Source organism: Amblyomma mixtum, chromosome 6 (genome assembly GCF_055824585.1).
Source record: "Amblyomma mixtum isolate Tamu chromosome 6, ASM5582458v1, whole genome shotgun sequence".
In the NCBI taxonomy this organism is placed as follows: Eukaryota; Metazoa; Arthropoda; class Arachnida; order Ixodida; family Ixodidae; genus Amblyomma; species Amblyomma mixtum.
Genome location: NC_143017.1, coordinates 48,691,163 through 48,762,692, shown reverse-complemented (window position 1 = coordinate 48,762,692; position 71,530 = coordinate 48,691,163). Strand labels below are relative to the sequence as shown.

General features: G+C 49.6%; 2 protein-coding genes across 2 annotated transcripts; both read right to left on the bottom strand.

The window, feature by feature from the left end:
* Positions 1–33,988: 33,988 nt before the first annotated feature.
* Positions 33,989–39,624, bottom strand: LOC149339024 (uncharacterized). Its single transcript, XM_089550857.1, has 2 exons — positions 38,318–39,624; positions 33,989–34,236 (listed from the first exon to the last, which is right to left on the bottom strand). The coding sequence occupies exons 1-2, from the start codon at positions 39,510–39,512 to the stop codon at positions 33,989–33,991; spliced, it is 1,443 nt and encodes a 480-aa protein (XP_089406983.1). The 5' UTR covers positions 39,513–39,624.
* A 1,225-nt stretch (positions 39,625–40,849) lies between these two features.
* LOC149339023 (uncharacterized) lies at positions 40,850–68,668 on the bottom strand. Its single transcript, XM_089550856.1, has 3 exons — positions 68,639–68,668; positions 65,707–66,666; positions 40,850–42,485 (listed from the first exon to the last, which is right to left on the bottom strand). Exons 1-3 carry the CDS (start codon positions 68,666–68,668, stop codon positions 42,477–42,479), a joined length of 999 nt encoding a protein of 332 aa, XP_089406982.1. The 3' UTR covers positions 40,850–42,476.
* Between the last annotated feature and the right edge of the window lie 2,862 nt (positions 68,669–71,530).

Here is a 71,530-nt window from a genome sequence, read left to right as displayed (position 1 = left end):
AACGAGCTGTACACTTAGAGTAAAGATACCAGCAAGCTACAACGGCGTGCCTCGGTGCCGGCCTCGGCCACGACGCGGCAGGCTACCAACGGCTACCAACGAGCTACCATTGAGGCTACGAACCAGCGAACGAAGAGTTTCACTGCGAGACTTCGTGTTTTTCAAGTGTCAAAGTCAAATATTATTGCGAAAAGCATGCTGGACGAGGAAGAACACGTAGAATGCGCAGTCCTTGAGCATAAGCATGAAGTGGTTATCACCGAGACCTGCTTACGCAAAGAGACGCAGGACACTGACTGAATACCCGCCTGCTTATACCATACAAGAAAAAATGCATAAATGCTAGTAGGAGGCATGTAGCAAATAGATTTCGTAATATGGTGCCTTTTTTTATTCTTGAAACACTGAATTATGTTGAAACTGTGCCCGTATGGATTAAGGTTAAGCTGAATAATCGATCTATATACATTGGTGGTGTTTATAGGGCTGCGAGCTCTCCCGTTAATTTACTTGAAAGTCCGAAAACAATCATGGATATAAAGCTGCAGCCAAATGTTAATTTTGTGTGAGACTACTACTTTCCAGAAATTGAGGGCAGTTGTCATTCACCTGGTGTAACAAATCACAAGCTCTGAGCAACAGCTTGAACTTTCGTTTTCCTTAAATTTATTACAGATTGTGAAAGAATATGCTAGTATTTACACACACGACTTGCTCTGTCCTCAATCTTGCCTTTGTTTCTTTGAAGGTGACTCCCTCCCTGCCTGGCTGGGAAGTCAGCGATGGTTTGTCGGATTTCAAGATGCTAATAAAACATTTCAATATGAATTCAAAGATTGCCTTTTTTATTACTGCAAAAACTACTAAACGACTTGGCTAGTGATTATGCTCGTACTCAGGTATGTCTTGAGGGGTCATTGCATATATTCATTGTGTTATATGAAGCAAAACGCGCTACTAACGTACTCTTGGAGTATTTCTCACAACCGGTTATGTTAAGTATCTAGCGGAATATTTTCAGACGAGTTAAGAAATAAAACAACACGAATCCCTGGGTAACTCGAGAAATTGTAGAAGGGAAGCCCAAACTAAAGCTACAGCCTATGGCTTCCTGCTGGGTAAGTTACAGGGTAAGGCTTGAGTTATTAAGCTGGACATGGAATTTCGATTACAGAAGATACTTGTATCATCTTCATAAAAGATAATATGCAATCTGCGTTCATTTCTCATTAGGCATCCCTACCTTCTTGAAGGTAGGGATGCAGCTAGCCGAAATTGTCACTGTATGAAGCAGCTAGCCGAAATGAAGCAGCTAGCCGAAATTGTCACTGTGTATGAGTAATGTAGAACGGCATAACATGGTATCAAGAGAAATTTCCGGGCGCGATCGTCTGTTACCACCTTGAGATTCCTCTTTACAACAAGAGAAGAGTGGTTTTAGTTTTATGGCGCATCCCAAAGCAACTCAGGCTATGAGAGACGCCGTAGTGAAGGGCTCCGGAAATGTTGACCACCTGGGGTTCTTTAACGTGCACTGACATATCGCCGAACACAAGAGGAGAGCACAACGTAAGGAGACAAACAGAGCGCTATTTAGTGATCGCATTCACAGCGGCCGTTGTACCGCAAAACTTAGTCATCGTCTGGTGTGCGGAAATGAATGTTGAGGTGTTCAATGGGAAAGGGTAACACTGCGCTCCTTTGAGCAACATTGCTAAAATGTTTGTCTTCATTATGAGGTCATCAATTGTAGCAGCAGAATGCAGGAGTCTCATTTAAATTAGAAATATGCAAGCTTAATTTCAGCAATAGAGGTCTGGAAAGACCTTACGAAACAAATTAGAACTTGCAGGCGAAACTACGCTCGTGACCAGAATAAATGCAGGTGCTGCAGTTAGGCCTTTTACATCGGGCCGCAGCTTGTTTTTTTTTTTCTTTTTTTAGTTGGCGCGAATTAGCAAAAGGACCATGGTTCGGGCAACTATTCAAGCACGGAAAACCGGCATTAGAGGGGAAGGCGTGCTCTTAGTTTATTTATGTTAATTTACGGTTGCGTGTAACTAAAGGAAACACTATCAACACTAAGCAACAGGCACACTCGCGACTGGACAGCCGCGACCGTAACTCAGTTGGTAGAGCACTGTTCGCGATATGCGTACGTCGCGTGTTGGGATCCTCGAGAAGATTGTCGTTAACCTGTTCTCTAGTTTTTCATAATTACATTACGAATAAAAAACTATTTAGTGACCGTCGGCAGATCAGTTCAATGCGTTAGCAGCCGAACATTCTTCATTTCTGAGGTTAACACACTATGTTCGTTGCAGGCGATGTACAGGTGCAGAAATTCGTTGTATCCGAGGTGGTATACATAGCCGAGGTAACACAAGAATGTTCTCTATCTCCGAGGTGGCCTACATATGGTTCGTTATATTTTAGGAAGCACTCTGAGTTCGTGTTGTAGTATGCTAAGTTCGTCAAATGACCGAAATGTTTTTAGTAGTAGTTACTTTCAATTGAAAATAGCAAAAGCAAAGGAACCCGCAAAACTTATTTTATTCCTATCAATAAATGTTCATAACACATAACCGAATATTTTAGTTTTTCCGTTCCCAAATTTAATTCGCGATCAGCCTGACAGAAGCAATGTCCTGACTGCTATGCTTTGCGGACTAAGTTATACTTGGAGCTCTATTTACCCCCTTCGGCAGTGACAGCTATGAAATGAAATTTCTAAAAATATATGCGGTGCGCAGCAGTTTGCTTTTATATCCGGAAGAAAGGTTGCATGCAATTTTATCCTTATTGACCGACTTCGACGGAGTAAGGCTCTTTTTAGAATGTGTTCTGGATCAATACTCCAATCGGTTCTGTAGTGTACTCACCGTCGGTGGTTTGGTTTGGTTTGGTTTATGGGGTTTAACGTCCCAAAGCGACTAAGGCTATGAGAGACGCCGTAGTGAAGGGCTCCGGAAATTTCGACCACCTGGGGTTCTTTAACGTGCATTGACATCACACAGTACACGGGCCTCTAGAATTTCTCCTCCAAAGAAATTCTAGCCGCCGCGGCCGGGAGCGAACCCGCGTCTTTCGGGCCAGCAGCCGAGCACCATAACCACTGAGCCACCGCGGCGCCTCACCGTCGGTGGGGCTTCGGGAATATTATAGGATTTTTCTTCGTGAAAGAAATCGAAAAGTACACAAAAAGGGACAAGCTGCAGTGCTGTTTCCCCTGCTTATATAGCATACAGGTTCTTCAGGTTGATTTCAAACTCAGGTAATCCTCCGAACATTCGCGTTATAGAGTGGTTAGACGGGTAAAAACGTATTTATCCTTCTGTTCCAGCCCCAGAGACGAGAGGTCCTAAACAATACTTCGATTTGAGCTAGTTGTTTGTAGCATGGCATGTTAACGCAAAAAGCGTAAAGTGCTGTCGTGTTGTGTGTGTTGTCTTCGTCTTGTGGCGCCAGTACGCTTTTTACGTAAACATGTCAGGTCCTAAACACTTCTTTAGGGCTTCTGAAAATGGATTTCTCGATGTTATTTTGCACAAATTCGCAGGAAGGCGCACGTCAGATTCTGGGGTGTGTTATTTCATCGTCTAAATCTCAGTCAGCTGCAGCGCGAAACAACCAATCATCCAATAAAACGTAAACGTTGATACTGATTTCTCATGTCTACACGATCGATGATGGTTGTTCGGTGAATTCACTTGTAACCTCCGCACAGGCCAGTGATAACCATTGTAGCAATCAACTAGGAACGCAAACAGCATGTTTCTCTACACAGTAATGTAAAGTGAAACCTAGGACGTGATGACATTCAAACGAGATGATGTACCGATTCGTTAACGAGAATTTAAAATATCTTACTTTTATCTTTTAGTCCTCAGTCATTAAAGCTTCATTTTCCGGCGCATGAAAGCTTCTTAACGTTACTAACGAAAAAAGATGGGCTAGTTGGTGGTTTTGATTCAGTGGATAAAATATGGGCTACTAGCGCTAAAAAGATGAGCAACAGAGAAAAGATACTGACGGGACACTTTTTAGACATCAACTGATGCTTATTAGATATGTAGGTGAAAGACACACAATGCGCCTCTACGCATGCTCGAGAATCGCGAGGGCTATTGAAGGGATGCTCGCGTACTCGCCTCGTGCATTTTCAATACAAAAAGCCTTAAATATCTCTCTGCCTACCTGCTTGCCGAGCCGCTTCAGTACTCGATTGCTGTGATGATGATGTCCTCAGGCTTAATGGAAAGAGGTGCGCAGATTTCCTCTCTGTCCGCTACGTCTTTCTTTGTTCTGGGGCACTTCGGCTCTCTAAAGTGCTGCAAGGCGAAGCGTGTCCTTGCGCACGGTTTATTTTCATTTTTTTTTCATATTTTATTTTATTTTTACCCATGTTTCTGTTCTTATTTTTATTTTTTATTTTATTCTTTTTTATTTTGTTTCTCTTCTTATCGTTATTTTTATTTCTTTTATTTTTTATGAAACCCATACATTCACTAGATGCGCCTATATTCATGCTCAAACCCTGAGCCTTCGCGGCGGACATTCTATCCGTTTACCAGACGCGTGGCATTCCTGTTTTAGCATCTTCTGAAGCAGTGCCTTTAGCTCCGTTTCCTGTTGTTTCGCCTCATGATGTATACAGGTGGCTTTTTCTATTGCTTTTAATTTTAAAGTTTCTTTAGTAAGCTCCCACTGCTGCCATATTCTCATATTTCTATCCCATATTTCATAGTTCGGTTATAAAATTCATATGAAGTAGCGTGTCATTTAACTTCCACATTTCCCACAAAAACTATTTCCCTTCTTCACGATCCATATGCTGCATTGAACTAAACAATGCTCAGAAAATGATACCGGCACTACTCCATAACTAGTGCATTGAGGTACGGTAGGTACAGATGCACAAATGCGACCTAGCCGTGCATGACTTCTGTCCTCGAATAATGTGCACTTCACAGCATGCGCCCCTTCGAGACACTCTGCCACATCCTCTACGTTGCAGTTTTCGACCATTTGAAACACCACTTGAGTGCTTTTATCTCGGAAACCGCGTACGCTTGTCTTATGGCGCCCGCTAACGACACAGTTGTAATCGCCCATAACAGTGAGCTGTCTGTCCGTGCGAAGCCGATTTTCGACATTTTCAAAAAATGCGGCTCGGGCATCAACCGCATTAGGCAGTTGATTAGGCGTGTACAAGGAAACAATACTCCAGTCAGTGTCGCTCAGCTAAAAAGCGACACATATCGACCCGTCATGCACGAATGATGACCGTGTACCTCTAGCCCCGGCAACTTCTTAACAAAAAGAACACAACCAGCCGATGTGCCCATAGCATGGCTAACGACGGCAAAATACCTATACTCCGTTTCATGCATCATGTGCAACGCTGTGAAAGCTACGCAATTAGTCCGCAAGAAAAAATAAAGAGAGGTGTATCGCTCCGCGCTGTTCTTACGATGTGTTAAAAGACCGAGGTTTTGACGAAAAAATTGTATCCCTATTCCGGAATCTATCCCCACTGAAGAAGTTGGAATGGTCGCTGGAAGGGAGGAGTGTTGTATCCATGTAAATAGCCATGTAAATAGTCACATATGTTGTAATGCACTGTATCCCCACGCCTTTGAAGGCAATAAAGAAAGAGGTTTTCAAATGAGTACTTATATTCTGTTTCGCGCAGAAATCTGTACAGGGATTTGATATCCATGCTCTTCCCGCCCCCACTGTATCGTTCCGTCTACGTTGGGCTCATGGGTCATGATGTTTTAAAGCGAGCGCGTAAATTGCCAATTTCTCCTTGCACCAAAACATTTTTCTATAAATTACACACTGAAACTCTACCTGTCAAGACGTGGCTCGATAGGAAAAACATTTTTGTGTCTTCTGTAAACTGCCGCTTGGCAATGTGCCTGAAACAATTGAACATTGTTTTATAGACTGCAAAGACACGACTTTGTTTTGGGATGTGTTGCAAAGGACGCTACAGAAAGATTTTCTCCTGAATTCCTACAGTGTGCGCTACCTTGTTGTTTCCCAACCTGACTCGAATCCTTATGATATGATTCTTCTGATTGTACTTCATAGTCTTTGGAAAACGCGCATGCAAGATCGCAACGTTGAACCTGTTGTTTCGCCCAGAATTCACTTTAGCCGAATGTTGCTGCAGGTAACGGACATTTACAAAAAATTGGACTTTGTACCGGATTGGTTTCCTCTCCTGATGCGCTGTATATCCTTACCGGCCTTTTAGTTATAATATGTTGCTATTATGTTTCTGCCACGTAGCGCCTACCTAGGTGCTCTCTAAATAGTTGTTTTTGTGTGTGTATATACACATACACATATGTATATATATGCTTTGTATACAAAACCATGTAAATAAATACCATGAAAGAAAAAAAAAAGTTCTGTGGCCGTGGAGAAAGACGAAGACGGCGTTCCGAACGGTCGCGTTTTTTGATGCTCTCCGCAGAAATGGATAAATCGGCCCTAGGCCGAGGTACTGTTGCGGCTTCTGCTGCCAGTAATACTTACCGTACTGTTCTTCCCCGTCTGCCTGCTGGTAAGCTGGTTTTTAACTCCGTATTTCTGCATGCGGACCTTGCTGGCCGTCCCTATCGTGCCCAGGACTTCAGAGATGCCCTACGGGGTGTCGTTGACCTCTGTGACATCAGCTCTATCGGACAGTTTCAGATGTCTCACGTATGGATGATAACATGCAAGACAGCGTTAGCGAAAGCTAAGCTCGTGAGCACTCAGGAGAAAGGGCGTCAACTCTAGGGAGGTCTCACCTTCCGGAGTGATGCCCCCAGATACCGTGGATGCCTGATTGAAGCTCCAGTTAGCCACCATGGCGTCTAACCAGCAGTTGACTGTCGCAACACTCAACACATGTGGACTCCGTTCAAGGCAGAAACAGGTACAGTTACGCCGATTGCTTTGGGGCAATCGGCTAGACATTGTCGCTATTCAAGAAACTAAGATAGAAAGTGAAGTGGATACAGAGATAGCCCTGCGACCTTTCCTAACAGATTACAACGTCTGTGTGTCGCACTCAGTGGGTCTTTCGGCAGGTTGCTTTCTTTTCTTAAAGAAGAGTGTACCTATTTCTGACTTTAAGTACCAGGTTGACATAGAAGGGCGTCTGATATGTTGTGACTTTCGACTGCATGGCGAGTCGTGGAGGGTTATCAATGTGTATGCTTCAAATAATCCGGTGCAACGAGCAGTTTTTTTTCATGCCATTGCAACTCTCCTATAGGATGTGATCGTTATGTCGTTTTCATGGGTGACTTCAACTGTGTGTGCGACCCACGCGATCGCACAGGTCCTAACCAAAACGCCGATAAGAGATCTGGTATATTATTGTCTATTACCGAAAACGCAGGTTTAATTGATGCCGGATTGCCATCCACCTTCACATACATCAGAGGAGCCTCACATTCACGCCTTGATCGCATTTACGTTTCCGTAGATCTCCTTAAACGGCACATTTCATGTGATGTCAAGCCTGTTTCTTTCTCAGATCATGCTATGGTCATTGCGCGGATTGGAGAATGCGCCCGTCCCAAATTTCGGCCGCAGTGGGAACTGTGGAAGCTTAATTCCGAGCGTCTAAATGATGAGCATTTTCAGCAGCGAGTGATGACAGCTTTGGAATCTTCCTTGGTCATGGATGTCCCATTATTTGCAGCTTGGGAGATGTTTAAGCTAGAAGTTCGTAGCATAGCTATTGAGATCAGCTCCGTGAAGTCTTATCTTAAGCATGGTGAGGAGAAACGGTTACTTCAGAGTCTCTATAATCTGCATGCGCTTGAATGTGAGGCTCCTGGCTTGTACACAGAGGAAATTGGTGCTGTTAAGTGCAACCTTCAGAAGTTTGATGCCGAACGCTATCGTGCGGCCCGTGTACGATCTCGCAGCAACCGTGCTCTGCACTCTGAGGAGCCTACTAGACAGGCCTTGCTAGATGAGCGTCGTCACGTGGCTGCCAAGCGAATTTCTGAGCTCTACTGTCGTGGTGCCCTGGTCACAAGTACAGATGTCATAGTTACCGAATTTCAAAACCACTATAGCTCTCTGTTTGCTGCCACGTCTAGCACTGCTGATGATGATCATATAGCGCGATTGGTGTCCATGATTAACCCACTCAATGAGGATGAGTGCAAGGCAATAAGTGGCTCTTTAAGCTTGGGTGAATTGCAAGATGCAATTGATCAATTGCCGCTCCCGAAAACTCCGGGGCCTGACGGCCTCTCAGGAGAATTTTACAAGGCATTTAAATCCGTTCTAGCCCCTGTCCTGCTCCAAATTTTTGAGACAAGTATTGATGTTGAATTTCTGCCTCAGTCATTTACGAAAAGTCATATTGCCTTTATACCAAAAACCGAGGATAAGGAAAAACATCGATTTGTAGATGGCTACAGACCAATCACGCTTTCTAATGTAGATTGTAAGATTTTTGCTCAAGTACTGTCAAATCGGCTGCAGCTTGCAATGTCTACTTTGATTGGGCCTCATCAAACATGTGGCTTGCGGGGACGATCAATACAATCTAACCTACATGTAGCGCGTACGGTGTTGCAGTATTGCAGTGACGCTCAAGAACAAGTAGCAATGCTGCAAATTGACCTGGCAAAGGCATTTGATCGAGTGTGCCATTCATTTCTTTTTGCACTTTTAAATCACGTCAATCTCGGTTCAATACTTTCTACTGGCATACGCCTTTGTTACAAATCCTGTACCACGCGCTTGATTGTTAATGGCTGTCTCTCGCAACCAGTCCCAATTCAGTCTTCGGTGAAACAAGGGTGCCCACTGTCTCCGCTCCTGTTCGCATTATACTTGGAGCCACTTTGCATAAGTGTTATAAACAGTAGAGCTGTCAATGGTTTCCGAATAATGGGCCACAAACTGAAGGTATTGGCTTATGCAGATGACCTTGCGTTTTTTTGTACTGATAAGCCAAGCATTGATGAGATTATTCGTTTAACGGAGGACTTTGGTTCGGTGTCTGGAAGTCGGATTAATCGCTCTAAGAGTTGCGGTCTTTGGTTTGGTAGCTGGGGTTCGACACCTGCTGAATATGCTGGTATAACATGGACATGCAGGCCACCAAAGTACCTTGGCGTCCCTCTGAGTGCCTATAAGCATAGCGCACATTATTGGAAAGACCGCGTGTCAACTCTTCAGCGCTATGCTCAAACGTTTGTCCCCCATGGCCTCTCAATTGTTGGCAGGGCGACCGCCTGTAATCTGTTTCTCGCCACTAAAATATATTATGTACTGCAAATTATTCATTGCGCAAGACTTCATATCCAGCGTTTTCACAGGGTTTTCGCTACTTTTGTGTGGGATTCGTCTTTTGAATCCATGGGGCGTGATAACCTTTTTCGGCCTGTAAGCGCTGGCGGCCTTGGTCTAGTTCACCTGTATGTCCGACAGATAGTGTCACGTTTCATGTTTTTCCGTGACACTACACACCCAATAGTACGTTCATTCCTGCAAACAAATTTAGTTCATGTTTTGCCCAACCTCATTGTGTCTTCCAATGTTTGTGATCGTCCGTGTTTGTGGGGCATAATGCAAGAGGTGTATTTGGCTGTCCGTTTCCTACTTGTTCGTTTTTCTCCTGAGTTCCTTTTTTTAGTGGCGAGGAAAAAGTTGTATAAGGATTTGATTAGTATGCTCTTCCCTCCGCCCATGTACCGCTCTCTTTGTGTTGGTTTACCGGGGCATGACGTACTCAAAAGAGTACGTAAGATGCCAGTCTCGCCGTGTACAAAGACCTTTTTCTTTAAGTTACACAGCGGTACGTTGCCCGTTAGAACATGGTTAGATAAAAAGGGCATTTTTGTGTCTACCGTTAATTGCCGCCTTTGTGATGAACCAGAAACAATTGAGCATTGTTTCATCAGTTGCAAAGATGCAGTACTCTTCTGGGATATCCTGCAACGCACTTTTAAAAAAAGAATTCATCTGACTCCACATTCTGTTCGCTATCTCACTGCGCTGCCATTTGTTGATGAACCCCTGGACATGTTCTTTCTGATTGGACTGCACAGCCTCTGGAAAACCCGCATGATGGACAGACACTGTGAACCTGTGTCTACAAAGGATCACTTCAGTCGAATGGTTGTTCATTTAAGAGACGTGTATGCCCAGACTGAGTTCGAACCGGAGTGGCACTCACTATTATTGATGTGCTCGGCATTGCCCCTTTTCTAGTGTATGTCTTTTGAATATGTATTGATTACCACTGTTTTCATAATGGCTTGTATATAGTTCATGTACATAGAACATTACATCACTGTAATAAATACCATGTTGAAGAAAAAAAAAAGTTCTGTGGCCGTGTGGTCTAACGCGTCGCTCCAGACAGTCGACAGGCAATGAGAGTGCGTGGGTTCAAATCCCGCATGGTGAAACGTTTTTTTTTTTTCGCGCATTATTTTTTTAAATCGCAAGTGTAATTTCGCGTGACTTGAATGAGAAAACTCGTCTTGTTCAGAATCGCGTGAATATTATGCCGGGTTCTGAAATGAACTGCACGTATCTGTTCATTTGATGCATACCGTGTTAATGTGAGCTGTCCGAAATTCGTAGTCAGTGAGCTCGCACCAGCTTTTGGTCAGCAGTGGCGGTTTCTTTCCCGATTCTGCACCATTGTGACTATACTTTTTAAATGCAAGCGAGAGATTTGTGCGAAAGATGACGTTCATTCGTCGGGTTTAATTATTTAGCACAGTGGTGAGTGGTTCGCAGTGGCCCGATTAACAAGTGGCTGTCTGCAACTTTCGATTTCGCCGTTGCCGAGGAGCCCTTTTTTTAGGCCTCTCTTAAGTTACCTGGGATGTTAAGTATTGTTTTGTGCAACCGGTTAGCGGCTGATCCAGTCTTCGCCAAAAGAGCCTGGGACCGACTATGTCACTGTGCTGTAGAGTAGCCCAAAGGACTTGCGAGAGCAATTATTTTTTACTGATCGAAAAGTTCAGAAGCAAGATGTCTGTTAATTTAGAATGCTGGTTTATCATGCAGGAGCGCAGAAAACGTAATGTAGACTTCTTAATCGCCTATTTTCTGACTGTGTCACATTCTTGTGCATATCTGCAATTCTTTTGTTTTTGTGCATTTTCCTTTGTCATTGAAGAGAGCTCTATAACTTGGCTGTTATATGCGGCAAAAGAGCAGCATATTTAAACTGATGGGTCAAATTATTCTTACACACACCACCTCGATATGGCCTGTTTTCCAGTGTTAAGTGTTAAATTTAGAACGTAGTGTTGATTCACACATAGACAGAAAATAGTACTGCCTCAAGAGTTATAAATTTGTAGTGCACAAATGTACGAGGGGGTGCTGTAAAGTTCCTGGCTTTGCCCCCTTTCATGTCGAATTCAAAAATTAGTTTGGTAGCATAAAAAAGCATGATATCTTTTTATGTAACTCTGCAGGTATCAGATGTTTCTTGTTTTTATAACTATTTTTAATTTCAGGTAGAACGTGAAATGGCAGAGGCACAAGCAAGTTTCACGCCTGTGGAGTTACGGCTCGTGATGAAGTTTTTGTTTCTGTAGGAAACGTCTGCAAAGGACGTTCACAGTGAGATGTCACAAACACTAGGGGAGAAGTGTCCCTTCTGCAGCACTGTCAAAACCTGGGTTGCTCGTTTCAAGACTGGGCCTTGAAGTGTTGAAGATGAGCCCCGTAGGGGGGTGTCACAACCTCAACACACCCGGCAACAAGCGATTCTCTCCATAAGCTGATTCTTGAGGATCGGGGAATATCCGCCAAAGAGATAGCCCAGATGCTGGTCATCTCCCGAGAGCGCATTGGTTTTATTATTACCGATATCCTAGACATGCGTGAGCTTTCAGCGAAGTGGGTGTCGAAATGTTTGAACAGTGAACAGAAGGAGGCTCGAGTTGAGGCATCCAGAGCTGTTTTGACCCATTTTGATACTACAAAAGCCCAATTTGAATAGATTAGTAACTGAGGATGAAACATGGCTGCACGTTTATGATCCTGAAACCAAGGAACAGTCAAAGGAATGGCGCCACAGTGGCTCCCTGTGACCGAAGAAATTCTGGGCCCAGAAATCGTCCAAAAAAGTCATGGTGCTCATTTTCTGGGACAAAGATGGAATTCTGCTGGTAGACTACATACCTCAGGGCTGTAGTATAAGCGGAGAATATTATGCTGGCCTTCTCGACAAGCTGAAACAGGCAATTAAGACGAAATGCCAGGGAAAGCTGAACAAAGGAATCCCTTTGTTGCAGGACAATGCACCTGCGCACACGTCCAAAGTTTTGGCTGTCAAACTTAAGGCTCTTGGTTTCGAAATGGTCCACTATCCCCCCTATTCACCCGATTTGGCCCCTTCTGACTACCATCTGTTTCCCAACTTGAAGAAAAATCTGAAGGGTCGTCATTTCGACGACAATGCTGACGTCAAACTTGCTGCTGAAAGCTGGTTTGACGACCTGTCACATATTTTTTTTTAATTTACGAGAAAAGCTGAAAGAACGATGCAACGAGTGCATCAGACTCAGGAAGGAATATGTTGAATAAATGTGCACTGTGAAAACTCTGACTACATTCTTTCTGTGCAGAGCTAGGAACTTCTCAGCACCCCCGTCGTATATGAAGGCAATACAGAGGCAAGTCAGCTTCTCTCGATTTCCCTGCTCTCCTAGAAGAGAAGAAGCTGCACAGGCAGGATTTTCATGCAGCCAGGTAAAAAGAGTTCCAAGCTGTGGGAGCGTCAAGTAAGAATGCAGAAAAAGTTGCACAACGAAAAAATATTTCGATGGAGCAAACAATAAATGAGACAAGACAATAAAGAATGCTGACCCAGCAGTGCTTGCGAGAAATGGTTTATTCTGGAAACAGCCAGTGGCATGGATCACAGTGCATACAAATTAAAGGACACGTGCAGTGGATGTATACCAACACACAATCAGTCAAGTGCTCCAAAACTGCAAGGAAAAAAATGTGCAGCCATCGAACAACACTATTTGATAAAACAAAAACCTGACCAATGTACGAACAAAGACATGACTCGAAACAAAAAAAATCACACTCAACTGAGCAAGAGCCAGCTTGAATTCATTCACACCTCCGAAAAATTAAGGACAAAAAATAGGAACTGGCTACCTCTACACTGGCACTGCATAACATGTCAAAACGACCAGAGATTGACAGTAATGCAAGACAACACCTGACCAGGAATTTCTTTTCAGGACATGAAGATCAGACACCCATAAGTACCATTCAAAACCCTCACACACAAAATGAGGCCCATTAATAGGGGTTTGTGAATGTTCGAACTTTTTGGACAGCACATTCAATAAATTTCTGTTCAGTTAGTCGAACGAATCAAAGAGTACATGTTCAAAATTATTTTAAATAAATCCAATTTGCTCTCAAATTTTCAGATACTTTTCGAATAATTGACAAAACGCTTGATTAAGCTCCACCGTATTTTTCTGCAATGTATCTTTCAAAAACTGCACACATTGACGACGTGTACCAGTATTCATATTCTAATTGTAAAAAGTACTATTTGCACTCCCTTACAAATTCTACTTCTATACAGACACTATTAACACGACCACCTCACCACCTACACTACAAGGTACTGCCCGATACAATTTGATGCAATGAATTGCAATGATGCAATGATTTGATGGAAATGTTACAATTTTTGGTGGAAATGTTACAATTTCCTCGGAAGACTGATCAACACACACACTCACATATTTCACATTTTCACCCACACACGCACAAAGGCGATCACAGCATGCCAATGAGTCCTCTCTCTTTCCTCGGTAGCATGTGTATTACACATCAATTCGAAGTCAGAAAAGTTCCTCGATGCCACTTAAATCATCATCACTGAAACCAGTGCTCGACTCATCAGAGGAGGAGTTGCACCTTTCAGGAAGGCATGCTGAGATGACTTCGCAGTCTTGTCCTGCCAGACGTATTCTTTTGTGTGCCCTGCGTTGACCCAGGCTTCATCTAGGTAGATGATGCACCTGTAAATGCAAAACACCAGAGTGCACGAATTAATGCTTGTAAGTAAACAAACACACTGCAGCATATAAGTAGGCAATGCACTGCAACAAACACACTGCTGACCACTGTCTGACAAATAGCCGCTCAAAGGCACTCGAGAAAAAGAATTATCTCGGCGTAATTGCTCCCTTGTTCAGGCTTATATTTCACGCCCAGGCGGTATTTGGTAGCAACTTTATATTCACTGTATGTTTGCATGGGGCAGTTGACTAATTCGGCAACGTTTGAAATCTCTTCACTCGCTTGAATAGAAACAGCGCATTAGACGGGACCAAGAAGAGAACACACAGACACACAGTGTTCTCTCTTCTTGGTCCCGTCTAATGCGCTGTTTCTATTCAAATCATGTACCAACTAGCCTGGCTTATTCCTCTCTTGGATTTATCTTCACTCGCGGCGACTGCGAACAAAAATTGCCAACGTTCGCAGCAGTAGCGCCAGTAACTCGCACCACCGGAGCAACGGGCAGAGTACAGTGGGCACGACCTACTGTCAGTGGGTGTCCATTCGTTCCTACCGTGACGACGATATGGCACTACCCATTAGAGTGCTACATTTTTCGCAGTTTTGTTTTTTTTTGCTTGCCGCATCAATTGGGATTTAGCGATTAAATCTGGCCCATACAGACACGTGCCCCACCCAAACGTAGCGCAAAACTGGTCGTGAAACGTCACCTCTGCACAAAAGGTCGGCAACAGCAACGTGGTTAAGATGATTTCTTCTAAATGTGTTATTCTGAAGCAACACTCACTGTTACGACTACGAGGTTGCAACGCTAACATCAAGCTCTATGTGAAGCCAGTCTAAACGTGCTGCGTAAGAAAATAAGCAAGGAACGACTCGTACCTGCCCTGTCCTCGGAATTCCTTGATGGCCCGCAGTCCATGGTAGAGAGAGGGTGTGGTAGATGGTCCTTGGCGATCACAAAATGAACAAGGGAAGGGAAAACCTCAGGTTGCTTGAGCCAACGTTTCGACAAGGGGACTTGTCTTCGTCTGGGCAAAGCGTTCATCATTGGCAGGGATTAAATAGGTATGTACCTGCGACGCCAGGCAGTGATGTCACTTCAATTCATCAGTGCAAGGTTCCGTTTACTTTTTTCAAATGTGAATCCGATGTCCTTCATCAACCTCCACAATGTGGTTTTCTTGAAGTTCGGGAGGTCGTCGTCCTCATTGACAGCCTTTAGCACACTGCGCAGCGTTGGGACTTCTCTCTTCGCGTACATACTGTGCACTTTCAGACGGATGGCATGGGCTGCGAAGCTGTCATTCTTGACTGTTCGCGATCTTGAAATCTTCACGTCGCGAGGTCTTTTCTTCGGAGACGCCAGAGGCCCGCACAGACGCTCCGCCTTGATTTTGGCAACGGTACGGGGAGATATTCCAGTGTCCTCGCTCACAGCACTCAGTACTTCCCGAACAGACTTTGGTACGGCAGAACGCATACGCAATTACTTGCTTGGCGTGCCTTGAGAGCTTGAATGCACGAACCTTCGGAAAAATGCGTACAGGACAGCTGGCCGTGGCCGCTGAGCTCGACGCCATTTTCTCATCAAAAGTAAAAGGGAGCCGGACGGAAAGAGTAAACACGGCGGCCAGCGGGGTAGCGACATCGTGAAATGGAAAAAGACGACAAACGCAAAATAAAAAATCACAGATCTGGATTGATTCACTCGCAAAAAAAGCGTTTTTTGTCACGCTGATGACAAATGTATTATCCACGACGCCTGCCAGCAAAGCATTTGTCATTTTTCGCTGACCACAAGCAACGCACTATTTTCTGTCACGGATGCAGGCTGCGCAAAAAAGAGCGCTAGCTTTGGCAGCGTTGCACCTGATGTATGAAACGGAGTATAGACGTGAAGCGTCGCAACATCATCCCGGTCTCTTCTTCGCCGTCAACTTTAGTCTCCTGAACAGCCAGTACATCAATATCTTGCTCCGTTATAAGTCGGCACTGCTGGCTTTGTTTTCTTTTACGTGCCAGACCTCTAACGTTTAGGGTGGCGACTTTGAACGGCGATGCAGAAGATTTTACATAGGAAGAAGAGACCGAAAGCACGGTGCTTACCGCCTGCGTCTAACATTCGCTAGACTTTGCCTTCGCCGCCGGTGTCATCCGGCGCGAGCACTTGCCCCTGTCAGGAGGCGCCTTGTCGCCGCCACGCTTGTCAAACGGAACCTTTGGACGCGGCCGTAGACTGGATCGTCGTGCTTGAGGCGCTTTTGCAGGTGGTTCCTCGACACTGGGCTCTACTGACTTGTCCCCGTCGGGCTTGGTCTCGGCCTGCGGACGCTTCGTCGGGGTAGTGACGCCGGTAGTCATGCGGGCGTCGGCCTTCTCGTCCTGGTCCTCGCTGGCCGCCTTTGATTCCACGGGCACTGGCGGGCTCGTTCCATTTTTTGGCACCTCCAGACGCGTCAAAGATGGGTCGCTAGTTGGCGACCCGCTTTCCTGTGCGACCGTCCTGTCGGTGTTGCTCCTCGCAACAGCTGGTGCAACCCCCACCCCCTCTATTTTGCCCATATTGTCAGCACCGCTCGCTGCTTCCTCCGCTTCGACGAGGTCCATGAGTTCTGCGGAGTAGCTCGCCGCTACGCACCCGGTAGCCAACGCGTAGGTGCGAACGCAGTCAGCCTACGAGTGGCCATAGCGCCGGCACTTCGAGCACCTGGGCTCCTTGCAATCGCGGCGAACGTGCCCCGTGCCGCCGCACCGCAGACACTGCATCGGCCGCCCGGGGCTCCACCACGACCGCCAACTCGCCAGCGACTCTAACCTGCTGGGGCAGGTCGCTTACCTTCATGCCTGGCTTTATCTTTAGGAGCACGGTCCTCGTGGTGGACCTCTTCGCCTTCATACCGGCGACGCGCCAACGCTCCTGGGTGGCTTCGGTAACGTTGCCGAACGCCGCGAATGCCGTGCTCATGTCCTCGTCGCTGACGCCGTGTTGCATGCACTGCAGGCGCAACTTTACCTGGTGGTCATCCGGGTCGAAGACGATGCAGAGGCGTCCCTTCACTTCGAGCTCCTTCCAGGCGGCCAGTTTCTTTGCGGCATCCGCACTAATGAACGTAACCACCCACACGTGGTTTATCTCGTACGCCCCCAACGCCACAACATCGGGGAGCGCACCCACGTTGGCGAGGGCGTCTCGGAAGTCCTCGAACCTGTAGGGTCTCACACGCACGTCACCGTGCAGGAAAACCGTATTTAAAACGACACGACCGGTGAGCAAGGAGAGGCAGAACGATCTTGCATTCCATATCTTCGTCGCTGGTAAACCTGTTTTCGCGGCCAGCAACGGCTGCTATCGCCGCTCCGTGGGAGCCCATGATCCTGCGACCATCCGCTTTCGCGTGAGGAAGTAGAATCCAAAAGCTAGAGCTAATCGAAGAAAAACGCTATCGGGGAGCGCTGGTGAGGGCAAGGGCAGAGGACACAGTTGCAGGGGAAGCGCCAACGAAACGGGCGCTTGGTTTAGAAAACGCCCGTGCTGAAAGAAAGGACATTAACGACATTAACATAGAATGGAGAGGTGTATGAATAACGGACATCGATCGCATCAAAGCAGCCTTTTTCGAGCATTATCAGGCGCTCTTCGCATCGATCCGGTAGATGCTAGCACATTTAAGGAGGTGTTTCTAGCCGAGATACCGCGTAAAAGACAAATTAGAGCAGGATTTAACGCAAGGGGAAGTGGAGCAAGCAATAGGCTGTCTAAACCCCGGTAAGTAGCCTGGACCGGACGGGTTCAGTCGAAAGACGTTGTGATATACAATGAAACGCGGTCGAAAGACGTTGTTATGTACTATGAAACGCGATAGCAGTGATATCTAATCGCAATATTTAATTTTATCACTTCACGCTCTACTTTTCTACAGAAGGAAAGGGAGTGTTACGAGTTCTTTTTTTCTAATCTCTACTCAAGGGCGTTCAGAAATTAGAACAGAAGGCGACAACGGGCTCCCTTGCAAGAGGGGTTGGGCCCCTTAGCCGGAACAGCGTAGGGAAGGGCACTTTGGACGGGACTACTCCTTGCTCACACGTGCATATTCCCGCGTAATCCGCGTTGCGCTCCGCGATGCGAGACTTATCAACTCGGTGGTCAATGCTCGTTCATTTCCACAAAAAAATTGGAATGGCATACGTCCTTTCTATGTGGAGTCATTGACAAAAGTTTGCGGGATGCGAATTCACGGAAAACTTTACAGCCGAGCGATTAGGCGCAAAATGCCTGTGAAAGGCATAGAAGCGTGAAGAGACATGTGTTTTATTTCTGGTAGAAGAATATCATGGGACTAGAAGGCGAGACAACGTGGAAATTAATTTTATTTTCGCGAACCTCTGTCCCGCAAACTCCTGTCCATGACTTTACATTCTTAGCCTCAATCATTCTGTGTTAGTCCTATTTTCGCATCGATCTCTCACCAGACGTTTCTACTTAGTTTACTTCTTGCCTCACTTTCAAGCGCCGTGGCATTAGATATGGGAATGGGCATGTTTAGATAAGAGAATAAGTATGGAAAGGACGGTTCACAGTAACGTTATTAACATAGTTGACTGTGCCCGGCAAGCTATCTCCCTCTTATATTATCGGCACTGTCTGTAATCCCGTGCCCCCTGTTATGAACGAATTTTTTTTTAATAATGACCTTATAAAGTGCCAGCATACCGCGATACTCTACTACGAGTCTTTATTTCACTTATTTTGGTAACGTACTTTAGTTCTGTATTTGGCTTTGAAATCCAAAGCCGCATACCGCACGTACATAATTTTGTTCAGCATTCAGTTACAATATCCTGCATATAATAATGCGATGGTGCAGGATGGTGGTGCAGTTGTGATAGCATTCGTAGTCCTCAATATCGAAAAATATAACACTGTTTTGCCACGGCCGCTGCATCAGATCAAGGCACAGAATCTTCTAATCTCGGGAAGCATGAACGTTATTTTTTCATGACTCTGCCTTTCCCGTCAGGCTTTTTGCTCACAATAAATTCCTCTTCAGTAAAACTTCAGTAGGAGAAGTCTGTTTTAGACATGCGCGTCAGCTACGCGATGAAACTGGCGAGAAGTGTCAGACACCAGTGACGCCACCTCAAAGCAACGAAAGGAATGTGACCGATGCTTAGTTCAGCACACCTGTCTAGCCCAGACACCGTAAATTCTGCAACCGTAAACCCAGTGCACAAACTCCTGACAGGCTACCAGTCACAATGCTTTCGGTGCTGAGAATTGCATTCCCCTAAAGTGTGCTGGTGTTTACTTGTAAGAGGCTGCTCCGGCGGATGAAGTCTGCGGAGAATGAATAGATTGGTTTGGTTTGGTTGATGGGGTTTAAGTTCCCAAAGCGACTCAGGCTGAGGCACGCCGTAGTGAAAGGCGCGGAAAATTTTGACCACCTGGGGTTCCTTAAGTGCACTGATATCGCAAAGTATACAGGCCTCTAGAATTTTTGCCTCCGTCGAAATTCAACCCCCGCGGCGGGAACCGAACCCGCTTCTTTCAGGTGAGCAGCCGTGCACCATAGCCACTGAGCCACCGCGGCGGCGTAAGAAGTGATTGAAAACAATGTTTGGGAAGAGACGAAGAACTCGGTTGAAGTACCATATATGCACAGGATTTCGCACAGGAGATAGCGAGGAAAATCAAAGCTAGGTCATTGCTTTCTGCCCCCCCTCCCTCCCCCCCAGCAAAAAAAAAACGGAGCAAGCTAGCAGGAGACACCACCCAATTAGGAGAGCCTGCGACGTATGCCACAGCCCCGAATACGCACAGCGCAAAGTTAGCGTAGTGCATCGGAAACCGTGGAAATGATATCTTCATTGGCATGCGCAAACGGGAATGAGCGTGAAAGAACGCCTTGAAGGAAATTTCGAAATCAGTGGAACGCTCATCGTTGTGAACTTTGCCAGCATATTGAAATCCTTTCAATTCGCTACTGTTCAGACAAGACAGTTTATCCCCACAAACTTCATTGTGCTGGAGGTTGTACAAACCGTCCGTATACAAAGAAGCAGATATGACTTTGCGGCATTCTTCTCTAGGGCTGACTGCGCGCTAGATAAGACTCTTATATCAATGTGAAAAACTGTATCAAAGTTACCGTGTTTCTTTCGATTGTTTTGATAGGACGTTTCTTTTCTAGGTTAACACGCATGCGTGCATTCCCGTGGATTAGTATTTTACTGCGAAGTTTTGTATTAAGGAAGCCAGTTCTGCGTTGAGCGCAAGTATATCAGCTACTTTCAGACTAAGACCCACTTCAGAATTACGCTTAGTAGTCACGTGCTTTAAGCAAAAAAAAAAAATAGCTGGATCTCGTTTCAGAGTGAATGTTTGTTTCTCCGAAATGTGGACGTTGAAACTGCAAGGTGTTCCGATAGCTGTCAACAGCCACGCTGTCGCTATTAATGGCAAGATCTACTCCTTCGACATCACCAGCTCTGAAGAGAACTTCGTCGCCGTGCACATTTTCTGCCCTGCGCGCTACCGCTGGCACCTTGAGAGGACGCAGCCGCTACCCCGCGAAAGGCCGGTTCAGTTTTTAGACTTTAACGTTGTAGCCTACGGCGACTGTGCGTACGTGTACGGTTTTGGGGGACTGTTCCAACGACTGGCCTCGCATGGCAACCTTTACCGCTTCGATACCAGCACAAAGACGTGGAGCCGTCCTGAGGTGTGCGGTGATGAGCCGAGGTATACCTGCCACGTTGCGTGCATGATGCGGAACCGCATGTACATCATCGGTAGCGTGCAGGTAGGTAATACGTTGCACTTCCTTGACCTGGATACCTACAAGTGGCATCGAGTTCACACAACTGGAGACGTTCCAGCGTACCCGCCTTTTAATTCGGGGTGCGCCATTGGTAGCCGGATTTATGTTTTTGGAAGCGCGCCTGGCAGCAACTCTGTGTATTACCTGGACACTGTGAACTTGACCTGGGTGCGCCCGCACGTAGAAGGCGTAGCCCCAGCGCTGCGCTGCGGTCATAGCGTCTTCGCGTACAACGGAGAGATGTACATCTTTGGAGGTTACAACCGCGCGCAGCGCGCACTCTTTTCAGACCTGCACAAGTACGACCCAGGGAGGTCTCGCTGGACGCAAGTGAGGCCAAGGCGGTCGGGCCCTTGTGCCAGAGTGCTCCAGGCCTGCTGTGTGATTGGGGACCGGGCGTTTCTGTTTCGCGGCCGCACATCGACGCGCATCACAGAAGGTCAGTCGCCTCCACGAGATCGGCACATCGTCGCGCACCGCCTGTTCTATCAAGTGGCATTGACTGATCTGCACGCGCTAGACTTTGCACCCACATTGGAGACGTTGTGCCTTGCGGCGGTCATAGATGCCCGTTTGGATATCGGCGACATGGCGCCGACCGTAATGGAGACTTATAAAGCCATGACACGTGAAGACAATAGATAAGCCCTGTGTTTGTCTACGAGAAGGCATTGCAAGTGTGTGTGACAAAACCATTTAGACGGTGCTTTGGCAAGATGCATATCATGTGTGAATAAAACTTCTGTTCACCTGTCTAGCCACGAAATGGCCTATTTTAATTCATTACTGAGCAAGCTAGTTGCTTTTTTGTGCTTGGCTGATATTATTAATCCGAGAGCATTATATAGCTGTGTTGCGTGAGCAAAATGTCTCCGCAATTTCATCCGCACGTTTACGTCATTCTTTTAAGATAAATGTGTGATTGTGACAGATAGTGTGGGATAAAATCTCGGGACCAGTGTGCCAACACACCGTATATTTTACTGACAGACAAGAATAACGGTTTCCTCGAAAGTTTATTTTTTCCACAAGTTTGCGTTCATGTATTCACTTTGCCTTTCCGTTATTCCTTTCCTTGCTCGTTTTGGCTCAAGCTGCCCCGTGTTCGTTGTTATGATTGCGTAGTTATGTCTCAGCTTTCGCTTCGTTTTGTTATTATGCGAAGCATATTAACGTAGGTTTGGGGCCTTCGCGCGACGCCCGGCGGTGGCCACCATTGACCTTCAAGTGACCTTCAAATAGGTCACGTGACATGACGTCACGTGATGACGTCACACCGGCTGCAGATGGGGCCTCATATCGCGCCGTCGGCACGCCGTGGCCGTCGGACGTCGCCCGGCGGAGGCCTCCACGCTTCGGTTCGCGCCGTCGCGCGCGACGCGGCGGCGGCGCCACCATCGCTGCATCACGTGATATGTGACGTCACGCCAGGGATGGGGCGGCGCGCGCCCGCCGTCGCGTCAGTCTCTGTGCCCGCGCCTTTGCGCCGGGCGTGTATGCGGTCAAGTTGCCTCCAAACGCTAAGGACATGCTTCGCATCCACTGGGCTTAACCTTGATAAGCCTCCAATTTTTTCTTCTTAGGAATGTTTTCGTTTAGTTATCTTTTTCGTTTGACTTTATGATACGTTTTCGTTCCTGTTATCTTTTACTTTTGACTTCACGTTTTGTTTTTAACTGCTCTGGATAGTGGCTTTCATTTAATGCCTATTGTCACTGTTTTCATGTTTTAAACTGGTCTTAGGTTCTGCTCACTGGGCCTGCTGCGTGTTGAATTCCTGACGTACACCGCCAAAGGTTTGATAAGGCTATTGATGGACGGTGTTTTGATGTGTCGATTTCTTTGCTTCGTTCGCTGTTCATGTTTTCTGGTGTCACGTGAGTCCTTGCTGACGTTTAAAAAGCTGCTCGTTCATCTCAATAAATTGTTGCTAGTTCGGCACCTATCCTGTTAGCTTTAGTGTTCGTCCTCCTCTTTTCGTGCTGCTTTCTTTAGCCGTGCCACAAGACCAGCAAGGGGAAACCACAACTTTAGCAGACATAATTATAGGCCGCGATTCTGTAGCGCTGACTGCGTGCAAGATTATGCTTTTTTATCAATGTGGAAGCCTTTAGCAAAATGGGCCTGCTTCTTTCGATGTGTTTTGATATGTTTGTTTTCAAGGTTATGGCGCATGCTTACGGCGCATGTTTGCGGCGGGCTAGTATTTAAGTGTGAAGTTTTGTAATAAGAACACCAGTTTTTACTTTGTTTGTCACGTCTGTCAGCTTCTTGGAAAGTCAAACCTACCTCAGAATTATGTGTACGCTCCTGCCTTACAAGGGCCAAGATCCAGTCTTAGACTTAATATTTGTCTGCCTGAAATGTGGACATTAAAGCTAAAAGATGCTCCAAGAACTGTCAATAGCCATGCTGTCGCTATTAAGAGGAAGATCTACTCCTTCGACGTCAGCTAAGAATCGCTTTCCTGAAGAAACACCACCTTCGTGAGCTTGGGCGCACCCTAACGGAGCTACATGAGCTATAGGGTAAGCCCGGGTGCCTATCTCGAAGACTTTAATAACGTAAAAGCAGAGCTTCAACAATTTGCGACAGAAAGATATAAGGGGGCCTTGATACGATCTAGGTCCCGAAGGTTTCTTGACGAGCAACCTTCTCGTCGGGCCCTGAGTGATGAAAGACAGAATGCTCTTGCGAAGGATATATTGGAAATTCAGTATGGTGATTGCACATACAGCGATGCGCCTGGTATTCTTGCTGCTTTCTTCGACTATTATCGGAAGCTGTTTGGCAGTTGCGAAGATCCAAATAAGGGTTTCGATTACAGTTCCTTACTCGGAAAATTCCCTCGACTTGACGATGAGAAGTGTGCCTTAGTGAAGGGACCTATCACTTTGGATGAAATTCAATCAGCCATTTCTGATCTGCAGAGCCAGAAATCTCCTGGGCCAGATGGTATTACTAGCGAATTCTATAAAACATTTTCGCCTAGCCTAGTGCCTGTTTTGATGGAAGTTTTCCAAGCATCTTATGATGTGGGTGTCCTGCCTCCCACTTTCTATTCTGGGCACACAATATTGTCACGTTATAGTGACGGAAATCCAGCAGTCAAGAAAACACCAACAAGACTTGGAAACGAAGCTCTTTATTTGGGCTGACTTGCGGCCGCAAAAGCACTGAATGGTTTGGTTTATGGGGTTTAACGTCCCAAAGCGACTAAGGCTATGAGAGACGCCGTAGTGGAGGGCTCCGGAAATTTCGACCACCTGGGGTTCTTTAACGTGCACTGACATCGCACAGTACACGGGCCTCTAGAATTTCTCCTCCAAAGAAATTCTAGCCGCCGCGGCCGGGATCGAACCCGCGTCTTTCGGGTCAGCAGCCGAGCACCATAACCGCTGAGCCACCGCGGCGGCAAAAGCACTGAATCACTCGGCGGCAGCGTAAGCAACAAAGGTGCTCGTCGGTCGTCGATCTACGAATGCCCGCTGCTCGCGGCATCGTTGAATTTAAAGCCGGCAAGGAAACTTCGAGATAACAGGTCGAGATCATCTAGAGTAATCTAGAAACACGTAGATGCAGCTGTTCATGGCTGTGAAAAGTCGAGATAAGTCCGGTCGCTTCTCGCGTCACGAACAAAATTGAAAACACCTCTTTTCTGCGGCCTTGCGCGAACGAACGGGCGCTACAATGATACGTTGCAATATTAATTCCCAAAAGCAAAGATACTAATCAGTTGAAAACTGTTGAAGGGATATTGTCCAATTTCCCTCTGCAATGTTGATTACAAAATTTTTGCCAAGGTTGTTAGCAGTCGTCTGCAGCTCGTCATTATGGACTTGATAGGTTCGCATCAGGTCTGTGGTATTAGAGGCCGCAGTATTCAAACACATATCCATGTTGCACATTCAGTATTAGAGACAGTATCAGATGAGACAGGCCAAGTAGCTCTGATTAAAATTGACTTGTTGAAGGCGTTTGATAAAGTTCGGCACGATTTCTTGTTCGCGGTCTTGGAGTATGCAAATATTGGTGACGTATTGCTCAAAGGCATAAGGCTGTGCTATACGAACTCCTGTACAAGGGTTATTGTTAATCAGGAGCTAACGAAACCAATACCACTAGAAGCATCTCTTCGTCAAGGATGTCCACTGTCTCCATTGTTGTTTGCCCTATATCTGGAAACCCTCTGTCTCAGTATAATTAACAGCGCAGCTATCCGCGGTTTCTCTCTGGCTCAATGCGAAGTTAAAGTTTTAGCCTACGCTGATTATGTCGCCCTCTTTTGTTCTGACAAAAAGAGTGTACTTGAGGCTCTAAACTTGACTAAACAGTTCTGCGATGTATCAGGCGCCGCTCTTAATTTATAAAAATCCAAAGGATTTTGGTTGGGTTATTGGGGAACTAGGCCAAGCCAGTTCGGTGGCATATGCTGGAACTGTAGCCCTCTTGACTACCTAGGCGTTCCGCTGCACCAAGTTTGCAACAGTACAGCCTACTGGGATTCACAAATTTTAACTCTACGGCGGCAAACACAGGCTTGGATGGGTAGGGAACTCTCAGTGTTTGCGAGGGCACAGGTCTGTAACATATTTTTGTTTGCAAAGCTCGCGTATGTCCTTCAAGTCCTGCATTTTGCGAGGAGAAAGGTGCAAGCAATACACAGAATATTTGCAACATTCGTTTGGCGCTCTCAATGGGAGCCCATGAGGCGTGGCAACTTGTTCCTTCCCTTAGAGGGTGGTGGAGTGGGCCTTGTTCACCTGTTCGTGCATCAACTTGTTTCCCGTTTTTTCTTTTTCAAATCGGCAAACCACCCGTTTCTGGTAGCTGTGCTCATTAGGCGGCTTAGTTTTCATTTGCCTTACTCATTCGCACCGACTGTGCAGACTCGTGAGGGGACTTTATGGGGATTGCTTAAGGAGGTTGCTGACACTTTCAATTTCCTCACTGTGCGCTTCTCTTTAGATTACCTGAAAAGTCTCTCGAGAAAACAGATGAGCCAGACTTTCACTGAGTCTTTGTTCCCTACACCATTGTATCGGCAGCCTTATCTGGGGTCTTTGGACATCAGTGTTCTAAAGCGTGTTAGGCGGATGTGCATTCATGCAGCCGCTAAAACGTTATTTTTCAACAGCGACGCTGCCTGTCAAGACATTTCTTAATGAGAAGGGGATGTTTGTACCCTGGAATGTGAATTGCCGTCTGTGTAACGTGCCTGGGACAATTGATCATTGCTTCATCCCGTGCCGTGATGCCATGTTCTTTTGGGACATATTACAATGAACTCTTAAGAAGGACATTGAAATTACACCATACACTATTAGATTTTTGCCTGTTGACAAAAACTCGGTTGTGCCTTATGATCTGTTTATGTTGATGGGACTATTCAGTCTGTTGAAAATCCGTATGATGGACAGACATGCCGAGCCACCAAGATCGTCCAAATCTGTGTTTCGTAAACAGTGCGCTTTGGTAAGGAGTGTATATGCTGCACGCGAAGAACCTCCAAGCTGGCTGCCCTGCCTAGATGCATGTGTGTGCCTCCCTGAATTTTGATGTTTTGATGGGGATGCAGTGTTGAGTTAGGGCTATGGCAGGCTCCTATTAAGCAGCCCGGTAACTTGAGACGCGAACCAGTCTGATTGAAGTTTTCCTCTTTTCTACGGAAGTTCTTCCATGCAATAAAGAAAAAAAACCCGCCGCGGTTGCTCACTGGTTATGGTGCTCGGCTGCTGACCCGAAAGACGCGGGTTCGAACACGGCCGCGGCGGTCGAATTTCTTTGGAGGAGAAATTCTATAGGCCCGTGTACTGTGCGATGTCAGTGCACGCTAAAGAACCCCAGGTGATCGAAATTTCCGTAGCCCTTCACTACGGCGTCCCTCATAGCCTTAGTCGCTTTGGGACGTTAAACCCCATAAACCAACCATAAACCAACTAGCTACGAAGAAAGACAATTCATCGACGAGCACATTTTCTACCCTGCATACTACTGCTGTGACATTCTGAGGACGAAGCCGCTACCCGGTGGTAGACCAATGATGTTTTTAGACTTGATCGTAGTACCCTAGGGTGACTGTGATTACCTGTGCGGTGGCTTGGGAGCCCGGAAACCTGACTAGGGCGGCAGCCTTTACCGCTTCGATACCAACAAAAAGACATAGAGCTGTCCTGGGGTGTGCGGTGATTAGCCGAGGATTATTTGTCATTCGGCGTTTGGGTGGGACACAGTATGTATTAGTAGCCAACCGTTGGGTTGCATGCAACATACCCACCTCGTTGACCCTTACACCTACAAGAGGTATTGACTTCAAACAGCTGGAAATGCTCCAATATGCCTGCATTTAAACTCGCCCCGTTCCATTGGTAAACGGATTGACGTTTGGGGTACCACACCCCTACAACAACTCTGTGTTTTACCTGGACACACACAACTCGACCTGGATTTGCCCGCACGTAGGGGTGTCCCGAGAGATACGCTTCAGCCATACTGTCTTCGTGCATCGTGGAGAGAGGTACTATCAGCGTCAAATGAAATGCGAACAAAACACCTGAAACGCGAGCACAAAAAATCGAGCATATTAGAAGCTGGAGATGAAATACAGGCGTGGGCTATTACCATTTCAGAAGGGCGGTCTTTCCGGCTTCGATGAGAAAATCAACTGCTCATGTATTTTGCCTTCCTAGTATAATGTCTGCGAGTTGTGCTGTTCGCGTTTCAATTGGCTTGTTCGCGTTTCAATTGACGCTGATAGTAGATATTCCGGGGATACAACTGGCTGAGTATCCTGTTTGCAGATCTGCACAAGTACGACCCAGGGACGGCTTGCTGGATGCAAGTGAGACCAAAGCGAACAGGCCCTTGTGCCAGAGTGTTGAATGCCTGCTGTGGGATTGAGAACAAGGGTATTCCTGTTTCCTGGCCATACATCGAAACGTATCCCAGTAGGTCAATTCCCTTCAGGAGATCGGCAGCCTGCCTTGCAGCAGCACTTCGCCGAAGAGGAGCTGGCGGATCTGCACGTTCTAGACTTTGCACCCACATTGCAGACGTTGTGCCTTGTTGCACTCAAAGATGGCTGTGTGGCGGGAAGACAACAGCTCACACCCGTGGTTGACCTCGTTGCAGCTGTTTGCAACAGAGCATCTTAGACGGTGCTACAGCAGTTGGACATCATGTTCCAGTAAAACTTTTTCTCCTCAGCCCAGATACGTAATGGCCTATTTTAGTTTTTGAATGAACAGGCTTGTTGCCTTTTTTTAGAGGGCAGCTCTTAGGCGGCCGTTTCTGCGTTTCGCGGCATCGCCGTTGTCCGTTGTAACCTGGAGAGGGCAAAAGCGCAACCCCCTCCCCTCCTTAGCAAGAAACAAAAAAAAAACAGCGCCGCTCGGACTGCTCTCGCCGGCGCGCGTGACAAAATGGGGGAGAAGGAACCCCTGGAGAGCGACTAGCCTTTTGTGTGTGGCTGCCCCCTCTCCCACCGCTCGCGGACGCGGCGCGCAGGGGGATTGCCGTCGATTGTTCTAAACTCTCCGAGTCATTTCTAAGTGATGTTGACGGAGAGGGCGTAGCCTTGCATGCGCTAAGAGATATCCTCCACCTCTTCACTCACGCGACGGCGGCGGCGCCACGACAGAAAGTTCCAGATGCTCCTCGAAGCCACTCCCGGCTTTCGACCAATCAGGACGCACGCCCAGCGCGAGAACGAGAAGGAGACTGCACAGCCGACACTGTGTACATGCACGCCTGCCTTGGCGCGAAGAACAGACAGACGTGGAGCTAGCCTATATAAGAGGGGCGTGAGCACCCGAGCGGCCGTTTCAGCTTCAGTGAACAAATTGTGTTTTGTTTGTTTGCCTCTTTCTCTCGTGGGTGTGCACTTTAAAGGGCAACTGCAGCACTTTTTTGAGGATTACGCGATATTCAAGGATTCAAATCTATATGGGCTGTAGGTAAAGCATGCCAAGTGTTTTTGCACTGGCATTTAAAAAAAGTGACGTAAACGACGATTGAATTTTGCGCTTCTCCTCGCTGCACCAGAGAAGTGCAGAGAAATTCAGCGTGACGTCACGGAAGGTATGATTTCAAATTACCGCTGTCGTCAGCCACACCCTGCCCTGACTCATTAGACGGTGCCAAACGTCTCTCGGCGGGGTTTGCGTTCTGTGGCGCTGGTTTTTTTCCTTCAAAGCAGGCGTTTGTGCGTTGTAAATGTACCGATGACGTCATCATGCCCCCCCCCCCCCCCCCACACTTGGCGTTGTGCGCTGCGGAGAAGCTTCAAGAGTGTCCGGATTTTAATCGGCGATTACATCGCTATTTCAAGTGCTAGCCCAAAAACACTTCGCATGCTTTACCTGCAAGTTTCACACATTCGACCCTCCTAAGCTCGTTTGTTTATAAAACCTGTGCAGTTTCCCTTTAAGCGCAATAATTCTTTTGTATTGTAATCTTTCTCAAGTGTAACTTTACTGTTAGTGGAGTGTTTCTTGAAGAAGGAATATGTCTGAAAAATAAAAACCTGTCTGTAATTGTACATACATGCCTTGCTCGTATTCTTTGCCACGATCTATCGAAAAGCTGAAACAGCTGATGTGCGGCGCTCAAATTGCGCCTGAGGAAATAGCGTAATCGGCAGTTTTTTTTTGCTTGCGTATGTATCGACTTTTCTTCTGGCCCTGCCTTTTATTTCGTGTAGTAATTCAATCTCTCCTCCTTTTTTTTCTCTCCTCACGTTGCAGCGCGGCCTCCTCATAGCATTTGTGGAGGGATCAAACGCAAGAATATTAACTGCATTGCTAAATTTAGAATGTCATTGTGTATTAGATAACACTACGCACTGTCTAAACAAGTAAATCATGTATTTTTTAAATAAAAGAGTGCATTCGTAAGTCTTATGAACCGTGGCAGATATAACTAATACCAAAGCTTCCATGCTTTTGCGTATTTGAAAGGTTTGGTTTGGTTTATGGGGTTTAACGACCAAAAGCGACTAAGGCTATGAGAGACGCCGTAGTGGAGGGCTCCGGAAATTTCGACCACCTGGGGTTCTTTAACGAGCACTGACATCGCACAGTACACGGGCCTCTAGAATTTCTCCTCCAAAGAAATTCAACCGCCGCGGCCGGGATCGAACTCGCGTATTTCGGGTCAGCAGCCGAGCACCATAACCACTGAACCAACGCGGCGGCTTGTTGTTTTTTTTTTGTCTTTATTGCTTGAGCGTATTTAATAAGGGAAGAAAATATCACACCAAGTCTAGAACTATATCAGTCAGAAACCAGCAAAGCATAATAAAGGAATAACGCAGAAATCAATACGAAAGTACGTATTATTTTAATTGCCGGCAGGGCGACAATTATTCTACACCATAATTACAGAACGGTATTCCTTTTGTTCAGCCCCGCAGCGGTGGCTCAGTGGCTACGGCGCTCGGCTGCTGGCCCGAAGGACACGGGTTCGATCCCGGCCGCGGCGTCCGAATTTCGATGACAGCGAAATTCTAAAGGCCCGTGCACCGTGCGATGTCAGCGCACGTTAAAAATCCCCAGGTTGTCGAAATTTCCGGAGTCCTTCATTACGGCGTCCTTCATAGCCTGAGTTGCTTTGGTACGTTAAACCCCAATAAACCCATTCCTTTGGTTCAAAGAAAAAGTAAAAGCAGTTAGCGAAAAAGGAAAGAGAAGGACAAAAGAAACGCATGAATGATGCCGCAATTTGAAATAAGCAATATCCGAGTGTGTATGTTTTGAAACGCCGCATGGGCAGGGCTTTCAATAAACAAGGTCAATCAAGATCGCTTATTGATATCCTGCAAATTTTCGTATTCGCATGGCCATTGCCACGAAATCCAACCCGAGTTAGCAATGTTCGCGCCAAAATGTTGTTCAGTCTGAAAAAGACATTGTAGGTGACAAAGAATGACTTCCCGCGCCGGTGGTTGTTGTGGTCAGTGGTGCGTGACAGTTCGAAAAAATTTCGAGGGGAAGCCCATGAGCCCCACCTCCCCCCCCCCCCCCCCCCCCCCCCCCCCCTGGCTACGCCCCTGCTGTCAAACGATGATCAAGTACTGAAACAAAAGAATAATGCGGCCCTTTCGCATACTTCTAGCTCATTACTTAGTTTCTGGTTTATGGTTTATGAGAGTTTAACGTCCCAAAGCGACTCAGGCCATGAGGGACAGCGTAGTGAAGGGCTCCGGAAATTTCGACCACCCGGGGTTCTTTAACGTGCACTGACATCGCACAGCACACGGGATTCTAGAATTTCGGCTACACCGAAATTCGAACACCGCTTAGTTAGTTTCTGTGCACTATTTCGCACTACATAAAGATAAGTCGTGTCGATCATCCAGATTTCCTGATGTGTTTGCATACCTAAATAGTTTCTTGGAAAGGAAATAGCCAAATATGTGTGTAAGGATTATAAAAGTACCGTCTCTTAACTGTCTCCTGACTCGAAACGTCTCGTGCACATCAGCAACCGGAGCCACCTGACGGCTGTAAAAGAAACTGTTTTGGAGCTTGCCGTGTCAATAAGAACACAATAATATATAGCTTACTGATAGGAGGAATAAAATTTAGGCGCACTCGTAGTGCTTTCCTACGCCACCTGCCTCCTCTTAGGGGCATAAGCATTCGGTTTATAGGCATTTATAGGCATAAGCCATTACGTGGCTTGCGTCCGCTAACTGAACTTCATCGATAGAAACAAGACAAGGAATGTTATCATCCAGACAGCAAGTCCCCAATGGTCTTTAACGTGTCCTAGCATTTATAGCAGCCCTAGCGGTAGATGGAAGGAATCTCCAGATGGCTAGTGGAACAAGTCTAGTGCCGCTTGCGTACTGCAGGTTGACAATGGCAAACATTTCACTAGTTATTGGGAGTATTTTCAAATCTTTTTGAGTGAACACAAAAACCTGTCGTGAAATGGTGCGCAAATGCATTAATACTCAAAGCTTGCTCATACTAAGAGCTAGAAGAAAGACTAAAAAATTGTCTTCTGCGTACGCACCGAAAAGTTTCGACGCTTACAGGAATACCCGCCGCGTTGGCTCAGTGCTATGGCACTCGTCTACCGAGCCGGAGTGCACGGGTTCGAACCCGACCGCGGTGGCCGCATTTCGATGGAGGCGAAACGCAAGAGGCGCCCGTGTGCTGTGCATAAAGCACAGCTCACCTGAGCCAGCCTGCGGGACGGTCCTGCAGCGGGACGGGTCGTCGGAACGTCGCAGTGCCTGGTGAAGAAATTTTCTTTTGTTCGTTCGTTTGTGTATCACTCTTGTATCAGTGCTTCTTGGGTGTAGTATCTCTGCTGTACCAACAATCTTTTGCGATTGCTACTTTGCACGAATTGCGCTGTATTGTAAATCACTTTGTATGTGCTCGTACGAGTGATTGTTAAATCCTATGTATCGTCTCTGTTGTGTAAACTTTGTTTTCTTTGTGAACCTTTGGCTCCGACCCATTCTCTGGCTAGCGACAGGCGAAAGCCGGGCACCATACGACCACACTCCTTGTCACCTGGTATTTGGTCTCTGGCCTAGCTTGCCGCGCTGAGTCCAGGGCGTCTCCTTTGTGACAGGGACCGCTCTCCCACAGGCTCTGAGGGTGTTTGCGAGTGCACGCAACAAGGGCGCAGAAAGGTGACAGGCGGACACATTGGACAGCCAGTATCTAAACTTGTCAAGACTTGTAGGTATCACAAACCGCTAGATGCAGTGTTTGTCACCTCAGGTTTTGGTATCGATGGAAAAGTTAAGAACAATGGATGGTTGCATACATGAACACACACACGCACGCATATACACACATTCATACACACATGCATACACACATACATGCGTACATACATGCATATATACATGCATGCATGCACGCATGCATACATACACACATACACAAACATACATACATGCATACATGCATGTATACATACATACGTACACACACACACACACACATACATACATACATACATACATACATACATACATACATACATACATACATACATACATACATACATACATACATACATACATACATACATACATACATACATACATACATACATACATACATACACACCTACATACACACCTACATACATACATACATACATACATACATACATACATACATACATACATACATACATACATACATACATACATACATACATACATACATACATACATACATACATACATACATGCATACATACATACTATAGGGTCGCTCGCGTGCAGCCGGCCGGGAAGGCGCGCTTCCGTGCCAGCTATGCGCGGGCGTTCTCGTGTCCCCAACCCGTGGCGCAAAGTCACAGCCACGGCGGGTACGGACGAAGTAGGCAACGAACAGAGTACGCTAGGAAACCGTTTATTTACCTAGCGCAAGGCAAAGCACACTGCGGAAGAATGTTCTATCCGATAATAGATGGTTCAGCAGCTTACCAGGTCGTCGTCGACCGGCGGTGGATAATCCGGGAGGGCGCGGGCAGGACGGGGTCGGCGGGGCAGAGCGGCAGTAGCACCGCGGCGAGAGGAGAGGGCGAGTCCCCCGTTCCCGCGCGAACTTCGCCTTTTAACCCCTACGACATTGCCTCCCTCTTGAGCAACTTGTTGCAATCAAGAGGAGTCAGTCGTTCACCCCTTTCCTAAGACGCCAGAGCGTAGGCGTGACGTCACGTCCGAGCTGAGAGTGAGGAGAGTTGCCGGGTGCCCTCCTCTCCCCATTCCCTGCGGCGTGCGCTCTCGTCTCGTGACTCGGCGCAGGGCGGCGAGGGATATCTGTATATCCCACATCCTCCCCTCCTTAAGAAGCCTCCCGGACAGAGAAGCGGACGCAGCCATCCAGGGATCGAAGTTCTTCGGCTCCCGCCGGTACTCTTGTTGCCGTCCGCGCCACGCCCGCACCGATCAGCTGGTCCGAATACTTGACCACCCGCGAGATGCCGATGTCGACAGGTAGCTTGCTACCGGTCGCCGTCTTCCGATTACCCGCGCTTGCACCGCTCCGGTGAAGGTGGTTGACCGCCTCCGTGGCACCGGCTTCGACTGCTTGGAGGCCAGGTTCGTGGCTGCGCCGCTCTCAGAGGCTGGGTCAGGTGGCTTCAGAGGCGAGGGCCGCGGCGCTTCCATGGTAGAGGCCGGGCGGTTGGGTTGCCCTGGCATACCCGGTTTGCTGGCCAGGGCCCAGGGTTGAGGTGGTAATGGGGCCACGGCTGCTCTGTCTTCGTTTGGCCAGCTTGCTCTTGGGTAGGCGGGTGCGGCGGCGTACAGTCGGCAGGCGGGCAGCTCCGACGCGTTGTGGCAGGTAGCAGTAGCGGCCTGGCTGCAGCAGGGTGGCGGCTGCAGGTCGCGGGCTGGGCGTAGCGGCGGGCCATGGGCGCGGCGCGTTGCCGAAGCTGGATGGTGGCTTCTAGATGGTTCTAGTTGGTGGTAGTGGTGAACGATGTCGTTCTGATGCGCCCTGCTTCTTTTCCATCTGCGCTGAAAAAGGTCAACACAGATGTAACCAACTCCCGCAGCGCGTGCTACGTAGCTGTTCGGCCCTCACGAGAGTCATGAGGGTTAACGCAAGTAAGTCTTACGTAACATTGATCGGTATGAGCGGCCCGTACGTTCATGCATTTAACGAGACTGCGTGTCGGCCTGCGCCCTCGCTCTAGTCCGCGCAGGCAGATTTTATTTCTGCCTACGGCGCAAGTTATAGCGGGACGCGGAATTTGCCGGCTGATCGCAGCGCTCGTTTTCCGATTGCGGCGCGGGTCGTGCTGTGTCCTGGACCCACTCATCCCGCTGCACATAACGTTTCAGGTCGCATACGTGCACCGGTCCACCTGTCGGTTTCGACCGCAAGTCCTCGAGCCTGTAAACGAGCGAGGAAAGCTTCTCTCGCACGCGAAACGGCCCGATCCATTTCGGCGCCAACGAGGCCGCGAACTGTCTGCTAGCATCGCTGAGAACGTGTTGGCGCCGAAGCACCAGATCGCCCACTTCGTAGTGAACATCCAGGTGCGAGCGGTCGTGCTGTGCTTTCTGCTGCGCCCTAGCGGTGCTCAGGTTTCGGCGAGCCTTGTGTAAGGCCTCCGTCATCTTAGCGCGCAGCTGCGTCGCGTATTCAGCTCGTGCTGACGAAGCGACTGGCGTCTTCCCGCTGTCCGTTAGAACCCGGTCCATCGGATTTAGCAGCTCTCTACCCAGATTGAGAGAAGACGGCGCATACCCAGTCGAGCGGTTAAAGGTCGAACGCAAAGCGAACGCGATCTCTGGCAGATAGGAGTCCCAATCTTTGTGCCTCTCAGAGTACGCGACAAGCATGTGCTTGATGTTGCGGTTGACTCGTTCCGTGGGGTTCGACTGAGCATGATAGGTGGTCGTTTTCTTGTGCTTAATGCCGAGTTCAGCGCACGAATCTACGAACACCTTCGCAGTGAAGTAGGACGCGTTGTCCGTTATCAGCTGCTCTGGGAAACCGAACCTGGTGAATACGTCCATCAGCTTCTCCATGATCACTCGTGCCGTCAGCTTTCTCAGGGGGAAAAGTTCAACCCACTTGCTGAAGTGATCCGTGACCACCAACAAGAATTTGTTCCTGCTTGGTGTCGTGGGTTACGGTCCCATGATGTCACACGCCGCGATTTGCCAGGGAGTCTGGCTGTTAATCGGCTGCATGAGGCGGGGCGGTCGTCCACCCCGGGGCTTCACGCTTTGGCACACATGGCACGAGCGGGCGTAGCGTGTTACGTCCCTTTTCATGCCAAGCCAGGTAGCAAAGCGACACAACTTAATGTAAGTCTTGGGGCCCCTTGCATGCCCAGCGATGCACGAGTCATGAAAGTAACGTAACAGTGCCGCTCTCAACACTCGCGGTATCACCACCCTGAACGCCTCGCTTGTGTCGTTCTCGGAGGGGATATACCTCAGCAGGACGCCGTCGGAATCCAGCAGATAAGAATCCAGCGCGCTCACAGCACTACCAGCTGTTTCCAAGCGCTCCGCACCGACAGCAAAACCAGCTGTCCCCGTGTGCGCGGCGTACCGGCCGCCCGGCTCCCGGAGCCCGTCGAACACTTTTCGACAAAACGAATCCATCAGCTGAGCTTCGAGCAACTCCTTTCTGCTGAACGCGATCCCCACGGAACTCTCGTAGTCCACGTGGTTCACGCTCTCGCCTGGAGTCAACGGTCGGTCCGTGTCCCTTACATCGGCTACGGCTGGCGACAATCCCTCACTCTCTCTCTCTGTCGGGCGGTCGGTCGTGTGACCTTCCTCGCTCTGGACAGGCGCTCGCGAGAGTGCGTCAGCCACGGCGTTGTTCTTCCCTTTTCGGTAGCGTACGGTAAAGTCGTAACGCTGCAGCAACAGGGCCCAACGCGCCAGGCGGCCGCTCGGCTCGCTGAGTCGTCTCAGCCAGGTGAGCGCCATGTGATCCGTCTCGATCACAAATCCCACCCCGTCGACGTAGTAGTCGAACTTCCGCAGAGCAAAAACTATCGCGAGACATTCCTTCTCTGTCACCGAATAGTTCTTCTCTGCCGGCGTCAGTGAACGGCTCGCGAACGCTACCGGTCGGAGGACGCCTTCATGCTCCTGAAGCAACACTGCTCCTAAGCCCAGGTCGCTTGCGTCGGTTTGAATCACAAACTCCCTGTTTAGGTCGGGTAGCTGCAACTCAGCCGTGTCCGCGAGCACCTTAACGAGGTTGCGCAGTGCAGCCTCTTGCTCGGGACCCCAACTCCAGCGCTCGCCCTTTTTCAAAAGCTTTGTCAAAGGTTCCTGCAGCGCTGCGCAATCCGGGATGAACTGGCGATAAAAGTTCGCCATTCCCAGGAAGCGTCTGAGACCAGCTAGATCTGACGGCGACGGAAACTTAAGCAAAGCCTCGAGTTTATCCTCGCACGGCAGAATGCGGCCTTTGTCGATCGTGAACCCCAACAGTGTTATTCGGGTCGCGGCGATCTGCGCCTTCTTCGGGTTCAAAGTGATTCCCGCGGACCTCAGCCTCTCTAGGATGTCCCTCAAGTGGCGCAGGTGTTCCTCGAACGTTTTCGAGTACACCACGATGTCGTCTAGGTATGTGAGCGCGTGGTGCCACTTCGCATCTCCCAGAACACGGTCCATTGGGCGCTGATAAGTAGCGGGTGCTCCTACCAAGCCAGAAGACATTCTCTTGAATTGTTAAAGACCTCTGTGACAAGTGAAAGCAGTCTTCTCCTTATCACGCTCATCCATTTCAACCTGAAAGTATCCGCGGCTAGCATCGAGCGTAGTAAAGTACTTCGCCCCACCTAGGTTGGACACTAGGGAAGAAATGGTTGGTAGAGGGTACGCATCCTTCCTCGTAACCTCATTCAGTCTGCGGTAGTCCACACAAAGCCGATGTGTATCGTCTTTCTTTGGGACTAAGACTACCGGGAAGCCCCAAGGGCTGTTAGACCTCTCAACAACGCCAGTATCGATAAGTTCGTTTAAGGCGCCGTCTAGTGCTTTTCTCTTAGCCAAGCTGATTGGTCTAGGATTGCACTTCCAAGGCAGTGCATCACCCGTGTCTATTCTGTGCCTTACTAGTGTAGTGAGGCCAGGCCGGTCCGTGAATGTCGCGTTGAATTCGTAGAGGAGAGATGACAAACGTGCCTTCTGCCTCTCCGATACGCTGTTCACCTCCGACAACAAAGGGTGCATTGACCTCGCTGGCACGGTAGAACAGCTTTCTACCGCGACAACATTCTCTGGGGGCCCTCTCTTAGCGGCGACTGTCCGCCCGCATGCTTGTTTCCGGGCCGGCGGGGGTGGTTTTCCACGGTCACTCCCCGCTAGCTCCGCGTTCGGAGCCGTAATTGACTGCGAGGCCGCGGGCGCTTTTGCAAAAAGCTTCAAGACGCCGGCGGTGCGCTCTCGATAGCCTCCGCTGGCTATGTCTATCACAATGCCTGTCTTGGCTAGGAAGTCTCGCCCAAGAATTACAGGAACGGATAAACAGGGAAGATGAACGAGGCGTTGTCGCCGCACGCGTCTTTCCCAGCGAACCACTATCCTAGCTGCACCGCTGGATTGCGCTGTGCCGCTCGCGAGGCGAAAGGTGGTATCGCACTCTCTCAACCGGATTTTGTTCTGGCGGAGATGGTGTAGCACCTCGTCAGCGAACTAAGAAGCGCTTGCCCCTGTATCGAGTAACGCGGTGAATTTCTTTCGAGCTATCGTTAGCTCAATGAACGGCGCTGGCAAGTCAACAGAACTTCCTACGCGACATGCCAAAGGCGCTAATAAACCGGGTTTCTCTGTGTACGCCGCGCGGGATCGAAGGTCGATCACCGGCGGCTGTGGCAGTTTCCCGACTGTGTTTGGTCACGGGCGGGGAGGCGGCCACAGTCGCGGGCGAAGTGCCCCGGTTGGTCACACCTGTAGCAGCGGTTGCTCGGGCTCCGACGGGCTAGGCGCTGGTCGCCACGTTCCGGTCGGTCGTTTCGATCTCCATCTCGCGGTGCGGACGGTGGGGGCCGCTCGTGCGGCCGCGTGTCGGCCTCGCGATCTCGGCTACAGGTGTTCCGCTCTGCGGCAGCGTGTGCTGTTCGCAGCGCGTAGCTGAAGGGGTCCAAAGCGCGGTCGGACAATTCCCAACCCCTCGGGACACGCTCGTCAGCAAATTGTGCTGTCGCTTCAGCTCTAGACGGACTACGCGCTGAGCTGCCATTCCACGCGCAGTGCGGCTCAAGTGACTGCGATGCAGGTGGCGGCGGCCGATACGCTCGCGCAGAGAGGATGTCTCCCTGAATGCGCTTCGCCTCAGCTGCTAGCTCGTCCAGGTCTCTAAACCTGCCTCCTCTCAGGTAGACCGCGAAAGTCGGGTGCGCTTGTCGTGTGACACGCTCAACTTTCTCCGTGTTTGTGGCGCGAGGGTCAGCGAGGCGATACAGTTCGTCCATCGCTCGGACGTACTCTAACAAAGACTCGTCGGGGTGCTGGGTGCGGAATTCCAGCTCCCTCCTCAAACGCCACTCGTAGTTTGCGGGAAGGAATTCGTCGCGGAAGCTTGCGCTAAACTCCTCCATTGTCCTCGCTCGGTTGCCGGTTAGTCGGTACCAGCGGGCCGCTTGCTCCGTCAAAGAGACAGGCACAACACGCGCGAGCAGTTCGGCGTCTGCAATTCCTGTCGCTTGCTGATAATGCAGCAGACGGTCGAGGTACTCATTAGCCCCTGTTCTGTCATGGTACCCCGTGTAGGTAGGTACGTCTATCCTAAGACGGGGTGCCTGGGCCGGGGCTTGCAAATTGTTTTGCAACATACCCGCTAAGCTCTGCATAACTTGCATCGCGTTCTGTAAGAGCACCTCGGATGACTGCGGACTAACGCCCCCGGAGTTGGGTGCAGCCGCTGATGGTGTCGAACAATGAGGCCTATGCGCCCCATTGTTCGCACCACGGAGCGGCGAGGTGCCCGATGTGGTGCCCTCCGTACCAGGCCTAAGTCCTGCCGACGCGCCCGGGAATGCAACTCGGCTATTCCGCGTGGAACACTCAAGATTTACGCCTTCCAAAGGCAAGTCAAGTAGGGAGCCCTGGCTCTGTGCCGCTAGCTCTGACAGCATGAACAAAGACTGGAAGTCAGGCCTATCAGCTGCCATCCTTTGTTAGCGCGTCGACAGTCGTTCGCTCCAACAAAGTACACTGCTCAATGCCTAGTTCGACCCACGTTGGGCGCCAAGATATGGGGTCACTCGCGTGCAGCCGGCCGGGAAGGCGCTCTTCCGTGCCAGCTATGCGCGGGCGTTCTCGTGTCCCCAACCCGTGGCGCAAAGTCACAGCCACGGCGGGTTCGGACGAAGTAGGCAACAAACAGAGTACGCTAGGAAACCGTTTATTTACCTAGCGCAAGGCAAAGCACACTGCGGAAGAATGTTCTATCCGATAATAGATGGTTCAGCAGCTTACCAGGTCGTCGTCGACCGGCGGTGGATAATCCGGGAGGGCGCGGGCAGGACGGGGTCGGCGGGGCAGAGCGGCAGTAGCACCGCGGCGAGAGGAGAGGGCGAGTCCCCCGTTCCCGCGCGAACTTCGCCTTTTAACCCCTACGACATTGCCTCCCTCTTGAGCAACTTGTTGCAATCAAGAGGAGTCAGTCGTTCACCCCTTCCCTAAGACGCCAGAGCGTAGGCGTGACGTCACGTCCGAGCTGAGAGTGAGGAGAGTTGCCGGGTGCCCTCCTCTCCCCATTCCCTGCGGCGTGCGCTCTCGTCTCGTGACTCGGCGCAGGGCGGCGAGGGATATCTGTATATCCCACAATACATACATACATACATACATACATACATACATACATACATACATACATACATACATACATACATACATACATACATACATACATACATACATACATACATACATACATACATACATACATACATACATACATACATACATACATACATACATACATACATACATACATACATACATACATACATTCATGCACGCATGCCTGCATACATGCATCAATGCATAAGTTGGAGCTATACTTCCTGCCAAAGGAGAAATTTCTGTCGCTTTCTTCTCTGATGGGATATTTGGTAGGCTGCAGGCAACATTGCTCAACTAAAGAAAGTTTTTTCTCAGAGAATACATGCATTCTGTCCCAAAGAACAGGCATGCCTCCATGCTTTACAGCGCTCTGGTTGTTCTACTCGTATTGCACTCAAATCCTTGCGAGGGTGTCAGCGCACTCAAGGTGTACACACCCAAGGACCTCACACGATGCCGCTTCCACGCACCCAAGTTTCCGAGATCCGGGCCAGGTGAAAGATTCGTGAGTACGATGAGCCTTTAATGGATGTACTCGTTGAATAATGGAATAAAATTAAAGGCGAATTAACAAGCGCATTTTCATTAAGCAGGCAGTGTTTCAGATTACGCTAGCGGCTTGCAAGCACAAACGTTTATAATACACGACGCTTAAACAGAGTCGGCTAAATATGTTTTTATTTAAAATCTTAAAATTCACATTTCAGCATAGAGAAGGTTTATTTAATTGCAAGCACCCGGTTCCCTTTGACAATTACCATCATCACTCTCAGCCGGCGAATGAACTAAGAAAAGCTACTTTTTGAATGTTGATCCGGCAACTAGTCCCACAGACACGTGCGCTCCTCAAATTGGTGTCGCTAACAGCATTTTCAGTTCATTCCTGACACGTTGTGAAGGCCGGCGGGCCACTTCGGGAATTCTCGTTCAGCAGACATCCGCTCTATCAAATCCGACATTATCAGAAAAATGTTGTAAGAAGTGGTCCCGTTAATTAACTTTCAATAAACGCACTTGTATAAGCTTAGTCCGGCGAATCCACTGTGATGTGATAGTAGAATAATAATATCGTTCATCTCCGTTTAAATTTCACATGCACCCATGTCCGAGAACTGTTTTTCAGTGCAACAAACATTCCCGTCGCAAAAACACCGCATTTGACGTGATCGAAGAAAAACACCCCTCGGAATTCGCCGGTGCCTAAACATTACACTTTTGATACGAGGACACGAAGGAGCCCTGCGTACACTCGAACACCTCGGCGAAAGCAGGGTTCTTGACCAGTGGCCAAATACACTTGTGGAGCGCGCTCACTGCTGCGGAGGTCGACGATTAGCAGGCCGCGAGGCAGAATCGCAGGATGAACTGCCTCTGCACCGCTGTCAACGAATCAGACATGGAAGTGATGCGCTCATGGGCACATCAGTGAGCGTCCACAGCAGCGGCGATTCTTGGTGAAGCTCTGCCGCGGGGATCTTTCTGTGCGCTGACTTCGGGCGATGCATGTCGGGCGATGCGCCCGACAACGGCATCGTTGTCGGGCGCGACAACGATGCCGTCAAGGGCCACTACAGCGGTCGCGAGCCTCGGAGCCGCTGGCGCGCTGACGGCCCCAAGGATGACCCTGACATAGAGTTGCAAATCAGCCGTAGCCGGGAACGACGTCTGCAGAGCTCTGCCCTTAAATGCGTACGCCACTGCGGCTGCGTAGAGCCGCTGAGGGCGCAGCGTCAGAGATCCATTGAGGCCGAGTGTGAACGATGTCTCCGCGCCCACCTTCATGGCATCGCGTGTCGTCCTGCTGTCGGTTATTCTTCTCACGAGAAACTTGTGCAAGAAGAAGAGGATGTCTTCCTCCAGAGTGAGCGCCCTGCTCTCCATGGCAGCCAGGCATTGCGAGTAGAGGCCGCCACCGGCCCGCAGGCCACCAGCGAGCCCCGCTCCCGCGGCGTTCGCGCTGGGACTATCGAAGATGGCGCGCATCTGGACCAGGTAGTTGTCCAGAGACTCCTGGAGGAATCCCAGGTGCTCCCAGTTCCAGGTCCACCGACTGCACACGTGTTCGTAGATGTCGTCGCATGGTTTTACGGTGTGGTTCAGAAGGCTTTCCAGAGCTTAGTACGGGGCGCTGCACGCCAGGCCCTCACAGCGACGGACCGTTACCGGCGGTTTGCCTCCCAACTTGGTCGCGAGCAAATATATGATACCGCACGCGAGCAAAACGGCGACGGCGGCTACTGGCAGCGTCGGTTTGCACACTGCGTCGATTCCAGCGTCATAGCCACTGGTCATGAAACCTGCGGAGAAAACAAAATGAGAACGTTTTTTGTTAAGCGCACTACGTAAAGTTCACTGCGAAATTCTCAATGATTCTGTGACGTTTACAGTGACAGTGCTCTTCGATTATTGCCTTGTCCTTATAATTATTTTATTCCCCATCCAAGGCAAGCTGTGTCTGTGTAACGCCATTGGACGTGACTACATTATCCTCGACCTCATATTTGCCAGTCTGCTGCATTCGGACTTTGTAAGAATGTACACCGGTTTCCCAAATGTTTTCATTCATTTGAAATGGAGTGTGGACAAAAAATTCGGCCATTCCGATGCCGACGGCTGCCGAATGCGCTTCGCTACCGCCGAAACCCAGCTCAGTTTCTTTCGAGGACACCAGTATAACCGACTAAAGCCGCGCAATGCCTTAGGGGCTATAACGCTACTCTCGTGAGCCCAAGGTGGCAAGATTGAATCCCGGCTGCGGCGAAGGCATTACGATGTAAGAAAGCAAAAGCACTTGTTTTATGAGTTGTAAAAGTAAAAGAACCTCCGAGGGCAGAAATGAACTGATAGCCCTCCATAAATATGTCCCTCATAGCTATCGTGTAACGCCGGGAAATTAAGCAAACTAAAACATTCCAGTATTTCCCAATAAACAATTTGTGTTCAGAACACGTGCGCGCCTGCGGCCTTGCTGCTGTCACTGCTATGCTACTATATATTACATTAATTGACGACAATCACCTTGGTAATTTACGACTGGGCCGTTTATAAAGCCCATCTGAAATCATCACAAATGCATAAAAATTGGTAAGGGTTTAACGTTGTTAAACCGAGTACACCTGCGAAAGCAGTTGTTCATTCTTGAATTGGCAGGGGCACTTAAGCTTCGCGTTAAGGATGCGATGTGACATTTTCAGTGTGTAATGCCCATACATGATGAACTGGCAATTCTCTACTTAGCATCCTTAAATGGCGCCGCGTCCTTATACCAGTAACAGCGCGGTGGCGCAGCGGTTAAGCGATGCACCACTGCACTGGCATGTGGCTGTTCCTATCACAGCCACCGGTTTGGATTGTGCGACCCATGTTTATCTTCCCGAGCAGCCTCTCGCGCAGCTGCCGCGAAGCTCCTACGAAATTACCCGAGCTTACTAGACTTTCTACCCGAGTTTACCCGAGTAACTCGGGTAGTAATTCGGGTTGCTATGTAACGGCAAAAGATCGTACGTACGGTGACAAGATCCTTGGTCGGTGCTGTAAAGGGTATGAGTGCTTGCGTACTAAGAATCATAGCGCAATGGGTTAATTATCTGCCTAATAGCGTAATTGGTTGAATCAAATATATTTAGAAGGTTGTTCTGTACTTTACACTCATAGATATATGATAGTCTTCATACGCCTCCTGGCACAATGATGCAGTGGTTAAGCGAGGCACCAGTGCCCTGCGATGGCAGGAGCTCCCAGTGGTGGTCCTGGTGCGGTCCAGGTTGCTCTTCCTGAGCTATCAATCATTAATTTAATTACCACCTGGCAGGGTAATCAGTTTCCTCACTATCTGGTGGGCAGGTTGTGATGACACCACAAGGTCACGTGACTTAGGCGGCCGACCTGGGTCCTAGGTTGCTCTCTGGGGACCACCTGCCATAGCTATGCCGATGATTTTTCGCTCACAACGCCGACGTCGGATTTTTTGGAGCACGAGGCCCTCAACGTTATCGCGTTAAGAATTCTGACTTTGTATGGCGTCATTGAAATCGGAGTTGAAATCCGAAAGAAGAAATGACGATACGTATGGCATGTATTGGGAAGACAAAAGTAGGTTCAGCCGTCGCAGGGGGCGTCATAGTGTTAGGTGGGCAGATGCTATCAAGACATCTGAAGGAATAAGGCGGCCGTAGCTTGCACATCGCAGGATTAATTGAAGGGATATGGAGATGGCTTTGTCCTGGAGCGGACGTAGTTCGGTGTGGTGGTTATGATGTTGAAAGTGCCAAAAAAACGGATGGAGTATTCCCTTCAGCGTCATCGTAAGCTCATTATTTGTTGTTTTGGTTTTTTCTCATTCGGTAATAAAACGCATTTGCCGTCTGCCGTAGTCGTAAGCATTGCCAGGAAGGCTAAGGCAATGTGCGCAGTCGCGGTCACACAGAACGTTTCAGAAATAAATGAGGCAAAAGTGGCTCTGAAAAGGAAATGACGAGGTTGCCTTAGAGAAAGACACGCCGCGAAGACAATTTATAAAATCTCATTAATCGTCACTTGGGCTAAGCAGAAAGGTCATGGACCAGTTTACAACTGAAGCAGGGCTATTGGCAAGTTGTAGCATTAATATTTCAAGCTACTATTTCAACGAGAGCAGAATTGTAAAATTGTCACGCACTGACCAGCATGAGAAATTAAGCTCCTACTGAAACCATCAGTAAGTTAGAAACAACAAACCTCCATGCACTGATCCTAGCGGAGTGTGGCCCTGGTTCTAAAAAGATACCCACTATAATGCTCGAAGAAACTCAGACTTCTTTAACTATTAAGATGCGAACAATTCGCGACAAGTGCACCGTCTCCACCGTCTTCTTCCACGTGCCTTGCACATCTTTCCGGCGCATACAGAGGTTTTATCGTGGGCATTCCATTGTATACCGCTGATAGAAAAGCACAACAAAAGGCGACGCTTGTCTGCAAGGGCACAAAGGAGACAAAGCTTAATTGAGGTACGCCGGCGGCTGTTCAAAGAACGGTCATCTGTCTAAAGAGCAGGCTCTGCTTGGCATGCACATGTATGACCGGAGCAGTGATGAAACAAGTGCACATAAACGTTGACAAATCCGCCATATTTCAGACAGCCTTCGTGTTGGAGGGTATCAGCAATCTCGTGGACTAGCCTACTCAAATTCTGCGTTGGACGTCTATGTCCTGATACCTTCTTATAAGAAGCTATTACTTCAGGTCTCATAGCATTAATCGGTAGTGAGCGCATATAGCCTTGCAGCCGCACTTTCAGTGGCTGCTCTGAATATGATTATGAGGAAAAAATGTTTCGAAGAGGCTTCTCCTCCCCCAAAGCATCAAACGAGAGCGATAAGGGTGCCTCACCTCACGATCTCGGGAGCGGGAGAGCACACACATTGAATGCCCACTTAGGCCACGTCACACTAGGGTGCACACCTTCCGGAGAGCCCGTACTGAGCCTCTTTTCTGCGTTAGGCCTAAAGCTCACCATGGCGACGTTGCACAGCTAACGCCGCATAGTTAACGGATTGCTGAGTAATTTTCCGGGTGCACTTGTGCCGCCTTCCCAGTACGCGAAGGGACTGCCAGGTGGAACAGCCCACGTCGCGCGGAAGTGGCGTATTCCGTTCGATACATAACGGAACGTGTGCCACACCGCAACTGCGATCAGAATAGGGGTGCACAGCGTACCTGAGACGAAGTGCGCGAGGCCTGGCTCCAAATCTTTGGCACCTGTTTCCCCCGCCGGCGGCAGAAGCGAGTCGGGCGTTCACAGGGCCCGCTTTGCTTCTTCTTCTTCTTCTTCTTCTTCTTTATCCTCTTAAGACATGGCTTCGTCTTCTTCTTCTCAATATGAAAATGACACATACCCACGCGGGGGGATTGGCCAAGGTACGGTGGTGAATGCCAAGGAGGTATAAGTGCGGGAAAAAAGCTGAGTAAAATAGTAGAATGTTCGAAATCAGAAAATATGTATGAATTGTTAGATATCTTTAATAATAAGCAAATTAGATATATCAGGAAACAAAAAAAATGCTGAAGCTCAGCTTGGCTAAGCCTGGGGAATGCGAAGCATATTAGTGGCTAGGCTTGGTAATACATGGCTTTCCTTGGTTGAATACTTGGTCATTTTAATACAACCACTAGAAGCCTTCGTCGTGGGGGAAGACAACGGCATGGCTACAACGGAACGCCGACTAACCCCGAGACGCGCGTTGGGTGAGCGCCTGGATTGCCACGGAAGCCGCGTCTGCCTGCCCGGTGGAGCGAGCGTTTCACCTACACCGAGTGTGAACGCGCGTTCGAAATGCGCGGGAATGCGCGGGTGTGACGGCTAGGGGTCCCACGGCGACGGCGCGAGGTGGAGGCCGGCTCTCTCATCCGATGTCACGTGGTGTGACGTCACGGTGTCACGTGGCGTGACGGCTGGGGGTCCCACGGCGGCGGCGCGAGGTGGAGGCCGGCTCTCTCACCCGATGTCACGTGGTGTGACGCCACGGTGTCACGTGGGGGTCCCACGGCGACGGCGTGAGTGGTAGCTCTAGCAATATGCTTCGCATAATAAAATGCGCTTTTGTTTCCAGTCTCCGGGCGTAGCTTCTTCTTTGTCTGCGATATTTCCCCTGCGCGCTGGAGGCCTGAGCGTGCGCACATATTTAATCACTGGCTACCGCTGGGGAAAATTAAGGCTGAAGTTCTGTCTTTAAAACGATGGCGTTAAGAGTATCCCGCTGTGTGGGCATGTGCCATTTTACGAGGATAACAATTACAACAACAACAACAAGAACGTGTTCCGTTCAGCGGCAACTTTGGCGAAGAGAAAAACAGCCTACCACCTAGGTCACGTGATCTTGTGACGTCATCACAACCTGTCCATCGGACAGCGAGCAAACTGCCCACTTGGTCGTGAAAATTGCTCGGGAAAAGCAACCTGGAGTCATACCCCTCATTGATGGCTCAGTTTGAAACAGCCACCCATCGCAGGCCAGTGGTGCAGCGGTTAAGCGATGCACCACTGGCCTGCGATGGAAGCGCAGGCCTGCACCACTGGCAGGCCACCCGTGCAGGCCTGCACCACTGGCCTGCACGGGAAGTTGTATGAAGACTCTCCGCGATCTATGATTCTAGCGAATGACCAGTTCCGCATATATGAGTTTGCAGGCAGAACTCCTAAGTGACAGAAAAAGAGTATTTGCGCGGGAGGGTTCTCTTTTGCTATTGCTTTCTACTCTTAAGTGCAGGTTAAACGTTATGTGATGGTGGAAGAAAGAACGGTGTTAGTGCCTGCGAAGTGGCCCGCAAATAGAAACCCATCAAGACTATCGTACCATACTCTTAAGGGAGAGTCCTTCTCAAGCTTTAATTACCCAACGCTTGGAAACACTGCAAATAAGGGAAAGGTGAAACCGTCACGGGAAATGAATTATTTGCTGAGTAGCTGGAAAATGTAAAGACGAAACTTTTGTTGTAAGTGCATATCAAAGGGCATGTGGGTGCACGCGCGTTCGGCACAGCAAGTCGGCAGCGGTGAAGCAGCGCACTGCTACGCTTCGCAACAAGATGATTATCCGTTCTTTAGTGGATGGTTAAAAATGGGCGAACTACTCGTCTGCAGCAGCAGGGTTAGAAGATTTCGGATCACGCGCCGTCCTCGTGGCCTCCGCATTGTGAAACGCACGGAGACTGCCCGTCAAACACCTGCTTTCTTGGTATCAGTATCTTCAAGCCACACCAGAGACCGGCACGTGTTCGCGGCTGGAGCTGCGTAAGAAACCCGGAGCCGATTCGGCGTATAAACGCGGCAGCGTCAAAGGCCTTATTACACAGAAAATTCAGCGTCGGGGTTGTCGGCGTTGTGAGGGAAAAATCACGGGCGTGGCTCTGACATGTGGCCCCCGGAGAGCAACCTAGGAGGCGGCTGGGCCACCTAGGTCACGTGACCTTGCGTCGTGTTCACAACCTGCTAACCGGATAGTGAGCAAACTGGCCCCTGTGACAGGTGAAAATTAAATTAATCACTGGTAGCTCGGGAAAAGCAACTTGGGCCGCACAAGCCCCACCGCTGGGAGCACCACCCATCGCAGGTCATTGGTGCATCTCATAGCCGCTGCAACACTGCGCCAGGAGTGATGTGAGGACTCCCATTGACCTATGAACGTAAAGTAGAGACTGACATTATGCATATGTGGGAATTAACCTACTACGCTATCGCGTCATACCGTTAAGACGGATCTTAAGTGTCTGCTCCAATAATTTTCCTGGCTTCTAATGAAAAGACACTACCGCTCTAAGCCAGAGCATTGACCCAGCAGCTAAGCCGCCACTTTTTTCTCCGGAGAAAACGTGAAGTTTGGAGCTTCGAGCACAAGATACCGTGCAGTCGAACGGGGTATTTCGAATTTCGGATATTTCTAAATAAATGAAAAAGGGGGCATAGCGACAGGAAGCATGTGATAGAAAGGGCATGCTCTCCGGTGAAGGTACTACTTCATTGTAACAAAGATATAACTGGCAACTGCAGTGTCTTAGCTCATGAAGATGAACATTTTTATTAGTTGTAATATGATACAGAGCTATCCATTTCCCGACTCGACTTGGTAGATTCCACTAGTCCGATTTAGCTATCCGCTTTCTTAGCTGGTATCGTCATTCACCGGGTAGGTCTGTGCCCCTTTGTGTGCTTTGGGACTCGACGGTGCTCGTGGCAGGGGCCTCTTCATGTCTTACACCTTCGCGGCAGCCCTGCGCGCTTCTTCTTCCAACAATGCATGAAATAGATGAGGTGGCATACCTGCCAGAGCCCCTAGCACCTGCCGGACAAATGGAGGAGAGGACGTTTCCTGCTTACTACCTACGCGCTCCATCTCAGTGCCGTCCCCATCGAAATCTTGGCTGGAATTGTCATCGTACTGCGGGCAGCACTGTGTGCTGAGCCAGCCAGCACACAGTGCTGGCTGGCTCAGCAATAGCCAGGATTGCAGGGCCTGGAGGAGGCTTCAGGTCAACAGATTTTTTCCCTACTTTATACTACACGATGAAGACACTGGGGAGCCTGAGCTCTGCCGTAGCTGCCACAGAATCACTTCGCAAAATCACTTAATTTGGGAGTGTCAGGATTCTCCTGGGGCTAAATCACAAATCATCCCAGACCGTGCCACCTGGGAAGCGCTGATCCGAAGGCACGACCCGGATCAGCAAAGACTCATCATCCGTCAGGCGGAGACAGCTTACCACAAGACTCTCTCCGCGGTCTCCGGTGCTGAGAGCCGGCTGGGAGGCGCCTCCTCCTAACTGCTGCGCCCCGACCGTGAGGCCCCAGGAAATAAAGTTCATTCATTCATTCATTCATTCATTCATTCATTCATTCATTCATTCATTCATTCATTCATTCATTCATTCATTCATTCATTCATTCATTCATTCATTCATTTCATTCAAGCTAAGCCGTAAGGGAATAGGTTGAATTTAAACGTGTTATGTTACTGGTCAGGTTAATGGTTCCATTGATACCACAACGCTTTCAAAAACGGGTCAACGTCGGCACTGCAGAGCCAACCGCCATGCGACATCGCTCTGCACATTTCAAAAATTGAAATAAGTCATGTTATTGCAGCTTTTGAATGTGCGCAGGAAGGGTGCTGGCATGACCACACAACTAACGAAAAAGGATAAGTGCGCCAGCAAACCTAGCTGATCACCGAGGAAGGTGCATATATCCATCTATGTGTGAGCAAATAAATTTAACCACTGGAAATTGCGAGTAGGATTAAGGAGACCTGGAAAGCGTTATACACTAGCGGCATATAGGTCCACCATCGCTGTCACTCAGCAGGCAAGTAATCAAAGTCCATAGCAGGCGGTCACAGGCAGATTAAGGTAGCAGATGGATACGCGCAGACGACATCACCTGCTCAATGCTTCGAGAATGCCTTGTTAACTTTTTCCCGGCCGCGAAAAAGATGGCCGATTATGAGTGTATTAAAATGAAAATTATTTCTTCATGAAGTGACAAACGCAATGAGCACTGTAATGCGTCAAACTGTAGCTTCTGAATTATACTTCCGAAGGAACGTTTCAAAATTTCTTTGGTTAAATATGCTGGTAATAGAAAAATATTACAAGCAAAATAAAAATAAACCGCTGCGCAGGGTCAGAAATTGATTACATAAAAATTAGAAGGTACAAAAAGTTGCACGTGCTCATAGCTACCGTTCTTGAGATTTTCAGAGTACATAATACACTGCTCGATCCGTGGCCTTTCAGCTTAGGCAATATGAATTATGTGCCATGAGAAAGCAGTCGTGCAAGGACCTGAAGTGAAGGTGTGGAATGTGCGGCACCATGCACTAATGTGGGCTTTGTCTGAGATTCCTCAATTTTTATTTATAAACAGCTCGAGAAAAGCATGGATGAATTTTTATCCTGTCTGGATCTGCACCTAACCCTGGCCAGTCCCCACCATGGGTATGTGCCATCGCTTCAGAGGCAACAACAACTAACGAACGGGCCATCCTCTTCTTGCGATACGCTGCCGCCATCTTCTGCCAAACGCGCTTGCACGAACACGCCCCCTCATCGGTAGCTACAAGAGAAGTTTCGACCTTTTATTTTGTTGCGAAAGCAACACAACGCGAGTCGTCGAGACATTTCGCGGAGCTGACGGAAGGCCATACTGCGCATGCGCGAGGAGCAGTTGCGTCACATGGCGCACAGCTGGCGCGCCGCCGCCGTCGCTGCGCGGGTCTCAGAGGTGCTGCCGCCGCGCTTGCCACTTGCGCATGCGCAGTAGCGGCGCATATCTAGCGTGCCGGGGCCGCCGCCGCTGCCGCGCGCTCTTCATCGTCTCTTTCTCTCTCCTCGTTGCCTTCGCAATCCTCCAGGTTTAACCAGAGCTAAATAACTGCCAATTTGTATAAACTATGAAAGGCCGTGGTCAGCCAAGAGAAACTAAGAAAGGCCAGGGTCAGTCAAGGTAAACAAAGCTAGCCACTAAAAGCTTGGCCATAGCGAAACTAGGCTAGCCAGTAGTAGGAAGCTATCGCTTCCAACCAGGTTTAACCAGAGCTCAACCACAGCCAATTTGTTTAGCTATTGAGCAAAAACGCGTATTTACGCTGACATTTTCACCTTTTTCTTGTTTCTAGTATTTCGAAGCGCATGGCAATAAAATAGGGCTTCAACCTTCTTTTCCTCGAACTATAGCTTGTGATCACGGCGCGCGCCCGCTCGAGCCTTCAGTGCGCAGAAGGAAGATCGGACACCGAGAAGAAGCTACGCCCGGCACAAGGCAGGCACAATGAACGTCCGCCTCGCTTCTGCCGCCAGCGGAGGAAGCAGGAGCCGAAGATTCGGAGCCAGCCCTGGGCACATCATCTCGGGTAAGCTGTGCAAGCCATATACTCTCAACGGAGGTGCGCAGTGGCAGACGTCGCTTCAGGGCAGCGTATAGTTCGGGTCTGAAGTACCTTACGTCCTCTCGAGTACTGGGAGTGTCGGCACGGGTGCACCTGGAAATTACTTAGCAGTCTATTAACTAGTAGGCGTCAGCTGCACGCGCCACCATGGTGGGCCTTAGTCCTAACGCAGATAAGGCACTCGTAGTTGGGCTCTCGAAAGTGTGCCACCTTGCGTGTTGTGGCCTCGGCGACCCTTAGTGTGTGAGCTCTCGCTCCCGGGATTATGAGGTGAGGCACGGGAGTATCTCTATCACTCTCGCTTCTTGCCCACGGAGGCGCAAAAAAATTCAGGGGGGCACTTTGTTGACCTAAAGTGCGGTGAGGCGAAAGCCTTAAGCGCGGTGTTGCTGCTTGTGTCACTGATGTGTTGTTAAGATGTTAAGCTTCCCCTCTAAGAGTGGAACGCGACAGCGTCTTGCAACGCTGCCAGGGAGATCACAGAACGCCATCGCCCGTTCGGCTCTACGCCTTGCTCGACGGTAAATTGGTTTTTGAGGAAAGGAAATGTGTCTCGCACATCTCGGTGGACACCTGAACCTAACGTTAGGGAAGGGAGGAAGATGGGGGTGAACGAAGACACCGTATTCACTAGGCGCGCCTTTGTTCATTCGAAACCATCGAGCTGGCATGGCTGAGTGGTAGCGTGCTCGTCTCGCACTCCGGAGACAGGGGTTCGATTAGCTCGACCAATTTCCTACTCGGTTTTATTTATTTATGTGCCTTTGCTATAAAGTTTAATTAGGCTAATTGGGTAGTTAAGCAATTAACTAAACTCAGTCCCACTTACTTGGAGCATCACTATAGGATCCCTTTAATTGGTTGCATGGTTGCTAGCCAAAGTACAATTGGCCCCGTTTGAAATTCGCGCACTGTAACGTCACGACCGTTTCGACCAATTGAAAAGCGGGAAATTTTTGTCGACAACTGGTGCTTACAGTGATGAGGCATTAAAGGCTTGCGCTTTAAAACCGCCTCGAAGCAAATTTTAAGGCGAACGAATTTAATGCCTCATCGTTGTCCACAGAAGGTTGTGACAGAAACTTGTCAGCAGAGGTGTCACGCTTGTGACGGGTGTCCACCGAGATATGCGAGACAGTTACTGCGTAATTTCCTTTCCTCAAACGCAATTTTCACTTTCTTCATTACGGCCCCTCTTTCTCTTTCTTCTTTCACTGCCACTTCCTGCCTACCTTTACGGTGCGGTTCAGGTGTATACCGAGATGCCAGAGAATTACTGCGCCATTTCCTTTCCTCAAAAAGCGTTGCGTTCAAAGGGCAAGGCATCGCGCCAAACCGATGGAGGCGTACCGTGGAGTCCCTGGCAGCGCTACAACACGCTGTCGCGTTCCACTGCTAAAGTCGAAGCTTAAGCGTCATTAATTAGCAGTTAATTACTATTTAGTCATTAATCAGTCATTTATTTATTTATTTTATTTATTTATTTCAGGTTCCTTCATGGCCCTTCGAGGGCATTAGAGAAGGCAGTGAGCGGTTACAAATACGTACAGAATATATACACAACGGGTTATTTAAAACAATAGCTAATGCGCGTATTTAGCAGCATCATTACACAAGATTTCGAAGTGAAGAGAATACAAGTAAACAATATTGCAAAAAAGTATGAAGCGCGAAAAAACTTTAGGTTTGAGAAACAAAAGTATACAAAGTAGTGTTAAGGCATAAGGTCATTTAGAAATACTCATAACACAAGCTATAATACAAAGCAATGACAACACAGCAACAGTAAGCGGCAAAAATAAAGAAAATGCATGTTTAAAATGTGCGAAATCGCTGTATACAGGATAGCAACGTGAAAATAAATAAAATGACCATTTTATCTAATCTACTACAAAATGATCCCGCAACCGTTTTTTAAATTCTTCAATGTTGTTAGTAGTAAGTAAGGCTGAAGGTAGGTGGTTCCACTCCGATGATGTCCTGGGAATGAAAGATGCCAAGCAAGCAGTAGTGCGGCAAAGTGGGATGCCGACCTTGTGCGGATGATCAACGCGTGATGAAATGTATGTAGGTGGAATGAACAGTGCTCTTTTTAGGTTTTTGTTCGTGTGAAAAATTTTAAAGAAAAGGCTCAGTTGTGACACTTTTCTGCGCGTCTGAAGGGGTGGTAATTACAATACATTTTTCATGTGTGTCACGCTATGTGAACGATTATAGTCCGAAAAAATAAAACGGGCTGCTCGATTTTGTACAGCTTCAAGAGCTGTTATCAATGATTTAGTTTGCGGGTCCCAAATTGAAGAAGCATATTCTACCTTAGCACGCACCAAAGATTTATAGAGTGTTAGTTTGACAGAAGAAGAAGCAAGAGAAAAATTTCTTTTTATGTATCCCTTCATGCGATTAGTGTTGGCGACAATGTGGCTGACATGATCATTCCAAGTGAGGTTTGGGGTTAGATACACACCAAGATATTTAAACGATGTAACTGGTGCTAAAGATGTATTGTTAATAAAATAGACTGGAGTATTAACCATTTTACGACGTGAGAAGCGCATCACTTTGCATTTAGTTTCATTAAGGGTCATTCGCCATTTAGAGCACCAGATAGAGACTGCGTCCAGGACAGTTTGTAGCAATTCAACATCGTTAAAATTCTTAATCACATGATAAACAGCACAGTCATCAGCAAAAAGTTTCATAGAACAGAAAAGGTTGGAAGGTAGATCGTTAATATAAACAAGAAAAAGTAAGAAACCGAGCACCGATCCCTGTGGCACACCAGATGTTACTGCAATTAACGAAGAGTTGTGATTGTTAGCGTGCACGAATTGTGATCGGTTCGTTAGAAAGGATTTAATCCACGCTAGTACGTTAGGGTCAATATTCAGTTTCCTGAGTTTATAAAGAAGCAAGCTATGGCATACTTTGTCGCATGCTTTACAAAAATCTAGAAAGATACAGTCGACTTCACAACCGCGGTCAAGAAAACATTGAATGTCATTAGTTAAAGTGAGAAGCTGTGTTTGGCAAGAAAAAATTTACGAAAGCCATGTTGCATAGGGGTGAAAAGTGAGTTGTTTTCAAGAAACTTTACCAAGTGAGAATATATGACATGCTCCATGATTTTGCAGCAAATGCTGGTTAGCGATATTGGGCGGTAGTTAGCTGATGAGTGCTTGTCACCAGATTTGTGGAGTGGAACCACTTTAGCTATCTTCCAGTCTTCTGGTAACCTGCCGAGCTCAATCGACTGTTCGAATATTTTAGATAATATGATAACGGTGTAAACTTTAGTGTTCTTCAATATTTTAGTGTTAATATTGTTAGGGTCACAAGATGAACTCAGTTTTAGGTTGTCAATGGTCTTAATGATACCAAAAGAATAAAACCTTATCGGATCCATTGGAAACTCAATGTGATATTCATAATCAGGGAACGTTGCATTAGAAGTGCGTGAAAAGCCTTTACCAAAAGATTCATTTAGAATATTAGCACAATTAGTAGCTGGAGCAGGATTTGATTGGGAGTTGTGAAGTGAAATATCTCATTGGTGTAGCTTATTTATGATGCTCCAGAATTTTTTGGGATTGCTAGTCAACATTGAAGGCAACATCACATTAAAAAGTTCTCTTTCGTTTCCTTCAATGTTATTTTGTAGCTTTTGCTAATTTCTTTTAGCTTCGACCAAAGCTCCGGTTTACCGGAGGACTTCGCTTTCCTAAAGATTCGTCTCTTCCTATTACCGATACGTTTCAATTGCCGGTTATACCACGGAGAATGAAGGTTCGTTCTGATGTTTATCTGTGGGATGTGTAAATCTATAAGTTCATGCAGTTTATCCCTAAACAAACACCAATTAATGTTGACTGAACGTTGATCGAAGTTTGTTAGAAAACTGTCGAGAAAATGCTCATTCATTATGTGTGACCTCATCCAGTGGTGACATCACCAGTGCCCCAGGGGCAGTCAGTGCGGAAAACGCTTTCGCCTCTATACGCACCTTAGATTGTCACAGTGCCCCCTCAATTTTTTTCTCACGAATTTGTTCACTCCGGCCGTTGAAAGTGCAGCTGAAAGGTAGTGTCGGGAACGAAATCTCAGGGTAACGTCTTCTGCAATCGAAGCCGGCAGCGGCGGCTGGAGACTACACTCGTGGAGGACAAAGTAAAAATTTTGTCCTTTCAGTTCCACAAGTGCGCTCGCACGGCGGCAGTTCCTAATAGAGCTAAGGTTACGGGGCACGCTTTCCAGAGAGTTTCGTCCGCGAATGTACAAGTGCTTCTTTTCAGCTCTACGGCTCTACGAATTCATGCTATGAAACCTCTCTGTAGCACCTCTAAAAGTAATAAGTGCTTCTTGCATGAAGGTATCGGCAGGTAGAATGTATGATTTGAACGACGTAAAATATATGATATATATGATTTGAAACGGCTTTATAAGTGACCAACTCAAAAATTCAGGGGGGCACTTTGTTGACCTAAAGCGCGGAGAGGCGAAAGCCAAACGCGGTGTTGCTGCTAGTGTCACTTAAGAGTGGTTACGATGTTAAGCTTCGCCTCTAAGAGTGGAACGCGACAGCGTCTTGCAACGCTACCAGAGAGTCCACAGAACGCCATCGCCCGTTCGGCTCTACGTCTTGAATGTCGGTAAATTAGTTTTTGAGGAAAGGAAATGTATTTGTCTCGCATATCTCGCTGCACACCTGAACCTCGCCTTAAGGGAAGGGAGGAAGATGGGAGTGAACGAAGGCACTGTATTCACTAGACGCGCCTTTATTCATTCCGAACCATCGAGCTCGCAGGGTGGAGCAATAAAGACAAAAAAAAAAGAGCTCGCATGGTGGAGTGGTGACCGTGCTCGTCTCGCACTCCGGAGACCCTGGTTCGATTCCCGAAGTCGACGAAATTCCTCTTTCGGTTTTATTTATTTATCTGGTCTGACAAGAAAGCTTAGTTAGGCTAATTGGTTAATTAACTAAAATCAGTCCCACTTAGTTGGAGCATCACTATACGATCCCTTTAATTCGTTGCATGGTTACCAGCCTAAGTACAATGGGCAATTCGCGCACTGTGACGTCACGACAATTTCGACCTATTTCTTTCTTTACATGCAGCGCAAAAGACGCGACAAGGGAACACCGCCGTAATACTTTCTTTTCTCTCGTCCGATTGTGAGCGCTGTTTGGACATATGATGCGTGCGTCCAGTAGCAGTAGTACAAGACATTTATTCGGCCATAATTTATAGGCCGAGCATGTCGACCACCTGGGCGACCAGAAGTCGCTGTTCTTCCTCACCTTCAGAGCCAAGCCAGTCGAGCTAGGTGGTGATGGATAGAGAGGGTGGGAGGTAGGAACCCGACTGCTGAGCAGCCGGGCAATAGAAGAGGTAATGGGCCAGGTCCGCATAGATACAGGGGCAGTTGGGCCAGGAAGGGTCCGATCGATAGCGATAGAGAAAGAGGCGAGACGGGGGGATAACTGCATTCATTTGGATGTGTCGAAGAAGGCGAGCCTCCGGCACCGTGAGTGATGGATGAGGGGGAGGGAAAAGGCGTTTGTCTAGACGGAGCTCGAGGTAGACCTCTTTTATGGCGCGGCGAAGGGTGAGTTTCTCACCGTCCTCCGAGGGCTTGGGCTAGGGGATCAATGGTGGCCGGAAAAGTGTGTCGCGGGCGAGCTGATGGGCTAGCTCATTGCCGTCAATCCCTGAATGCCCAGTGACCAGCGGAGAAAAACGATGGAAGGCTGCAATGCGGAGACCGCTCGTTCGACCTCCTGCTGGAGAGAAGGGGTTAGGGTGCGTTTCTGTAGGTGGTGTATAGCGGCTTGTGAGTCTGAGTAGACTGTGTACTTTTCAAGAGAGGGAAGGAGAGCAAATGACTGGAGGGCATGCGCAATGGCGGGGCTCTCGAGGGACAATGCATCCGTAGGGTGTAGATACGGCCCGCTGGTGTGGGTTTCAGGAGCGGGGAGGTGGGGATGGTACAGGGCGTAGCCGCAGGAACCTCGAGGAGCCACGAAGGAGGCATCAGTGTAGGCTACACCCTGGGTATCAAAGAGAGGTGAATGGTGCTGCGCGGCCGCATGACGGCGGAAGCCGTGCAGGACGGAAGACATGTTGTCGGGAGGGGGAGGATACGAAGATTGGGAGCCGGGGTTGGAATAGGAGAGGTAAAAGGGGCGATGGGAATGGGCGATATACCCGCTTGAGTCAGCAACCACTGACCCTGACCGGTTAGGGAAAGCCGGGCAAGCTGCGAGTCACGATGGAGCGAGAGAAGAGAACGGAGAGGATGAAAGAGACCTATGGCAAAGGTCTTAGCGGTATAGGTAGTGATAGGGAGGTTGAGAGCTGCCTTGTAGAGGCCCACAAGGGCAGTCTAGAGAGTGTTAAGTTGAGTCTGATTGAAGGAAATGTAGGGTGCAAAGTACAAGACCTTCTTGAGGGCCAGCGCTTAGGCAACTCGGCGCGCATGAGCCTCGTGGAGACTTGAGCGACGAGTGACCACGCGCTGCAGGAGGTTAGTTACCGAGTGGCAGGTGGTGACAGCGTGGTGGAGGGCTTGCACGTTCTTGGCCGCATGCAAAGGGAAGCCAAGAACTTTGCACTGCGTGACGACAGGAATGGGAGAGCCAGAAAGGTGGAGAGAGACGAAGTGGTTGTGTGAGCGCTGCGCTGGTATGAGGAATGGTTGAGAAGGAGAAGCTCGGATTTTTCAGGAGCAGGAGAGAGGCCAGTGGTGGCGAGAAACGAGTCAGTGAGATCTAGGCCACGTTGCAGGGTGTCCTGTACGTGACCGGGGGAGCCCGACGAGCACCAGAGAGTCATGTCATCGGCGTAAATTATATGATGCAGATCGGGAATTTCAGCTAGCTGGGAGGCGAGAGGGGCCATAGTAAGATTGAAAAGGGTAGGAGAGAGAACAGCACCTTGAGGAGTGCCACGGGTGAGGTGGTGGGGGTCGGATAGATTGGTGTCTACTCGAAAGCGAGGCACACGTTTAGTGAGGAATTAACGGATATAAGAGTACATGCGGGGGCCACAGTCTAGGGAGTCGAGTTGGGGAAGGATGTGGTCGTAGCAAACACTGTCGAAGGCCTTGCGAACATCGACGGTCACAAGTGGGTGAATTTTAGGGGGGTAGGTGACAGAAAGTTGGGCTGGAGAATCAGAAACAGATCCTGTGCACAGACGCGCCGTCGGAAGCCGATGAGAGACGGGGAAGAACTCCCTCGCCTCGAGAAAATTATAGAGGCGAGTCAGGGCCATTCGCTCAAGGGTCTTACCAACACACGATGTCAGGGAGATTTGGCGGAGGTTAGAGAGAGAGGGAGGTTTGCCCGGCTTTGGAATCATAGAAATGAGGGAGGAGGTCCAGGAGCTCGACAGGCAGCCGCTGTTCCAGGCCTCATTGTAGGTTTGAAGGAGGAATTCTTTGGTGCAGTCAGGAAGGTTGCGAAGTGTGGTATATGTAATGGCACCCTCACCGGGAGCCGAGCGTGGAGCATTAGCAGCCAGAGCCGATTCGAGCTCTCGGAGAGTGAAGGAGTGGTCCAGATCGGGGTTAGGTCCTCCCGAGTACATCGGGTAGGAGGGTGCCAGAAGGGGAGGGAGGTAGAGGCGAGCTGATCAAAAACATCAGAGGGAGTCCCCTGAGTGAGGGCTTTAGCTAGAGTGGGAGCAAGGGCAGGCTTAGTGCCAAGAAGGGATTTGAAGAGAGACCATGTGGATCGCGAATGCAAAGCAGAGTCAAGACGGTCACAAAGAGCACTCCAACGAGACTGCTCGAGTGAGGCGCAGTCGGTGACGATCTCGGCCCGCAGAGCAGTGAGCCGGGAGGATAGTTGGACATTGTGGGGTTGGGAGCGAAAGGAGCGTTGAAGACGTTTACGGCGATGCCATACACGGAGAAAATGAGGATATTTGTCTGGGACTGTGTGATGAGTGCGTACGCGACGGCTACTGGACGTGAGCGGTGCAGTGATGCGCGACGTCCAGTCGTAGGATTGAAAGGCGTCGGAGGCGAGATTAGTACGGAAGGCGTGCCAATCAGTGTGAATGACCGCATGACATCGAGGGATGTGGGAAAGAGAGGTGTGAATATGAACGAGAAAGTGATCACTGAGAAGAGTTTCGGCTGTCACCTGCCGGTGAAAGGAAAGTGAACCCCGTGAGAAAGTGAGGTGAGGTGTCATGGGGCGCTGTGAGGGAGTGCCCGCTCGAGTAGGGGAGCCAGAAGTATTAAGAATGGTGAGGTGGCGTTCCTGGGCCAGACAGTGGAGGAGGCGGCCGGGTTTGGGGGTAGCCCCAGAGTGTATGAGGGGCATTGAAGTCACCACCAAAGAGGAGATGGGACTTAGAGGGAAGACAGTGAAGGAACTTGCCCTGGGCAGAGAATAAAGAGGAGGTGACAGGGGGGTTGTAGAAAGACAAAAGGGTGAGTGAGACGCGGGAAGAAGGGTGGTAATAGACCACACCAACCAAATATTTAAGGAGGGTGGAGGGATGTCAAGTGGCTCCACGAGCACGTCGCTGCGTATATAAATCGACGCAAGTGGTGTGGACGTAGTGGCATGGTAGGCGCGGTAGCCTGGGACAGTGCGGGCTGTCCGAGTCTCTTGGAGAAGAAGAAAATGGGGCAAGGAGGGGCGGGTGAGGAGATACTGGTGGAGGGGGGTCTTATTATGGCACAGATTTCGGCAGTTCCACTGCACAATCTCGAGGTCCTTGCCAAAAGCCATTACGATAGTGTAGATGTGGAGGCTCGTGAGGGTACGCGTTCCTTCTTTTTGGCCGGGGGCAGTGACTCATGCAGGGAGTGGAGCCTAGTAGTGAAGGATTCCAATTGCTTTGATTTGTCTTGGAGGGTGGTAAGAATTTGGAGAACCGATGTCTCTAGCTGAACCAAGCGAGTGTGGTGTTCCTGTGTGGTGGTTTCGACAAGATCAGCCAAAGGGGCGACCTGGGCGGTGGAGGAGGGAGTGGTGAATGTGGCAAGGTGCTCATTTAGCTTCGTAAGCTGGGAGTTAAGAGAGGCGATGGTTGTCTGGAGGGTTTGGGTCAAGGCATGGATCTGCTGTTGTAGGGCGTGGGAAATGTGCTGCTGCTCTCGCTTCTGGCGTTCCAGCATAGCGATCCGGAGGTCGAACGAGCGGCTTTCGTCAGTAAGGGATGTAGAGGGTGGTGCAGGGGAAGAGAGGGACGCTGGAACCGAGGATCTTTTAACTATGGCGGCATAGGAGCCTGGTGGTGACGTGTTTGGAGCTGATGGAGGTTCATAAGTAGAGGAGGAGGAGAGGGCGGGTTGCACGGCCCGGCGCAAAGCTAGGCGTCGGAGGTGAAAAGCATTCATTACAGGTTACACATAGAGAGGTAGTTTGGGAGGTGGCCCCTAGTGCGCCACCCCCCTCACAATACTAGGTGGGACCCCTATTCCGGGAACCCATTTGACTCCACCGCCGCTCGAGTACGCCGGACCATGGCCTGTTGGGCCGGAAGGTCGTGGCAGCCCAGCAGGGCCGCCTCCCAGCCCTCTCGGGTTGGTTGGGGTGGAGGGTGAGGGAAGGATTTTTCTGGCATGCCCACACCATATGGTAGGTGTCAGCCACCTCCGTACAGTATAGGCAGAGGCCAGAAAAGGAGGGGTCGAAGTGTTTCATGACTGCCGGGCACAGCAATGTATTTGTGAAAAGTCTTATCAGAAGACGCTCACCTGCTTTTCCCAGCCCATTGAGGGGTGTCGGGTACTTGCGGTGGGTGTCTTGATAGTGATTGACTATATCTTTAAATTTTAAAAGGGGTTCGTTGTCCAGACCCGAATCGGTAAGGTCATCGCCAGGGGCCCGGGAAGTGAGTGCGCGGGCGGCTGCGTCTGCAGCCTCGCTACCTGGTAGGCCTTGGTGGCCCGGAGTCCAGACTATGTAGCGGAGCGTAGGATCTCCGTCCCGTGCCGCTTTCCGAATTATTCTATAAGCTGTGAGGGAGACCCAACCGAGCTCGTAATTTCGACAAGCTCCTTGCGAGTCTGAGAGGATATATTGCGCCTGAGGGTGAGAGGCCGCCAGGGCGATGGCTACCTCCTCAGCGTGAGTTGCGCTGGGAGCTTTGAAAGTGAGCCCGTCCACCTGTATTTGTTGGTGTATGACCGGGGCCGTGTACCATCCCCCCCTAGAGCGATGCGGGCAGGCCATGTCCGTATAAACTACACCGTATTTGTTGCCATAATGGCGGTGGAGGGCATCCGCCCGCGCCTGCCGCCGGACATTATGGTCTTCTTTGGACATTTTCGTAGGAAGGGGTCGAACGTGGATGGCGCATCTCCACATTTCGGGCACTCGTACCCTTTTCTCTGTGTAATGGTTGTGTTCAATGTGTAGTCGGTTCAAAGGGCGACGACCGGACAGTGTCTGGGCAAGACGCGTGTATTGGTTGGTGAGGTGCGCTTCTTGCAGCTCCCGATAGGTGTTCACCACTCTCAGCGCGAGGAGTCTCGCGTTGGAGGTGGAGATCGGAAGGTCGAGCGTCCTTTTGATGATCTTACGGAGGGTAACCTCCAAGACATCTTCGTCCTGCTTGCGTAAGTGAAGGTAGGGTGTCGAATAGAGTATTCGACTCGTGACGAAAGCATGTGCGAGTCGCAACGCATGTGTGCTTCGTAGACCTCCGCGTTTGTTGGAGACCCGACGGACCATGCGGCCAACCTGGTCTCCATCCTTACGCAGCTTGTCCAGTGTTGTGTCTGCGTGACGTGTTCTACTAATAAAGATTTGGTTTGGTTTTGGTTTTGTGGGGTTTAACGTCCCAAAGCGACTAAGGCTATGAGAGACGCCGTAGTGAAGGGCTCCGGAAATTTCGACCACCTGGGGTTCTTTAACAAGAGTCCGAGAACTCTGATCTCCGATGCCTCACGGATGGGGCCGCTGGCGAGGGAGAGGGAAATGGGGATTGCACACTTCGGCGATGGCCGAATATTCACGAATTCTGATTTCTGTGGGGAGCACTGGAGGCCGCAGTACGCCGCATAGTTGTCTACTATGTCAGCGGCTGCTTGCAGGCATTCCTCCATGTGACCCACATTACCTTGCGGGTTCGATCCCGGCCATGGCGGTCGAATTTCTTTGGAGGAGAAATCCTAGAGGCCCGTGTACTGTGCGATGTCAGTGCACGTTAAAGAACCCCAGTTGGTCGAAATTTCCGGAGCCCTCCACTACGGCGTCTCTCATAGCCTTAGTCGCTTTGGGACGTTAAACCCCATACAGCGCATACTGGATGCCTTCGAAATCGGCCAATTTAGAGGGTAGGTGAAGCATTGCTAAGTTAAAGAGCCGAGGGGACAGTACAGCGCCTTGTGGTGTACCCCTGGTTCCCATACTGTACGGGCCGTGCTCTTCGTCCTGGATGTGGACGAAGGCCTGCCGATCCGTGAGAAAGTATTTAATATAATTGAAGGTGTTAGTGCCGCAGTCAGTCTCGCTCAGGTGGGCGAGAATGACGCTGTGCTTAACATTGTCAAATGCTCCTTTAAGGTCCAAGGCCAGGACTGTCTTGTCGTTATGGCGGCGCTCGACAGGAGTAAGCACTTCATGTTTTTGTTGGAGGAGTATGTCTTGAGATGACCTATACGGCCTAAAACCGAACATGGTATCCGCGAAGGTGTTGCGATTTTCTAAGTATTCTGAGAATCGATCTCGAACCATAGTTTCCATGAGTTTGCCCACACAAGATGTTAAGGAAATGGGTCGGAGGTTGCCTGTATTGATTGGTTTGCCGGCCTTCGGGATGAAGGTGACTAGCGCAGTTTTCCACTCTGTAGGTAGAGGACGGTACCCTTCCCAGACGGCATATATGTATTCTAAGAGTGCTTCGTACGCCGGATCCGGTAGGTTGGCCAAAAGTTTGACCGTTACCTTGTCCCGACCCGGAGCCGTGCCTACTTTCATTTTGGCAAGAGCCGCCCGTAGGTCATGGAGTTGAAATCGCCGATAGAGATCAGGATTTTCTCTCCCTGCATAGAGATGCTCCGGCCCCCGGGGGTCCCGTGTCTGGCACAGATATCGATCCCGCAATGTCTGTGCCAGCTCTTTGAAGGTGTTTTTGGGTTTCGGTGCGTGTTTGGGTGGGATCGATCAGACTACGGAAAAGTCTCCATGTGTTGCGACTAGACATTTGCCTGGCGGCCAGATTGCAGCGCTCCACCCAGTTGGAATCGGCAAGCTGGGCAGCGTACTCCGCCGCCTGCTGGGTGATATCGAGAATTCGAAGTTGGAGTTTCCGATTGTGTTTCTGGCGACGCCATCTCTTTGTGAGACTGCAACGCGCCTCCCAGAGATGGAGATGGTTATCCACATCCGTCACCCTATCTGTAAGCTGAATTTGCTTGTCGTGTTTGCGAATATTTTGTATAAGGGTGTGGGCCCAAGAGGGATAGCCGTTTTGTACCAGACTGTACGGGGCAAGGACTGCCGGAAAGCCGTCCAGTCTGGGAATCGTGCCTGGTTTAGGGGTCGCTTGAGGGGACGGGTGTAGAGAATGGTGTTGATGAGGCAGTGGTCGCTGCCGAGGGTGGCGTCGGTGTTGATCCATTCTGCGTGTTGAATGTTCCGAGTAAGGGTAAGATCAGGGCACGTGTCCCGATTGACGGTGTTACCCACTCTGGTTGAGACTGCAGGGTCGGTTTGGAGGGTGATGCCCAGCGTGGAGATAAGCTCCGTCAGCTTTCTGCCACGCGTTTCCTCCTTGCGATAACCCCACATCCGACTGGGGGCGTTGAAATCGCCCACAGTCAGAAGGGAGTCGCGGCCTGCCACCTTCAGTGCCCTACTGAAGATGTCGGAAAAAATTATGTTCATAGGGTCAGGGGGACAGTAAATATTAAGAATGTTTGAAGTTAAGAATGGCGCAAAAGACACACACACAGGGAAAATAGGGGATGACAGAAAGAGCGCCAACTACCAACTGAGTTTACTGCGGAAACACCCTCTTTTATAAGGCAAGTCATATAAACCACGAACCGGAAGCAGAAAAAACACATATTCATGGTTTGAATTCACACTTCGAAACACCATCGGCAGAACTTCAATCATGAACAAACTAGCCCCAAAGCAAGTTCTTCTGCAACGCATTAAGAATGTGTACGGGGGGGAGGGGTCAGTCCTGTTCAGGGGGAGGACGGAGACCATTACATCCGAGTGGGGCAGATTTAATTCGAGATCGACCTCTTGCGCTGTGTAGCTTTTGTGGACAAGCAGACAGGTGGAGGGGTCACGCTGGTACGTATTATATCCCGACACCTTCACTGCCGCCCCAGATTCCTGTAGGGCGACTACCGCAGTTGGGTGATTAAACTTCTCGAGATAGAGGCGAAGATGAGCTCGTTTTTTTTGGTCTTTGAGACCTCTGCAATTCCATTGAATAACTGAAAAAGCCTGCTGTTTTGGGGGGCGGCGGGGTCGCTTAGTGCCCTGTGCCATGATGAATTTCGGGGTGAGCTGGGCCAGCAGCCATCGCAGCCTGTCCGGCGCCCTGAGCCAAAGAAGGTTCAATGGGGTCCTCTCTAATTTCGCTGATATCAATGTGGCGGTTGAATTTGGATGAACGCTCCTTAGTGTGGCTAATGCGACGCCCCAGGTGGTTGGAATCGTTGATCCAGGTTTTAATGTTACTTGTGACCGCTAGGGTCATCTTCTGGGTGGTTTCGGCAATAGTTTTGTCGATAATTTCGGAAATTAGCTGGCCGAGACCGCTAAGCTCAATATAAATTTCAGCTACGCTCTTTTATAGAGCGTCCAGACGACTCACATTGGATTGGGGAACAGACCCTTCGCTCATGGGCTCCGGGTTCTCGTAGGCGGGCGCACCTTCGCGTGCCAGTGGCGACGATGTGGATTTTCCATGCTGCGAATTTCGTTTTCAGCCGTGAGCTGTTTAACTTATGCGAAAAAACAGCGCGAACAAACGGGGACGAGACGAAGAAAACACAGGAACAAGCGCTTGCTCGCATAGCGCCGCCGTTTCGCGGCGCATCTCGATGAGTTCGGGAGAGGGATGAGGAGGGGGAGGAGGGGATTAGAAACGACCCTAGGTCGACCACCAACCTTGCCCTGTGATTTCTTGGAGGCCTTCTGCTGGGTAGCCCCTCCGAGATCCGGGGAGTCCTCAGGCTGGAAGGCCGGAGCGCCCTGATCTGACGTTTGTCGGTTTTGCGGCGGCGGCGTCTTCTGCGGCTGCTGTGGCGTCTTCGGGTTGGCTGGCGGGGGCCGGGCGTCGCCGCCTTCTCGCCGCGATCCCGCAGCTGGGCCGCCGGAAGCACCTCCTGGCACGGTGCCTGGCGAAAACTTTTGACGTTGCACCGGAGTGTCCTTGGGCGGGCGTACCACGGGGGGTTGCTGCGCCGCCTGGAGACGACGGAACTTGCCCTTGCATGCCTGGGAGCCCGTAAGGTGGGCTTCCCCGCACACGAGGCACGATGGCTTGCACTCATGAGGTTTCATACCCTCGGCCGTTGTCCCCACATTCTGTGCACAATGGCCGCATCTTTCTTCCACTGGCCTGGGGCAGATGTTCGCACGATGGCCAATGGCACCACACCGGTAGCAGGCGGGAATAGTGCGCTTGTGTTCTCGCACCGGTGTGATAGTGGTGTTATAGCGGACGAAGCTCGGCACTCTTCTACCCACGAAGGTTATGAGCGCTATCGAAGATTTCCCCAGTTTTCGGACGAAGGCAATGTCCGCGTCCCTCCACACAATCTTGCCTTTGAGCGTGGCCGTGGTCTCCCGCTCGTTGACGGTAATAATGCCACGGTACACTTCACCGTTCAATTTTACGTGTCCTTGCACGGGAACCTGAACTTTGCTGGAAGAAAGGATGAATTCCCTGGCCAATTTGTTAGCGATGGTGGTGTCTTGGCTTGCGCAAATGAAGAGGTTTTGATCCCACAGGGGCCAGTTCACGAACGAGGCCTGCTGAGCCGCGTCGATGCCAACATAGGCGGTCAAGGCGTGGCCAAGTTCGCCCGGTGGGAATGCTGCCCGTAGGTCGATGGATATGCGTGCCTTGACCACAATAATGATGTCTTGTTTTTAGAATTTCGGTGTTCGACTGGGTCACCAGGAAAGTTTGGCTGGAGGTGATGACCGGAAGCCGCCGGTCTGCAGCTGTTTTCTTGCCGTCACGTTAGCGTTCGAGGCGGCGTCTCGCTTGGAGCGGTGGCCACCTTTGTGAAAAGTGATCCACGCTGCAAGATGCTCATCACTAATTTCTTCTGCGGGCAGGTCGTTTTCTAGAGGTTCTTTAGGGATTATTTCAGTGCACGACGCAGTTAACGGGCCATATCCCCGACAAGCGGAGGTCGCCATGCTCGGCGGTGGCTCGGGGATTCCCGATGCAGCGGCGACGCGTTAGGCTTAGTGCAACAGCTGCTCGGGGGGAAATCAATAATCGGCATAGAATGCCGAAACATGATCCCACCTGAGCACACTTGGTGTCTACTTGGTCCTGATGGTTTGCGGCACACGATGGAGCTGAATAATCCAAGGTTCCGCCAAAAATTTCTGCGTTCCGGGTGAAGATCGCGGGAGCCGAAGTAAGGTGCGTCTGCTCTCGTCGCGCCTAGTGGCGTTGCATCTGTAGCTTTGGCGCACTCGCGTTGTTTAGCGAGGAGGAAGAGGCAAGTGGGGTCGAGGGATGGTGGGTGTTTACCTGGCAAAGAACGCACCAGGGCTGGGCACATACATGAGCGGAAGGGTCGGCGGGTACAGGAGCAGCACAGCGACGGCACTTGGCCGGAACGCTGTGCTGGGGGCATTGGTGGGCGCGGTGTCCAAGAGCGAGACAACGGGTGCAGGTGGGAGGCTTAGGCTGATGGGGGCGGCACCGGAAGGCAACGCGTTTAAAATACACAGAGTGGGGTATCACGGTTCCAGCGAAAGTTATGAGTACTGATTCAGTGGTGCCCATCATGCGAGCAGAAAGAATATCGGTTTTGAATTATTCGATATAATGCATGAGGTCATCAGGGGTGAAGTGGCCACCGACGTTATGGATGACGCCGATGCATGAGATGGGAGGACTAGGGGCATATGTTTTGAGGGTGATAGGCTTACCATGAAGCTGAAGATGCGTGGTAGAAAGTAGGAGGTTGGTGGTGAGAGGAGAATGGGTTTTTAAAAACAAGGCTTTCGGCTGGCTTGGCCTTCAGGATGATCTCTGCGCTGCTCTTGGCGGAGAGTTGTGCAGCGCAGGTGACTGCGGCGAGTGCGTCGTAGAGAGGTAGCTTAAGGGTGAGGGTCCCAGGGGGCAGCTGGATGGCAACTGTGATGAGCTCGGCGCGGGGTCGGGTTACGGAGGGAGGATTACGGTTGGTACCGATGGTGCTCCAGCCGATTTCCGGGGATGGAGTGTCGTCTACCGGGGTCGCCGTAAGGTCCAAGTCTGAGTCCTAGGCCGGAGTCTCAATCTGCGACGCGGGTGCCGGGCTGCAGGTCTCGGTGTCAGTGGGACATGTGGCTGTAGTAGGTGCAGCGGCTCCAGCGGCGGCGACGAACGCAGCCTGCTGCGACGCGTCTATGGCCCCGAAGCTCTTGGCGTCCCGGGTAGCAGTGGGCGCTGCGCCGACGACGAACGCTGCCGGCTGCGCCGCGGCCGTCGGTCGCTCACGGCGTTGAATGCGGCAGGAATGTGCTCGGTGGCGTGGGCAGCATTGAACGTAGCCGTTTAAGAGACAGCTGCCGGCGTGGTTGGAGCAGGCCCCGCGGTGGCGGCATCGGTGGGTCTGGGCTGCAGGGTCTCCGTCAGACGCTGCATTGCGGCGGTGCAGGCGCGGCGCGTTAGGGTTAGCGAGGCGGCACGCCGCTTCACAGTTTTGGAGATTCTTGGAGGTCCAGTTCGGCAGCCGGCCGTGATGCCGATGGTTTTCACGGCTTCGGAAGCCTTCCTGAAACGATGGAGTGTAAATCCAGGGGCGGGCGAGGCCCTGGACCAGGCCAGGGACAGGTTAAAGCAGAGCACGATAGGCAGCCAGCTCACCAGGGCGGCGCCCTGCAGAATTATCAACATTAGTTGATGGGTTCAGGCATTAAAAAGTTAGGTGGGAAGGTCACGTTAAGAAATATACAGGGATAAGGCAGCCGCAGCTGCACGGGACAGGGTTAATTTGAAATATATGCAGAGACCTTTGGCCTGCAGTGGGCGTAGTCAGGCTGCTGCTGATGATAATGACATATTTGTGATTTGTAACCATTTAAAAAACAATTTTAATTTATGGTTTATAAAATGTTCTAGTGTGTTTGGTTGGAAAGTACAACGCTTTAATACATAAAAAAATTGCTTTCACTCAAAGCGGCGGGCAGGAGATCTATGTCATCCACCTTGTGTCTTCTGGGTTTGCTTGCCGTTAGCTTCCGGCCTTGGCCGGCCTGACGTTTAAAGACCTTACAGTAGACAGCCTGCCTCGCGTGAGATAGAAAAAAATTCGCATTGGCTTAGCTTGGTTGAGCCCGGTAATTGCGAAAGCAATATCCGTACCTGCGCCATGGTACAGCTGGTAGTGTAGCTGGTGGTGGTGTTTGTGGTTAGACTTGTGGTGATGCATCGGTTATACAATCCAATACAATTCAATTCAATCCACTCCAATCCAATCCAATGTAATCTAATCTACTGTAATCTAATGTAATCTAATCCAATCCAATCCAGTCCAGTCCAATTCAATCTAATCTAATCTCATCCAATCTAATACAATCTAATGCAATCAAGGTGAAATGAAGGTCAATGGTGGTCACCGCCGCGGCACGATGGTGGTCACCGCCGCGGCACGGCAAAGGAGTGAAAGGGCAAGTAGTATTGCTTTCGCAATAATAATGAGGCCGCGTTATGATGGAGGCGAAACGCAAGAGGAGCCCGTGTGCTGTGCGATGTCAGTGCACGTTAAAGATCCCCAGGTGGTCGAAATTACTCCGGAGACCTCCACTACGGCACCTCTTCCTCTCTTCCTTCTTTCAATCCCACCTTTCTGCCTTCCCTTATGGCGCGGTTCAGGTGTCCGCCGAGATATGTGAGACAGATACTACGCCATTTCCTTTCCTCAAAAACCAACTTACCAGTTTTTTTACCGAACCCTGGCGGAGATACATAGCACGTTATTTTAAAAAGCTAAAGTTAAAAGTCTCTGAGAATATTGCAGTTTCGCAGTGACCCGGCCGTATTCTGATCGAAAAACAGTGGAAGTCAATCCTCTTTTCTTTTTCGCGCAGGTTTCATGACCAGCGGCTATGACACTGGAATCGACGCATTGTGCAAATCTACGCTGCCAGTAGCCGTCGTCACCATTTTGCTCGCGTGCGGTGTCATATATTTGCTCGCGACCAAGTTGGGAGGCAAACCGCCGGTAACAGTCCGTCGCTGTGAGGGCCTGGCTTGCAGCGACCCGTACGAAGCTCTGGAAAGCCTTCTGAACCACACCGTAAAACCATGCGACGACATCTACGAACACGTGTGCAGTCGCTGGACCTGGAACTGGGAGCACCTGGGATTCCTCCAGGAGTCCCTGGACAACTACCTGGTACAGATGCGCGCCATCTTCGATAGTCCCAGCGCCAACGCCGCGGGAGCGGAGCTCGCTGGTGGCCTGCGGGCCGGCGGCGGCCTCTACTCGCAATGTCTGGCTGCGATGGAGATCAGGGCGCTCACCCTGGAGGAAGACATGTTTTTCTTTTTGCACAAGTTCCTCGTGAGTAGAATAACCGACAGCAGGACGACACACGATTCTATGAAGGTGGGCGCGGAGACATCGTTCACGTTCGGCCTCAACGGATTGCTGACGCTGCGCCCTCAGCGGCTCGACGCAGCCGCAGTGGTGTACGCATTCAAGGGCAGCGCTCTGCAGACGTCGTTCCCGGCTGTGGCCGATTTGCAGCTCTATGTCAGGATCATCCTTGAGGCCGCCAGCGCGCCAGCGGCTCCGACCCTAGCGACCGCTGTAGTGGCCCTTGATGGCATCGTTGTCGCGCATAAGCATCGCCAGAAGTCAGCGCACAGAAAGATCCCCGCGGCAGACCTTCAGCAAGAAGCGCCGGCGCTGTGGTCGCTCACTGATGTGCCGATGAAGCGCCTGACTGCCATGTCTACCCTGACCAGTGGCTTCCTGCTCGTCCGCGACTATGAGAACACACTGGCGGTGATTCGGTTCTTCGAAAGCGCGGCGCAAGCGGACGTCTCGTGGTACCTCGTCGTTCAAATGCTAGCTGACCTTCTGCTCTTCGACTACATAACGAGGTTTGAGCTGAACGACAAGTGGAATGTGATGCGCGCCTGCTCTGGGGCCGTGTACAAGGCGGTGACTAATGTGTGGTCATCCCTGGGGAAGCAGCTGATGCTGAACAAAACGAGCCACGACTACGTCTCTGACATCTTCGAGATCATCAAATCAACGCTCACTTCCAATCAGAGCTACTTCATAAACTTTGTGGACAACAGCACATTTTACAGGATACAGGAGGCCCTCGGCAGTATTTCATTCATGTCCAATGGGAAGCTCTTAGAAAGTCAGCTCAGCCTCATGTTGAAGAGCGGTTCTTTGTCATCGCCGACCGAGAAGTTCATCCGGAACTACGTAGCCATCCGCCACCAAACCCGATCCCAGTCGCTGATATGGCCGCCGAACGTCTTCTGGGACATAGCCTCGGTTCTGGAGATCGAAGCGAGTGCCTCCTACAGGGATGAAACCTCTTCTCTGTACATTTCCACGGCGCTTCAGATCCCCCACGTCTTCTACAGGGAAAAACCACAGCATCTGCTCAACTACGGCACCCTCGGGGCTGTGCTGGCAAGGGAGCTGGTGAAATCCGTCTCTCCTGTCGCCCGCTTCAACCAAGACGAGCCGCTGTGGTCCCAAGAAGCCACGCAGTCGTTCTTGAAGAACAT

Excerpts from the sequence above, each read along its gene's own strand:
- LOC149339024 (XM_089550857.1), bottom strand. The coding sequence starts at position 39,512 with ATGGCAGCTGATAGGCCTGACTTCCAGTCTTTGTTCATGCTGTCAGAG. Across the intron at positions 34,237-38,317 it reads TGGCGACCAGCGCCTAGCCC|CCGCCACCCTGCTGCAGCCA; the intron begins GTCGGAGCCCGA and ends CGCGACCTGCAG.
- LOC149339023 (XM_089550856.1), bottom strand. The coding sequence starts at position 68,668 with ATGTTGATAATTCTGCAGGGCGCCGCCCTG. Across the intron at positions 66,667-68,638 it reads TTCTGCAGGGCGCCGCCCTG|GCACGCATATCCATCGACCT; the intron begins GTGAGCTGGCTG and ends ATTGTGGTCAAG.